Source organism: Mobula hypostoma, chromosome X2 (genome assembly GCF_963921235.1).
Source record: "Mobula hypostoma chromosome X2, sMobHyp1.1, whole genome shotgun sequence".
NCBI classification, from domain to species: Eukaryota; Metazoa; Chordata; class Chondrichthyes; order Myliobatiformes; family Myliobatidae; genus Mobula; species Mobula hypostoma.
Genome location: NC_086129.1, coordinates 34,178,215 through 34,239,162, shown reverse-complemented (window position 1 = coordinate 34,239,162; position 60,948 = coordinate 34,178,215). Strand labels below are relative to the sequence as shown.

Below are 60,948 nucleotides of genomic sequence, written 5' to 3'. Positions count from 1 at the left end.
CTAATTGAATTGATGAACGTCTGACCCTAAGCAAACCAAAAGTATAGCTATCAAACAACAGTGGATAATGGAATCTGTGAAAGCACAAGCATTCGGATTAATAGAAAAATATGAACTTGAGAAGGTATTTTGTATTTTAAAAAAATTACAAAATCTGCTGATTTTCAACATTTACTCCAGGTCATATAAAAATGTATTATTAGAATTTTATTGAACTGAAGTTTAAAATGAAATCAAATAAACTATTTTGGACATCTGATGTTTTATAAATACTGGTAGTAATTATCCAGATTAATATGTAGCAGTAAATCCTCTAGCAGTTTCTGGTAGGTGGAGTTGCTGACCCATGCTGTAAGTTTGTGATTCTGCAATTTACCTTTGAAAGACTAGGTACTGAATATATGTATAAGCTAAAAGAGCTGTGTTAATGTGAAACATTGGTTTGAAAAGCAGCTATAATTATTAACTAACTTTAAGGAACCTTTCTAACCGCTGCTCCCTCTTGTACTCGTTTCAGACTTTCTGGCAATGGCTATATGGTCCTTGACTTTTCATATGGATTGGCTCAGTACTTGTGTTGCTCCAATAAAACACACTCCCATAGTTCAAGTCTTACCTAAGATTTATATTTCTTCATTCCAAACAGCTTCCTGGCCAATCACCATCAGACCTTTGTATGCCTAAATATTTATGTCTGAAACATACAGTGCCTATGAAAGGTATACAACCCACACACCCCCTCCCCCACCTGGAAGTTTTCATGTTTTATTGTTTTACAACATTGAATCATAGTGGATTTAATTTGGCTTTTATGACACTGATCAGCAGAAAAAGTCTTTTACATGTCAGAGTGAAAGCAGATCTCTACAAAGTGATCTAAGCTAATTACAAATATAAAACGTAAAATAATTGATTGGACAAGTATTCACGCCCTTCAAGTCAGTAGTTAATAGATGCACCTCTGGCAGCAATTATAGCCTTGAGTCTGTGTGGATAGGTCTCTATCAGCTCTGCACAGCTTTGAAAGGGAGAATATAACTACAGCTGTGAAGATCCCTGCTGTACCCGGTGACCCTGTGATCTCCGTCTCAGAGGCCGATGTTAGGCTGCCTTTAAAGAGGGTGAACCCTCGCAAGGCAGAAGGTCCTGATGGAGTACCTAGTGAGGCTCTGAAGACTTGTGCCAACCAACTGGCGGGAGTATTCAAGGACATTTTCAACCTCTCACTGCTATGGGTAGAAGTTCCCACTTGCTTCGAGAAGACAACAATTATACCAGTGCCTAAGAAGAATAATGTGAGCTGCCTTAGTGACTATTGTCCGGTAGCACTCACATCGACAGTGATGAAATGCTTTGAGAGGTTGGTCATGACTAGACTGAACTCCTGCCTCAGCAAGGACCTGGACCCACTGCAATTTGCCTAAAGCCACAATAGGTCAATGGCAGATGCAATCTCAATGGCTCTCCACATAACCTTAGAACACCTGGACAATACAACCACCTATGCCAGGATGCTGTTCATCGACTATAGTTTAGCATTTAACACCATCATTCTCACAATCCTGATTGAGAAGTTACAGAACCTGGGCCTCTGTAGCTCCCTCTGCAATTGGATCCTCGACTTCCTAACTGGAAGACCACAATCTGTGCGGATTAGTGATAACATCTCCTCCTTGCTGACGATCAACACTGGCACACCTCAGGGGTGTGTGCTTAGCCCACTGTTCTACTCTGTATATACACATGACTGTGTGGCTAGGCATAGCTCAAATACCATCTATAAATTTGCTGATGATACAACCATTGTTGGTAGAATCTCAGATGGAGATGAGAGGATGTATAGGAGCAAGATATGCCAACTAGTGAAGATACTCAGCCTGTTGATTGCAACTAAGCCCCATCACCTGCCTGCCCTTCCTCACAATCATACTTTTTTACCATCCATCCTATCCTGAGTCCCTTCACTCTGGTTCCCAACCCCCTGCCAAGTTAGTTTAAACCTTCCCCAACATCTCCAACAAACCTGCCCGCAAGAATATTGATCCCCCTTGGGTTCAGGTGCAACCTGTCACTTTTGAACAGGTCATACCTCCCCCAGAAGAGATCCCAATTATCCAAGAACCTGAAGCCCTGCCCCTCTGCACCAGCTTCTCAGCCATGCATTTATCTGCCAAGTCATCCTGTTTTTACCCTCATTGGCATGTGGCACAGGCAGCAATCAGAAATTACTACCCTGGAGGTCCTGCTTCTCAGCTTTCTACCTAGCTCTCTAAATTCTCTTTTTGGGACCTCATTGCTTTTCCTCCCTATGTCATTGGTACCAATATGTACCAAGACATCTGGCTGCTCCCCCTCCCGCTCCAAAATGTGGACGCAATCTGAGACCCATCACACTCTGTGTAAAAAAAAAATCCCCATACAGTTCCTTTTAACTTACCCACTCTCACCTTAAGCACATGCCTTTATTTAGCCTGAAACAGCAAAATATTCCCATAACACTTCAAAGGAATTTTCAAAATAATGCTTAACGTTGGACTATATTTGGAAACATTAAGTCTGGGAGGCAAGTTTTGCAGACTAACTCAAGGGAAGCAGAGGTAGAGTAATAGTAAAAGGAAATGAATCCAGGACTTTAGAGTAATAAAAGTAGTAAATGCATGGAAACACTCAACAGGTAGACAGCATTTGTGAAAAGAGAAACAGTTAACTTTCAATCTGTTTGTCAGATCAAGGATGAGCATCTTGGACATGAAACATTGACTCTGTTTTTCATCTTACAGTTGCTTCCCATCCTCCCATGTGTTCTAGCACTTTTTGGCTTTATTTCAGATTTCCAGCATCTGCAGTTTTTTTTTAGATTTTCATTCTTTGACTTTAGAGTTTTGTCACTAGAAGGCATAACAATATAGAGCAGTTACACTTAAGAATAATCAAATGCCAGAACTTCAGAAGCACTTATCAGTAGGCTATGGGTCTGGAGAAAGGTTTGGATGTAGACTGATTGAACTGGTTGCATTTTTTAAGGAGTTAGCTAAGAAAATTGATGAAGGAAGAGTGGTAGATGAGGTTTATGTAGATTTTAGTAAGACTTTTGACAAGGTCCCACTTAGGAGGCTGATTCATAAAGTTAAGATGCAAGGGATCTGAGGCTTGTTGACAAATTGGATCCAAAGTTGGTTTGGTGATAGGAGACAGAGGGTAATGGTGGAAGGGTATTTTCTTTTGACTACAAGTCTGTAGAAAATGGCAATGGCAAAATATTGAGTTTATATCTGTCTGTACATATATGCCTTTTTGATATCATCTGCAAAATAAGTTTTTACAGGGATTGGTGCTGGGATCTTTTATTGTTTGTAATAAGTGTCTTGGATCAGAATGTCGATAGTCTGATTATTTTGCAGGTGATATAAAATTTGTAGAGTTATAGACAATGAAAAAGATTATCTAAGGATACAGTGGGACATAGATCATCTGGAAAGTTGGGCAGGTGATGACAATTTGAATTTAATTCAATCAATTGTGAGGTCATGCACTTTGGAAAATCAATATTTTGGTAGTACATGTGGAGTAAATAGCAGGGATCTTCAGAGAACTGATGTGCACAGATATTTTGTTTGTCAAGTTCATAGCTCCCTAAAAGTGATGACATGGGTGAATAGGGTAGTGGAAAAGGCATGTATGATGATAAACCTGAACTTGGTTTGGTATGCTTATCCTCATAGACCAAGACACTGAGTATAAGTGTTGTTACGTCACTTTGCAGCTACACAAAGCATTTTTCAGACTGTACTTAGGGTATTGTGCACAATTTTAGTTCCAACAGTACAGGAAGGATACAGTAGCACTAGAGAAGATGCAAAAGAGTTTCATCAGAGCGTTGTCTGGGATGAAAGGGTTTGATATATAAGGCGAGACTGGATGGGCTGGGTTTATTCTTACTAGAATGTAGGAGGCTGATGAATGACCCTACTGAGGTTTATAAAATTTAGGAGAGTATAGATAAGATAGAAAATTAGAGTCTTCTTCCTAAGTTGGAGGGCACAGGTTTAAGGTGAGAGGGGAGAAATTAAAATGAAATCTACAGGTTTGTATATTTAATTTAAACAGAGTATTGGTTATATGGAATAAGCTGTAAGTGAAACTGGCAGTAGCAGATGCATTTAATAGGTGTTTAGATGGATAGGAAAGGAGTGGAGAGGTACGGGCCTAATGCAGACGAATGGGATTAATGTAGATAGACATCATGGTTAGTGTGGACGAGGTGGACAGATAAGATCCATTTCTGTGCAGTATGCTTCTATGGCTGTGAAGAAATTTGAAAACAAGGCTAGAACCTGTTGCTGCTTGGCACAGATGTAGATCAGCAAACGTGGGCTTTATGGAATACGGTATATTTTGGCATGATCTGCAGAGCTTTGGATCATGTTCAATTTAAGATAAATAAAATTAGGGAGACTGACTACGAGTGGGAAAAGATAAAAATGTTTCAACAGTGACTGAGTTCTGAAGGAGAATGCCATTGACTATGCTGAGAGCACAGTATGTGGTCCACAGCTCAATGTGGAATTATAATATGATGCAAAGTTGTGAATTATCTAATTAAGTTTCAGATAGATGCCAAAGAGATGGATGTTTATGATCGAGACTATGGCATTCTGGAAAAGGGCCAGTAATATCGTGAAGGATCCCTGCTCATGGACTGTTTGTCCCAGTCCCATAAGGGAGGAGACTATGGTAGCATCCAGACTCAAAAAAGTTACTTCCCCCAAGCAGTAAGGGTGATTAACACCTCCACCCACTAACTAACCCTTCCATGCTTCCGACCATCACTACTTTATTATTTCCTGTCAGTCACCTTATGTACAGACCTAAGCATCACTTTATGGACATACAGTCTGTCTTATGTGTTTACATAAGCTATCTTAAGTATTTATATTTTGTTTTATTATTATTGTGTTCTTTATGTTTTGTATTTTTTTTGCATCGCATCAGATCTGGAGGAACAATTATTTCTTCTTTACACTTGTGTAAAGGAAACAACATTAAACAATCTTGAATCTTGAATCCTTCTGCTGTTTTTATTCTCCAGAATTGTGGGAGTTCATAGAGAAAGATCTCCAACCTCAGAGTGGTAGAATTCAATGAGACAAGCCAAGAGCTGCAGACGTACCTACTTTTAATGCTCCTAAGGAAATCCTCATCTTTTCAAGTCTATTTATGTAATTATTATCCTTCACCCTGAAACTCTTCATCTAGCTGTGTCTGAAGTCACTGATGTTCTGAATCAGCAGGTTGTGGTTTGACACATTCCTGACAACTTCAGCACAATGCAGTAGCAAGGGTATTACTCTGCTGGAGCGGTTGCATTTTTCATCAGGCTTTTTCTGCTTTATCAGAAAGCTATAAAAGAGCTGACAATAATGTTTTGTAAAGAAGGGTGAAGTTAAATTTGGTCCTTGCTCTGCTTTGCAAAAACATGTATCCTGGTATCCCATTGTTGATGGGAGGAGCTTATTAAAATACAAGATTGGCTACAGACAAACAAATTTTAACTGGCTGTACTTTGGAATGATCTGAAAGAGGCATAGAAGGCACCATATAATACAAATCTTAATAGCCATTTCTGAAGTATGCTGTTTGGAAACAGGCACAAATTAGGGTAGAAGTTCATCCTTCGTAATATGTGGAATACATGGTGTAGCTGTTGCTTTCCTGCAAATTTAATACATGTAACTCAGGAGAGAGTTCTTCTCCAGATTCCAATTGGTGTTGGCTTTTGTATTGAATGCTCTATCTATAGTTTTAGGATCGTACGTTTCATTAGTTTTATTGTTATCTGACCTGCCAACTCCATAAGAGTCATTTCTTGCATATCTATAGAACTCGCTATTGAGTTTCTTTATTCCTCGTACAAAACTGTATCACTTCCTACATTTTAGAATTGAATTTCACTTTTCTATGCTGACAGAGTCCTAATGAAGTCCATCACTGTCGGTCAAAAGGCCTGTTCCTGTGCTGTACTGTTCTATGTTCACTGATTACTTCACTGATTCTTACACCTGAATGTTTTAAATTGCAAAATTTGAAATTATGTCCTGGTCATTAACATTTACCAAACTCTGAAGTGATGCTGGTATTCAACAAGGGAAATTCCAATTTAAGTCTTCCACCAAACTGAAAAATAGCAGCTATTGTTGAGTTGAGGTGCATTCCTTCCTCATTCCCATAAGATTATCTGGGAAGGAACAAGATCCAGTACACCAGCCATGGGCTTTTTCCTTCTCTTCCAGCATCACCTCTCTATGCATGCATTCTGTACTTAAGTTAATAAAGGAAACTGCACCTTACTCTTTCTGAACTTCCTTATTTGTCTTTGGTTGTGGATTCTAAGAATACCTCAATTCATAGTACAGGGGTGGAGCATAGGACAGTACACCATGTCGTACTGACCTTTTAACCTTCTCCATGACCAGTCTAGTTCTTCCCTTCTACGTTGCCCATACCCCTCCATTTTTCTTTCATCCATGTGCCTATCCAAGTCTCCTAAATGTCACTGATGTATCAGTCTCTACCACCACCCCTTACAGGGCACTCTGTGTAAAAACTTTCCTCTGACATCTCCCCTCAACTTTCATCCAACTGTGTCTTGGCTTGTTTGACCTTCCCAAGGTTCTCTTTTTCACTTTGCACTTCTCTGTGCCCACCTAACAAGTCCCGTGATAACTTCCTCTAAATTAGAACTTACCTAAGCCAGTTATGAAGTTACTGTCTTTATCATGGCCCCCAACGTTGAAGTCCAAATCATCCAAATGCAAGAGCCTTCTGGGACATCTCTGCATACACCACTACGAGCACATGCTTGTGCCAAGTATTATCTATTGCATACGCTTACTGAACCACATGCAACATTGCGTTTCCTTGGGATATTATTGGAAAAGCATGGATCTGTGCTCCTAAAGAAACAGTCATATTTTAAAGCCATAAAGAGATTTATTTTGCTGAAAGACACAATATAAATATGTGTTCCATAATACATCTTGTGAATCATATCAAATGTGACCATTTTGAGAACCTAGAAAACAGCATTGTGCCAGAATAATGATCATAGGTCAGTGCTAAAATACAAAGAAATGTTACAATGATTTCTTTGAATCTAGAAGGAATATAGGTTTGAATTTGGTTATACATGTTCTAATCCCATTATCAGTTATTTATTCCAATCTTTACATAGATATTTGCATCTGTTTAATATATTTGCTTTAAAAACTTGTATGTTTTACTGAACATGATATCTAGCCATTTAAGTAGTTGGATAATTCTGAATAAGATATAAACTTGCTTCCAATTATGTGTTCAGCCACATTTTCTCCAAATGCCTGAGCTGATGACCAAAGGCACCATTTTCCAGTTAATGACTGATCTACTTATTCTGGCATCAATGGTGATTAGACCGAGCACAGCAAAACAGTAGGAATATATACTACATACAGAAACCATTAAAACTTCAATTTAAAAATTCATTTGTGAGATGAGATTGGTCCCAACTTTTACTTTCTATAGCAACCCACAAAAGCATGATGCAGTTAAGTAAACTAGGGAATGGGCAATTTAAGAACTATCACAACATTATTGATGCTTTTGTGAGCTATTCCAATGCTTTTGCAGTTTTCTATCCATGTGGGCAGAGAGTGAAACAGGAAGACTTTCATCAGTCCACAAAGACACTTAGCATATAGTTAGAACATTGATACTTGGATAGATACTAGTTCAGATTTAAAAGGTAAATTATAGTCTTTATCCAGATTTACACTGTTTATACATTGTTATTTAATTTGCTACAGTGGCATTACTAAGAACTATTTTTGACCTCTGTATCCATTCTTTTTTTTTTTGCATGTGTATTTGGGGTTGGAGGGAGGATAATGAATTCCAGAAGTTGGGGAGAAATTTGCTTGAAAAGCTGTTAACTTTCTTTTACAAAAAAATATAGGTAGGACTAAATCAAGATAATTGAAAAGATGCAAGAGAAAACATAAATTCCATCTCTTTACAAAAGTTTTTATGAGAAAGGTTGATTATGCTTTAGAAAAAAGATATACAGTATACTATAGTGGATGTTTCAGAGTACTAAATACAACATACCCACAGATGAACAGGTGAATAAATGTTATCAAAGCCAGATATTACAATAATTGAAAATGTGAGGATCAAGCAAGTTTTACTAAAGCTACATATGTTTACTTCATCATTAGCCTGATGAATGAGCTGATGAATACTATGACATTTAATCAAGTGCTTATCAGAGCAATTCCTTCACATTAGTATAACGGTAATCTAAAATTCACGTATCTTAATGAAGTCACAATTAAAACAAATCATTTGGCAAAAGTGACCAGATTTGCAGTTCTAAATTACTTTACTATTGGAACATTTTTAAAAATGTCTATAATGTAGCAAAGCATATGTTAAATGAATATATATTAAAACAGGCTGCACTTTTCTACCACTACTCAGTGTAAGGATAGAAAACTTCAACTCATTGTATTTAGCACAACCACAGTTGTCAACTATGACAGAAAATTCTTACAAATGTTACTGTGAGTCATTGACAAATGAATGTAATATTTAAGCAAAGTTCACTCTAGGTGTTAACAGGTTAGAATGACATAGTAATAAATCAACACCTCATTTGTTTTATTAATCCTTCTATCTGCATCAGGGTGAACCTGTCAAAATTAACATGCATTTGGCACTTAACATACACCCAGCAAGCAGTAATGATGCTTAAAATTGGATTAAAAATCTTGTTCAGCCATATATCATGGCTTGCATTTTGCAGATATAGTATATTGATAGCAAAATTGTCAGCATTCACTCTGAATCTGGAGTGTAAATGTATGGAAGATTAGAATCTATTGTCAGTGAACGCATATTAAAGGATGTACTGTTTTGCAGCCTTTTCCATTCTGATTGACAAGAATTACAGAGCTAAGGAAGACTAAAGAAAATTACCTCAAGGGTACTGTTCTTTGATGCACAATTTATAAATGTTTTCTTAGCATGCCAGATTATCTTGTTGCTTTGAAATTTGTGTGCTGCTAATAAAACCAATTTTACATGTGTGATTTTAACTCCCTCAAAGTTTTCAACAGATAAGCATTTTGAACTAACAGTTTTAAATTACATTTTATATTTCAAGTTCCGCTTTAATCTTGGGTATGAGCTAATCTTTTTTGTTCTCTAAAATACGTACAATATTAGTTAAATTTGTGCCTTAAAACACTGGCTTACTTTCTGTGAAAATTCTTCAATATGATTCCCATTAAGGAGGCTGTGCAGCCATTTATGCTGGATAACATTGATCTTCTAATTCTGCCTCTTAACAACAAACATTGGAAAAGGTACAGTTCAAATCACAGGGATCTGCTTTCTTTGAAGTCAGTGGCAAGCATCATTGGAACACCATTTCTGGTACTGTATGTGCACTAAATCCCTCCAGGTGGTTTCGAAATAATAATATCAACTCTGATGTTAATCCTAAATTGCTCAAGCTCCACTTTCATGACGTATAAACAGAGTTACATTTTCTAATTGTATTCTTCATTTCAAATAGGATTGGGGTGAAGATTCATTACCTGGAATTTTGTGCTACTCCATCTCTGCTCTTCCCTGATTAACCCAAGGAAATTATATCCTGCACCTTTGGACTACAGGCATGATAGATAAAATTGCATTCCACATAAACCATACTGGGATCAAATTAAGGGAAAATGGTCCATTAAATGATAAGCGTGTAATGTAACATAAATTAGTGTGATACTATTGTCAATTGTACACAGCAGAGATTTTAAAGAAAAAGCAAAATTGATTTTGGGTCAAATGAATTATATTTTGAGTATTCAAAGTAAGAAACATTGTTACATTTCTTGTTAGGTTTCTCGAATGTTATGTTATATTCTTCTTAGAGGTATTTAATCCAGACATCCTACCTCTCCCGGAAGTTCCGGGAGTCTCCCGCATATTGATAGCGGCTCCCTGATGCCCGGAAATTATATACAATATCCCGGAAATCAATTTTTTTGAGAGCGAGCGGAAAAGCCATGGCAGAGTATTCCAAAAAGAATATAAAACGTACGTCACCCCAGACTACACTAAAGTGTACCCCTGCCTAACAGGGGTCAAAATAATGACAGTGTTGCTTGCTGCACTGTTTGCAACAGTGACTTTTCTATTGCCCATGGTGGGTTAAGACTGTAAAAGACATGTTGAGGTGAGTTTAACAGGTGTCATTCATTCACTAGCATAGCTAACATTATTTAAACTAGCTGGCCAGCTGCTAAGGAGCTACTCTATTGCAGACATCCCACCTCTCCCGGAAGTCTCCCGTAAATTGGTGGTGCTATCTCCCTGAAATGAGTTTCTGCAGGGTGGGATGTCTGTTAATCATCTGTCTTGTATGAATCCTCTGGCTGATGCGTGGGTTTTGAGAAGTTAAGATAGAAGCAAAAGCTCATTTGTGACACACACAGCAGTCCAATCACAACATTATCAATTACAAAATTGGTTTGACTCGAAATCACTCTCTCAAGTGGGTAAATGCATTTTTAATTTATATTATCTAAATCAAAATCTGCTGCATGCTGTTTAACTTGAAAAACTTAAAAGAAACAAGAGCAGGAATCAGCCAACCTGCTCCACTATTCAATAAGGTCATGCCTGATCTACTCACAGCCTGAAGCTGACTTCATAGCTACCTCTTGAGAAACAACATTGAAGGTGCTCCATTTTATATTTGTGTATAGATAATGTAAAACAGATGTATTAACTAGTTGATCCTTTCATGGAGTTTATACTTGTACACTTGTATAATTTTTAGCAATAAATGAAACATGCAAAGTAAACAGCACCACTCCAGTCCCTTGTGAGTAAATGATAGTGATCAGTTTTTAATTCTGACATCACCCAGGAGATGGTGATGGTTTCAACAGAAGGTTGATCCTCTTTGTCCCTCTGATCTTCAGTATGTTTTAATTTAACATGGTGCATCTGTTCTTAAATGACTTTTATTATAATATAGCATTTGGGGTCTGATTTAAATCAATAAAGTGTACAATTATAGTCTAAGTATACACAAGGGTTGACACATTACATCGAGTGATACAATGACAGTATGGAGACAAAACAGACTTAATCTGTTTTATTTTACTCCATTCAAGTGATTTGGATAGTTGATCATTATTTTAAGAACATTATGGCATTAGTCATAGTTTTCTTAAGAGTAAAGTAAAAATCTAAAACCAAAATATGTCTTTGTCCAGGACTTCCACTAATCAAATATGACAGTTTTTTTGCAATTGCATTTTCTGCAGTGGATGGTGAAGTGAGATAATTAAATAGATCAAAGGATAGTTTGGAGGTGGAGTCTAGGTTTTTAGTAGAGCTTACGAATAGGATACAAAGGCTAGTATTGTGATTCCCGATGGAATGAATCACGTGTTTTGCTTTGTGCAATTGTAGCATGCACTGAGATCTGTGGCTCAAAATAGGTACAACTCGACATTTCACCTCAGTGCATCTCTGTTGGAAAATTCTCAACAATCCTTTTAAGTGCTGCTGTTTAAACTACTGGCTCACAATCCTTGAAAAGATCCTTAATATATTCCTTCTATATTGTATGTTCAAGATTATCAACCGGTATTGCTTTAATTTCTCCTATGCACAAGCAACATTACCTAGATTTTTGGCAACCATCTCCCTCTGCCAAACAGGTTTACTGTATCTCAAAACTGTAGCTGCTGGTGATGAATGACAATTTTAGAAGGTACTTTCCAGTAAATCTGGGTATTCATTTGTGCAGCTAAAGGAACCTGGCTCCAGAACACTGCTAGGTCTCCCTTATAACATTCTTAACAAAGGTGCACCCTTCATCTCGATAAAGCTGTACCTCCCACCACATTTATTCTGTATTGAACAGATCAGAAATGTGCCTTAAGTGGCAAGCATTTACGAAGTAAACTGAGATCTTTGCCGTTCTCCTGATTTTAAATACTTTGTTCCATTTTTCAACAGTCAAATGGCATTAGTTGAAAGAGTGCAGGGAAGGTTTACAAGGATGTTGCTGGAACTTGAGAAACTCAGTTACAGAGAAAGGTTGAATAGGTTGGGACTTTATTCCCTGAAGCGTAGAAGAATGAGGGGAGATTTGATAGAGGTATATAAAATTATGATGGGTATAGATAGAGTGAATGCAAGCAGGCTTTTTCCACTGAGGCTAGGGGAGAAAAAAACCAGAGGACATGGGTTTAGGGTGAGGGGGGAAAAGTTTAAAGGGAACATTAGGGGGGGCTTCTTCACACAGAGAGTGGTGGGAGTATGGAATGAGCTGCCAGACGAGGTGGTAAATGCGGGTTCTTTTTTAACATTTAAGAATAAATTGGACAGATACATGGATGGGAGGTGTATGGAGGGATATGGTCCGTGTGCAGGTCAGTGGGACTAGGCAGAAAATGGTTCAGCACAGCCAAGAAGGGCCAAAAAGCCTGTTTCTGTGCTGTAGTTTCTGTGGTTTCTATGGCATTACTTAATAGTGCTGACAATGGTAATGCATTCACAGAAAATCTATATTTAGAAGCGAGTGCAAATGAAGTTGATTTCAATTAAAAGCTGTAGAGGAATGCTATAAATCTTATCTCATGAAGCCCCTACTACAGGTTAAGTCACATATGTACGCTGTAAAGCAAAACTATAAATATTATTTGAAAAACGTATTTTTACAGTTCATTTTAAATTAACTCAACCTGACAGAAATAGCCATAAAAATCTTTGAACAGTTGACTACAATGTTAAACAGAGTTTTTTGCTGGATGTTTTGATAAAACAATTCTGAAACAATTTTGTTAGTCCTGACGAAGAGTCTCGGCCTGAAACGTCGACTGCGCCTCTTCCTATAGATGCTGCTTGGCCTGCTGCGTTCACCAGCAACTTTGATGTATGTTGTCTGAAACAATTTTGCTTGTTTTGTCGCCATTCCCACTGTTTGCATTACTTTTCAGAGCCAAGACAGTCATTAAGTAGTTTATGGTAGACTAGGTTGTCATATGAGGAACTCTTTGTCGTTATTTATAAGCTGACCTTCAGCTACAGCAACTTAAACAATGAAAGAAGGTGCAGCTTTTCCCTCTCTGAGTTTATCATAGACACTTACCGCATTTTGCTCATTCTGTCCAACCTAAGCCAGCCCAATTCTGCTCTTCATTCTTTCTTCCTATCGCATCACACTGAGTGCACTTTATGAATGTGATAAATGTTTCTGTGACTGACGTTCATTCAGGTGGTGAAGGTGTATTAGACAGTGAAGACTTCATCTTAGTTCATTTAGATGTGTGTATCTCAGGAAGTCGAATTACCTTCTTGATTCATTACAGTTGTGTGCTGATTCTTAAATCTCTATCTCTTCATAATTCATTTAGTTGCTCAGGAGAATGAATACCTCTTATCCATTCTATCTCTAATACTCATAAGTTGCACTGCTTTATAAATAAATTTTATCAACTATCTACCAAATTAACTCAACAGTACCTGTTGCTGTGAGTTATGACTACAATTTAACTTTTAACTCCAACTGTATCATCTATAGCATATCACATAGCTTTATATACAGAAAAAAATATTTGCCTTTTGTCTAAACCAATCCATACATGTTTTGGCTTCTATCATTAACTTGCTCCAATATTGGCCTTACAAAATGAAGTTTCTGTAAAAGATAGGCACATAGTTTTAAGCTAACATATTAAGATAATGAACATTAAATTTCAGGAAAGAAAGAAGATGCACTCTAATTTTATGCCTCATAAATTCCTAAATAATTTTAATTGAAATTTAATGAATTTAATTTTATTTTGGAGTTGAGAGAAGTAGGCCTTGAATGACTATAATTACTGATGGAAGAGTTCAATATGCTACTGGTAGTGAATGAGGATGTTCATTGTTTAAATCTTTTGATTGTCATAAGCTATACACACTGAAAAGATATTTTCATAATTTATTTTCTTCCTTCCTATGCTAAATGCCAATACTTTTCTGACATTAAAGACACACAATTCTCTTTGGGTCTTCACTTAACATCCAAAATGGCACCCTGATATGTGTCCTAAAAACTGGGCTTTGTTCGTTGATCAGTTAGTCCTGACGAAGGGTCTCGGCCTGAAACGTCGACTGTACCTCTTCCTAGAGATGCTGCCTGGCCTGCTGCATTCACCAGCAACTTTGATGTGTGTTGCTTTGTTCATTGATCTTTGCTTTTCTTTACTATGTAAACAGATTATAAATTGAGCTAAGCTCCCCTTCGAACAGCACAGTTAAGTGATGTAGGATAGGAATAAGAGAAATAAATATTATCCTATCGTTCAACCAATGGGTTCTGAAGCTGGGTTAAAGGACCTTTTTGGGACAAGGTAGGAGGATCCCTCTTTGTACTCCTAGTCATCCAATATCTTTATCTTAATTCATTTAGGGAACATGGATATCTTAAGGTGAGCGCCTTTTTGAGCTATTACAGTCCTGCGCTGAAAATACTCTTTAAGTGTGATGTTAGTGATTTCCACAATTTTGATCCAGCAACAATTGAAGAATGGGAAAATGTGTCCAAATCAAAATGATGTGTAGTCTAGAAAAGAGGTGCCAAATGGCAGTGTTTCCAAAGACTTGCTGCTATAGCCTTTTAAATGATGGAGATTGCAAGCTTGGGAATCAAGGTTGATACCAGTATTTAGTGCTTACAAGTTCTTTTCTCCAGTACAAACGTGTTATCTTAATAAACATACTATTTCCAATTGGCACTTCCTTACATATGTTTGCTAATTATTTAGGTTTCACTGCAATTAATCTTGAGTAGAATTAACTAATTTTTTTGCTCTTGAACTCCTTTGAAATTTTCAAATAGCAGTCATTGACCTACAAAAAATGTCAAATTAAAGCAATAAAAATGGTTAGTGGAAGAACAAAAAAATTATCACTGGGAAAAGGATAAAGAAAAGGAACAGTGTATCTTTTCATGACAAATCCATTCTTCCAAACCTTTTTTTACATAGTCTTCATTATTTCTAGGGACTAAAATACCTGACAGACCATGGCTTAAACACAACTGTTAACCAAGGATTTATAACCCAAAACAATAATTACAACAAAATAATGTCTCAGTCAAAATCTGTTTTGGTGGCAGAGATGTCATTGCAACCTGCAGTTCACAAGCAATAATATATTGAAAAAAATCTGTTCGATTATATACTTGTTTTCAATCTTATATAGACATATAATTATTTCTATAACATTGTGAAGTGAGCAGGTTTCTATGTAATTGTACTGTGATTCTGCTGAATCTGGATTTGGAAAAAAATAATTTATGATAATTTCCGATTGGGTATTAACTGATATTATTCAATCATTTTGAGAGGAGAAATTGTGTAATTGACAAGTTCCACATAATTTCCTGTAAAGGACTTTGATATTTTAAAGATTTAAAATGCATTTCAAAGATGGAAAAATGATACTAGGGCAAATGGGAACAGCTCAAAGAGACATCTTGGTCATTATACAGTAGATGACATGCGATGAAGAGTTTGTTTCCGTGCTGTATAACTCTATGACTCTACTAACAAGATTTTGCATAAGTTTGGCCCGAGAACTTAAGTGACAACTGGAATCCCTAATAATTCGTAACTAGTTGTTCAAAAATGTCTTTCAGTTTTACTATGGTTATCAGCATTTTCTAATTCAGAACTAGAAAATAAATTGTATCCATACAATCAGGATAATTTTGTAAAATACATGAAGTTGTAACTAGTATTACTTGCAAAGAACGCTGTCAGCACTGGATCATTTTGAGTAAAAGAATTTTAGCTTGGCAACTCGTTCTTGAATGTTAGGGGAAAGGATTCATGTTTGGCCAGAGATTTTTGAGATATAACCAACTGTTATTTGTAAGATGAAGTGAAGGAGAGGAGGCATCCAGTCAGGGTTTTCACAAATTTAAATAAAAAGACATAGATTAAAGAAAAATAGCCTGCTGGTGCAACGTAAATTCTCAACTCCCTTTAATAATTTACATATTCTCGTTGTTTCATAACCATTTATTACTAAATGCTTATTCTCTCTAGTGAAGGAATGTAGAATATTCCATATGACTTAAGCAAAATCTGTTTTTTTTATGTACTGGTGAAAATTAACTGTCTGATCAGATATTAGAACATTCTACCTTCTTTTGGCTCCAAAATGATCTAATGAAGGATAATTATTAATTCTATTGTCTCCTTCACAAATGCTGTCTGATCTGCTGGGTATTTTCATTTAACTTTTCCTTTAACTTTGTACTTTATTGTAGGATATGCCTGCTTTTCCAAGTATCAAATTGCAGATGAACGGTATTCTTTCTGTATTATCTGTAGTGATTTTTAAGTGTTCTGTATAAATTGCTGCGTGCTGCATTTAGATTATTCAACAAATATTTTCGATGTCTGGCCATACTGTGTAAAGTGTATTTAACTCGAGACAGAATAAACAAATGTATTGAGATAATAGAAAAGAAGAAAACATGAATGGGTTAATACTTTGATTATCATTTTATGAGCAATAAGGGGATTTGAATGACTGCCATTAGAAAACAAAGGAAAGGCTCCCAGACTAAACGGTTGTATTTCTTCTCTTTCCACAGATGCTGTGTGGCCTACTGAGTATTATCTGTTTTTATTGAAGGAAAATAATGACATAAATTAATGTGGTTAATATCCTTGAAATACAGAGTTGATAGCTGGAAGATCTTAAATTCAAACTATAAGCTGATAGGCATGATGTAATTAATAGTTATCTGCACCAAGTCCAGTGCGTTGGAAGAGTTGAACTGCCTCAATGAGTGCAGATTTTTGACTTGCAACAAACTGAAGGAAAATTGTTCTTCTATCAGGTTTGTAGTAATGATTTAACAGAAGATGTACTGAATATAATTTCTGTGCCCTTTACTTTCTTCAGCTGTTACTGTTTTTTACCACAGGGTTGCTGTTGTATGCTATAATTCCATCATTAATTCATAAAAGTTTAATTATCAAGATAAACATCAGAAAATCTTTTTTAAAAGCCCTATTTAAGGAAATGTGGCAATTAGATGTACCAGCCCACAGAATAGAACTGATTATGCAAAAGCCACACTTGGCAGTGCGATTTCAATGTGTACATTTTAAATATGGTACATATAAATAACACTCTTATTTCAATTTATCCAAACACTGTATAAGACACTATACACTATTATGAAGCTTGTAAGTAAATTTTAGCACTCTTCTACAAACTTGCAAAGGGGTTGAAAGGGAAACCAACAATACACTTTTCACCAGGAATGGAACAATCTCCTTCTTTCTGTTTTTTTGCGTAATGTTTAAAATATTACAGTCATTAAATAGTCTCCCTTTAAATATAAGCAAATGCAAAAGGTTTTGTACAACAAATTGTGATGAAATCAAGTTTTATCCTTTCATAGCAAAATGAAGTATATCCTTCAAAAGCCAAAAACCATGAACTGAGAATTATAACCGTGGGATATCATTAGTAGATTATGTACATTAATGATTCAAACCTGTTTACAAGGAAAGCAAATAGACAATCAGTTGGCCTGATTTCCATTTGCAAACTTGTCAACTGGGAATCAAATCTGTACAAATAGTAGATTTAGAAAAATACTTCAACCATTAAGTAAAAAGGTCATCTAAATAAAATTTAAAAGACTCCAAATGAATGTACAAGAACATATTGTAAAATGTGCTGTAAAAGGAAGAGTTTGATTCCTTTTAATCATTTGCCTACAGGTTGTTGGTTGTAAATAAAGAATATGGCATTGAGTTCAATCCAAGGGATTCCATACATTTGCTCTTTTTTCTAGTTTTCAACATTTCAGTCCATTGCAATGCACGTGGCTGATCTTCCTGGGGATCGCAGTCAATGACCTTGAGTAGGTGGACAAGGTACCGGATATATATTCTAAACCTATTACATGGCAAAAATATCTGTGAAAATATATTACATTTCTGTGAATATAGTCCACAATGTCTAGTGAGTTTAACAATATAACATGAAGTTATCAATAATGTTATTTATTCCTAAATATTTAATTGTAATATGAGTAATTAAATATCATAATTATTGAAAATTTCAACTGAAATATGGTGAACATTAATCAATATTAAAAAGTAGAAACTCATTTGGCACATTGAGTCTGTACCAGTCTTGTGCTACAATGGCCTACTCTATCTTACTGTTCCAGAATTAACCTAGAGATACACACCAGAAAGATAGAACCTGAAAGAAAAACAAAAAAGTCAGTACTTAAATTAAACTAGGCAATTTCTTAGCTGGAGTCGGGAATAGTAATGTGGTCTTAAAGATTGGTTTATTTCCCATCAGATGGTCAGAGTGAAAATTTATTCACTTTGCCCTACTCTCTCATGGTTTATTTTCCTTTTTAAAGGACTCTCCCAAAATACTTTTTTGGTGGGTCAGAAGTGTCCAGCCAGGCTGCTCTAGTGAAATCTTTGTTAACAGGTTTTCAAATGATCTCTGAGCATTAGGACATGATATGAGATTAAAATCCAGCACACAGATTTTTTTTTTTGTTTTGTTCCTTGCTATTCTGTGAAAATTGTATAGAAATCTAACTTTTTATTTGGGCCCTTTTCATAAACTTACTCTGATCTATCAATAAAGTAGGTAGAATGTACAGGACCCTCAGGACTCTGACCACCAGGTTCAGGAACAGTTATTACCTACCCCTCACCATCAGACTGTTGAACCAGAGGGGATAACTTCACTCAATTTCACTTGCCCCATCACTGAACTGTTCCCACAACCTATAGATTCACTTTCAAGGACTCTTCATCTCATGTTCTCAATATTTATTGCTTATTTATTTATTATTATTATTTTTTTTATTTGCACAGTTTGTTGTCTTTTGCACATTGGTTATTTGTTCGTCCTGTTGTGTGCAGTCTTTCATTGATTCTATTATGGTTCTTGGAATTACTGAATATGCCTGCAAGAAAACAGATCTCAGGGTTGTATATGGTATATATGTACTTTGATAGTAAGTTTACTTCGAACTTTGAGCATTCAAATGCAGCAGGACAATATCCAGACCTAGACTGATAACTGTCAAGTAACATCTCAACAACACATGCCTGGCACTGACGTTATCCAACAAGGAAAATGCCAGCTGTCACCTCTCCGACTTTCAGTAATATTCCCATCACTTAATTTCCACTTAAAATATCTTGGGGGTTATCATGGACCAGAATCTGAATTGAAGTAGACATGTACACAATGTGGCCACAAGAGGTGGTAAAAGACTTGGAATCCTGAGGCAAGTAACTCGCCTCCAAACTCCCCAAATCCTGTCCATCATCTGTAAGGCTCAAATCAAGAGTGTGATAGAATATTCTCCACTTGCTTGGATGAGTGCAGCTTCAACAGTACCCAGAGAGCTTGACACCACACAGGAGATGATAGCCAGCTTGATGCAGACCCTGTCAATAACCATTTCAGCACTGATGCACAACAGCAGTGTTTTCTACCATCTAAAGGATACACTGCAGCAACTCACCAAAATGTCTTGGACAGCAACTTCCAAACCCACAACCTCGACCAACCAGGACAAAGGTAAAAAAAAGCAATGTAACACCAGCACCTACCAGTTTCTTTCCAAGCTGCATACCACGTTGACTTGAAAATATCATATCATTCCTTCACCTTCGTAGGGTGAAATCCTTAAACTCCCACCTAAACAGCATTCTGGGTCTACCTATACCTTAAGTTCTGTAGCATTTCAAGTTGGTAGGTCACCACCACCTTCTTCGGGGCAGTTAGGGGTATGCAATTTATTGCTGGCTCAGCCTGAAAAGCTAACATAAGGAGAATGTATAAAATAAAATTTAGAGCAACAATTGATGGAGCATTGTCTGTTTATTACCAGCAATAGCCTGGAAAGTACATTGAACACCCATCAAAGAGTCGCATGAACAAACAATTAGTAAAAATACTGGCTAAAACACAAACTTTTGCTATGCAGCTTAGGAGTATGTCTTTTGTTCATTTTTATCCTGTTGATGCAGAGGTAATTAATGCCTTTGGGCCATTATATGCATCATAGTAGGATTAATGAGTTGTGAGACACTCTAAATTCAGCAGTGCTGCATTAAACCCTTCATTATAGGGAAGGGTTCTGCATAAAATAAGTGTTATCTAGTTTACTTTATAGTCACATTTTTTGATAGGGTATGATCTGGAAATACCGCTAAACTGCTGAAGTTAACTGATTATCTTTAAGTGTTCCAATGGATTGCACTTAAAGGTCCAGCCTCTTGTATATCACAGTGTTTCATTCCCAATAAATCTACAAGACTATCCTTGTAGATGTCCTGATGAAGGGCCTCAGCCTGAAATGTAAACAGTTTATTCCTCTTCATAGATGCTGCCTGATCTGCTGAATTCCTCCAACACTTTGTGTATGTTGCTCTGGATTTCCAGCATCTGCAGAAGCACTTGTGTTTACAATGCTATCCAGATCAGGAGTGGATTCTCACCTTTAATTATAACATCAAATGTATCATAGACATGCATGAACAAGTATTATTATGAGAATTACAGATTGCTTTACTTGAGTATCGTTTTCAAAATCCAAGATGTATCTTCATGTTTCATGATCATTCTCTAGTAAAAATTAATCTTTTCTGTTGCAAAATGAACTCATACTAAACGTGTTGTAGAGAAATCAAATTTGATTCAGGTGATCAACTGGTGGAGATCTATCAGTATATACAGTATGAAGTAAATTTTGGGTGATACTGTAAACTGAGGCAGACTGCTACATATACAGAGGACTGAATACATTTAAAATAAAAGCAGAAAATCCTCAAAATATTTAATAGAGCAGATTAGACCCTTTGATTAGATAGTATATCCATGGATAAGAACAATTTGATTGTTCCAATGAGTTCATGTTAGCTTTTATCAAAAAGAATTAGCATTTTCCTTGTTTGTATTCATGTCTACTTAAAATGCTTTGAATAAGTATAGACATGGTACAATAATGGATAATTGTAATAGCACCATATGTTGATCCCTCCATGACATTCTGCTGCTTGTGGGGAAGCAGAGATTAAAAGATTAAAAGATGCACGTATTAAAAGATGCCTTGAATAATAAAGTCAGAGATAAATCTTCCACAGCCCCACAGTAAATCATTGGTTAGAATAATTTTTAAACTTGGTACAATGTTGCACTTCTGATTTTATTTTGATGCTACCATCTCTGCAAATGTTTGAGCTTGGTTCAGGCGACTTAGAGGGGAAAATAGAAAGGCAGCAATTGAAATTAAAAACAAACTCTTGAGGCTAAGAAGAGATTTTTGACTTGTTGAAGAATTAAGTGATATCAAACTGGCAGTCAGGTATGGTGAAGTACTTAGTCTATAGTCCAAAAACGAACTTAATTCATCTTAGAAATAATCAGAAATGCCAGTGTAGATCAAATGAAGACGTTGAAGTAATGTATGATGATGAACCTGTTCCTCATGTTAATTTTGAGTTGTCACAGGAAGCAGTAACTTTAAGGTAAAAAAAAAACTGCAAGTTCTTCGGTTGAATGATTCTAATTGAGTGTTAGCAACTTTAAAAAATGTTTTTTTTTAAATTATGTGTGACCTGAGAGATACTGAAGGCTTGTGAATGGCAAAGTGACTCTGTGAGTGAAGCTGACTGCGTGCGCTGAGCTGTGCCAAAATGCTGGGAGCTGAGGACATGCTGGAACCAACAGTCTTGTATGGGTTGGGCAGAATGTGATTCTGCCACAATAGAATCTTTATCACAATTTAGAATTAGTTTCTTAGTTTACAAATTATTCCAGTTAGTGATGTGTCACATTTGAGATTCACAAATGCTCCCTGCCTAAGGGAAAGGAATTAATCTCCTTTTCCTTGACCTTATGGTATCAGGCAGTGTAGGCACATGGATGCATTCAATCACAGCCTACACTTTCAGGAATCCTGGGAAAATTCAAGTAGTTCTCTGTATCCATTTAATCACTCCTGAACATCCATACTGGGGATTATCATCAGTAAAAGATCTTTGTGGACAATGCCACTGCCTCGGCAAAATCTACATCACTTGTCTTTTCTGATTCAAAAGAATGGTTACAAGATGGTGTTTGGTGTGTGAGGGGAGATTGAATAGACCTGGTTGGTATGTTCCAGAGATTAGAAGAATTGTTGGTGATCTCACTGAAATATAAACTCTTAGAGGGTTTGAAAGGCTGACTGCAAATAGTTGCAATAACCTCAGAAGTAAAAACAAATGGCCTTCACCTGCTTTAACTTGTGTTCTTCTGACAGCCTTTATTCATTGTAAACCTAATTGAAGTTAACTAACAAAGTAGGAGATAATTTTGATTAGCTTTAATTCCATGTATAAAAACTCTAATGACAATTAAATGGAAAATAATCAGAATTTTAATTGTAATGTATTTGCTTCAGTTTGAAAATAGTAAGTATCAGACTCCAGTAATTACTGTATAGGGACCATTTTCAGTGAGGCTGTTAGTAACAAACATTTGGTTCTATTGTACACTTGAATCCATGTATATCGCCAAAAATCATTATGAACTAAAAACTGATTTTTTTTGTTAACATATACCTCCAACATATTCTAAGATACTTCATGTTATCTTATAGTTCTAGACTTAGCAGCTTCGAGTTTTTAAACAAAACTTGTTTCAAATTATTCTTACCAATCTATCCGCTATCCAAAGCAAATGTGCCTATTCCTCTACAGGAACAGTTGAGTGGTTTTCTTTATTTCCAGAGGGTATCGCCAGATAGTCTGCTCTGTAAAGATAATTGGATTGGAAATCAATTTGAATGTTCAGAACGTCATATAAAATTCATTGACCACCTTGGACTTAGTCTACTAAAGGCAAACAAAACTATTTTCAGTTATTACCCAGTACTTTCCATGACATATATTTCCTTACCATTTTTATTTGACTGAATTTCAAAAATTAAGAATAATTAACATAAGCACCAGTAAGAAAAATAATCAGCTGTGATATTGCACAAAATATAGCAAGAGCTAAATAAGTCTAAAAATAATTGTATATATTTAATTACTTAAAGTATCCCAGAGGATGATTAGGACAAAAAATTATGTGATATTGAAACTTTGATCCTGTCTTCATGGAACTTGTGACAAGAATTTGAGGGTGGGCCAATGGGATGACACAGTAATTTCCATGTAACTTCTTGCAGAAGATGAGGAAGGAGAGAAATCAGGTCAGAGGTGCTTTTGTTTGTCTACATCAATTCAACTCAGTCATGTAGGATTAAGCCACCTATTCTGAATATATATAGGAACGGGTTCCAGATGCTGAATTTACTGATGCATTCTAGCTCTGTGAATGTGCCTGCCATTTGGAATCATTATGTTATTGCAGAAAAGTGAGGGTGCCCCACAGTCTAATTGCTAGGTCTAGTCCCTCTTAAAATTTGGGTTAAAATACTGTTTTCAAACCTGAGCTGTTAAACTTGCTTAGCTGCATCAAAATATTACATAGCTGAAAAGGTCTTTAAGCTGTTGATTCGAAATCTGGACATCTCACAATGTCAGCTGCTTTGTCAATTTCATTTTACTGTACTTCTAACATGGCAGTAAATCCATTTCAATATGCAAGAGTAGATTGAACTTCAATTCAATTCACATGCAAAGGTTATACAATGTATTTTAAATGCCAGCTGTTAGACACATTTGTATTGGAAAAATTCATTTTTTCCCCATAGAAAGTTGAATTTTTTACAGCACCGTGCTCAACATAAAAATAGCATATAATTAATACATGCAAAAACAGCACTGACTGTTACCATTTTTTCACAGAAGATTGTAATAATAGCTCCTTCTTTGAAGTCCAGAAACACAAGGGAGACAATTTAGTTGGAGAAACCGCTGGGTTTTTAAGTGCCTGGATTTCAATTCTAATCATTAAGCATAGTGGTCCGCTGTCTCAAAATCAAATGAACAAATGTGGATCACAGTATTTTATTAACACATCCAATCATGGGTTTGCTAAAATTAATGACGGAAATTTAGAAATTAGAAATTCATCCTTACTCAAAAGCACAACTGTGAGGTTAGTATAATTAACTGATAAAATAGCTGCTTTGCTTACTCTTGCTCCATAAATGTATTTGTTTTGATTGCAATGGAATTGAATTTTTGAAGCTTTAACATTCATACATGAAGATTGCTTTTTGGGTAGCTACTGTGGATCAATAAACTTGCTCTGAGATGGCTGATAAACCATTGCAGGACCTTCAGAGTCCACGGGTGTGTCAGGAAAGGCTTGATAGAGCAGGTTGGAGCAGAGGTTTGTGAGGTAATGCGCCCCTTCTGCTACAGGCAATCTGTGGGCACCCAAAGAAATGACAAGACATAAGCAAACCTGAATACTTTGAGCATTTGTGGGCCTGGTATTCTCACAAGTTACTGGGAATGTTGTAGACATTTTCAAGGAGGCTATGGGAACACTCTTTAACCTTTTTCTCTGTGCACCTGGTAAGCTTTTGCCATAACAGGGCTCAGAGCAGGATGTCCATTTTGGTGCTGACCATGCAAGCAATGTGTAACCTACCAGTGGAGCTAAACAAGTATAATTAGGTCTCAAAGCTATTGCTGTTGGCCTGGAGGAGGATGCTTAAATTAGTTTATCCTACCAACATACCTGGAGGATTTTGCAGAGGCAGCGTACCATCTGAAGGTGAATTGCTACCTCAATACATCCTCTGACTTGGTCAGAGTAGGTGGTATAAGAGTAATATTAAACCCCTTTGGCAATACCTCAGCAAAATCAGGCCCATATAAGTACACAATGTATTGATGTTACTTACGCATTTTCTTGTGCAGCTTGTTCTGATTTCAATATTTTCCTGTAGCAATATATCATCTCTATAACAAGCCATAAAGTGAGGAAAACAAGGAGAAGATACATCATAATTTCTGAAATGTATGAAGTAAAATCTTCAAGGGCTAGAAAGAAATGGAAATAAAACCGGTTAGCCTCTAGAAAGATCACATTATTTGAACTCTTCTCACCTAGTTCTAGCTAAACTTTCTTTGGAATCTAATGTTATTTTCTTCGAGGCCTACTCTCTTGGGAACAACAGCTGGTCAAGGTGTTTGAAACGCAATCAGATACATTGCCATAGGGTGTGGTTCACAAGCCACATTGCCTAAATTTTTAATCAGAAATATGTCTGCTATTTTAAGGTTTAAATTTGAACTGGTAAACAAGTTGGCCCAGAATTTTCAGACGGTAGTAATGATGATGAATTCAGCATTATGATATGAAAACTGACAGCAGCTTCTGGATGTATGAAACGAGACACGGGAATCCAAAAGCCATTGGTGATTCTGTTCTTCTCCTGGGGGAGCATAGTCATAGAGTACTACAGCACAGAAGCAGGCCCTTTAGCCCATTTAGTCAATGCCAACCTGATCTACCTAGTCCCATCTACGTGCACTCCCAGACCATATCGGTCCAAGCCCAATGTGTACCTATCCAAACTTAAGTGTTACAATTGAACCCACATCTACCACTTCTGCTGGCATCTCGATCCACACTCTTTGAATGAAGATCCCCCATATATTCCCCTTAAATTACTTTCCCTTCACCCCAGTCCTATGACCTCTAGTTTTGGTCTCAGCAAATCTAAGGGAAAAAGCCTATATGCATAACCCAATCTATACCTCTCATAATTCTGTATATCTCTAAAACAGGGGTTCCAAACCTGGGGTCCATGGACCCCCTTGCTTAATGGTATTGTTCCATGGCATAAAAAAGACCATAAGACCATATGATATAGGATTAGGCTATTTGGCCCATTGAGCTTGCCCTGTCATTTCATCATGGCTGATCCATTTCCCTCAGCCCTAATCTCATTCTCCTGCGCTCCAGAGAACAAAGTCCTAATCTATTTAACTTTCCCCTATAACTCAGGCCCTCAACTCCTTGCAACATTGTTGTAAGTTTTCTTTGCACACTGTCAAGCTTATTGATTCTCTCTTCTCCAGGTAGGTGACCAGAACTACACACAATACGTCTTGTAAAGCTTCCTAACATCCAAACTCCAGTATTCAGCACTCTGGTTTATGAAGATCAATGTGCTAAAAGCTCTCTTTATGACTGCCTGTGATACTACTTTCAAAGAATTATGGACTTGTATTCCCAGGTTCCATTGTTCTACTGCACATCACAGAGCCCTACCATTCACTGTGTAGGTCTTATGCTGGTTTGTCATTCTAAAGTGCAACACCTTACACTTGCTTGCATTAAGTTCCATCTGCCATTTTTCCACCTGGTCAAAATCATGCCACGAGCTTTAATAGCCTTCCACCCAATCTTGGTATCATCCGCAAACTGTTAAGATGGTATGGTCGCAAACATAGCATCAATATATTGGTATAAATGTCAATTTTCCATTCAGAAATCTCAATGTGAAAGTCATTTAAAGTTTGAGTCTTGCTTAATTAGTTGCAAGTAATTATTAATGGTGTAATGAAATACAATTAATGCTGAACAACTTCTTTGGCTCTGAAAAGGTATTCTTTTGTGCATGAATTCTCATTTCTCCAGAATAACATCCATAAATACCACTATTGAAAAAAATTTTGCTCTCTATTTAATCCTATATGTACTGTACATTCAATTTTACTTGAATGTTTATGAAAACACTTCTCAATCTTCAGTAAGTGACTTTTCTTTAAATCATGTTATTATTGGAGCCAAATATAGCCCACAATTGCTGAGCTCTCTTAAATTTTGTTGGGGATGATTTTGTTCTCTCATTTGTCCCACGTTTAGTATCATTAACATACATTTTGCAGTGTTCAAAGACCTTGGATGTTGAAAGCTTCTGCCTTGAAAAGGGAATCAAACCATCTATTAAATATATTAAATTCAAGTACACTGGGATAATGTATTTTGCATAGAGCTGTCTTGTGAGGTAATGTTCCTTTGGCAGTTGCCTCGTTGTCATAACATTTGTTCTGATTATTACTTACTGTATCGTTGTTTGCTGACTTCTACAAAACTTCACTCATTATTAGTATCCTGTAACTGTCATTTTTTCCAGTTTTTCCTTTAAAATGCCAAAATATTAATAAATTGTGTTCTGCATCTACATTTTTAAAACAGTCTGTCAATTGGATGTGTGTTAACATTACATAATAAAACATTTCAAAATGATGACTAAGAACACTGAATTAAAGTTCAAATGGCAATAAATAATTTACTTGAATTAACAGTAAGCTATTTGTTCAGTATTTTCTAGTTCAAAATTGAATTTATGTGTATTCTGTAATAGAATATGGACAATAAAAATAATTCACTTCACTTGGTTATAATTGCTATAATCCAATGAAAGATTAAGTGTAAGCTTTTCCCTGTTGCCATATTATTATTATTATTATTATTATTATTCAGGTGCCTTGCCGTTCGGCATGGGCGGCCATGTCTCTCCGTCCATCACGGTCCCTGACCCTCTGAATTGTAATTGTTGCCTCCCCTGTTTCTAACCATGATGTTAATCCATCTATCATTTTCATTCTTTGTCTGTCTCTGCTTCTTTTTCCTTCCAGTTGTAACTAAATGTTCTAATGTCTCTATTCACACGACGTGTCCAAAGAATTTTGATTGCTGTTTTCTGATTTTTTTAAAGTAATGTACGTTTTGTTTTCATTCTCTGTAGAACTTCTTCATTGGTTATAACACTCACTTTTCTAACCTGATAAACTGCAGTTGCATCATCACATTTTTGGTTGAGATTTTCGTTCTATGCTTTTACCTCCTCTCCTGAGGGTGCTGTTCCTGTTCAAGAAGCACTCATTGACATTGCTCTTTTGCAAAAGAGGTTCTTTGTGTGCTTGGGCAATATGTCAGGAGGTTTTCCCACGGAACACAGCATGAATCTCTAGGCTGTAATCTTAAGGATCCTGTTTTATTTTTGTCTTTCCTTGCCCCACAGGAGTTCAACAGCCAGCTGCCTCCTAAACTGAAATTAGCCAGATTTAGACAGGCTACGAATTACTAGGTATATCTTATGTCATGAAAACAGAATGTTAACCTATATGTGATACCATTATCTATTAGTAGCATTATCTATCTATTAATTCAATTGCAGCCTTTAACCCAGTATGGCTTTGTGGAGTATACTGCACCACCTTTATCCATGAAGGAATGTTCAAAATGTTGGTACCTTTCATAAGTTGAACAGTATTGATCATCAGTGCAGGGAACTAAATACCGAAATTCTCAGCACACAGAACTTAATCTCCTCACCATCTTCATGTACTGTTAGCTGAACCTCTTTCACATCTGTGACAGAAGGTCTGTGCATTTCATAATTGAAATAACGTTTGATCGTGCACCGGTACAAACCGCTGTCGTTAAGTGTAACATTCACTATGGTTATGGATACATCTTGCAGATCTTTGCTTCCATTCCACAGAATTCTGCCCTGATAAGGTCCTTTTAGCTCTCGCGGCTCTCCGTTGTACTCATAAATCTGTCACAAAGACACAGATTTCATCATTGATTAATTGCTAAAATGCCAACTTTATATGTCAGTTTATCCCCCCAATATTTTGCACTTGACACGCTAAACTTTGCTGAGAAGCAACTGAATGTAACTTTCTGACACCCCAAGCATGAATTTTCATGGAGTGTTAGACCCTAGTGGTGAATCCAAGCTAACCCTGACATTGTCATCACCAACATGTTCCTTCCAAAGTGGTGTACCCTTCTGTTGTGGGCTGTATATTATTTTTCTTCCTTACTTAGCATAGAAATAATGAGATCAATTCTGAAACTAAAGCTTTTACCCCAGTGAGACAAACCAATTGACCTCAAACCTCCCATTAAATGCGGAACCTTTCTGGGATCTGTACGCTTCTTCCAAAACTGAGATAGACTACTTAATTGCAAAGCAACTGAAGTGCTTTCACCAGGAAATGGTACAAACTCTAACTATTTAATAAAAAATATTTCTAAAGGCTAAATATTCCTGAAAATGTAAATGGAGAAATAAGAACCATTAGACGTTGCTAGATACCCCACATAATGAATAAATTAAAGCCATTTCAGATAAGTTTAGAAGCAAAAACTTATGGTACAGTTGTCCTTGTGTTGTTAGTGCATCCATGTCTGTAATAACATCTAGTAGTTGGAGGCTAGGCATGGAAATGTGAGGAGAAGTATCATTTCATTTGAAACAGGATTCCACCTAAAACTTGATGGATGAATCTAGTGAGATGAAAATACTACCTCTTTAATTCTGCCTTGACTTGCCAGTAAATTGATCCAGTATACATGGAGACTAAATATTTAATCAGCACCATAATTAGCCAGGGAGTATTTCATTCTAATATTGATTATACAATGGTAAGCATAAGCATCCTATGTTGGGCACAAACTCCACACACAAATAGTATTATTTACTCATTGTGCAATGTATACAGAAACAGGTGAATTATATTATAGGTGTCAATTAAAAATATGTTCAGTAAGATGTAGTAGAAATACATTTTGAACATGACCAAAGGTGATGTCCTTCAGACAATTCACAAAATTACTTCTTTTACTTCCTTTACTACCAATACTTCTTTCAAATACGATTCTGCTACTGTTGGAACCTGTAATTTACATTTTGATGATGTTTTCAGGCTGATTGAGCGATCTGGTGCTTTGCTGTCTCTCAGGGGGTTCGGTGAGATTTCAGCCTCATGGGGAGCGAGCCGGTGATCAACTCCATTTCTTGCCGATCTCACAGCTTAACGTGTCGAAGCAGATTGAAATAAATGAGGAGAAGCAAGTATTCAGCGCTATCTGCCCGCGAGTGACTGGTGTCTCAATCGCTTTTGCTCACTGCTCCTGGCGGAAAGTGCCTGTGTCCGATTGGTCTCTCTCTGTCTCTCACTTGTTGCTGCCAGAGCATGGTGTCAGAGTCTTGAGTCTTGGGCAAGGTTTAATTGACGCGGTTTGTGATTAGACTTTGTAGTTCATGTTATGATGTGTTTCTGGTTTCTAGCTGCTTTTTTTGTTGCTATTTTGTGCGATTTTGATCTGGGTGGACTGGCTTTGTGGCCTACAGTCAACAAACAGCACAGCATTTGATTGAACTGAGCTGAAACTAAACATTCCTGGTCTGCTTCAATGACTTGTGGTTTGCTGTTTTATATTCTGCATTTTTTGCTCGTTTTATTTTGCCATTTGCGCGATTTGTTCTTTTTTTTGCGCATTGAGGGTTTGATGTTTTTCTTTGAACGAACTCCATGGTTTTCTTTGTTTCGTGGCGGCCTGTGGGAAGACAAATCTCAGGGCTATATATTGCATCCATACTTTGATAATAAGTGTACTTATCAATTAAATTGTATTTTGGGGGTCTTTCTCCATTTGATTATGCAAGCATTTTTTTAAAAAGAATTCTTTTTGATTGACAATGGAGACAACATATTTGAACATTTTCTTAATCTTATCTTCATCCCATTTTTTCAACCAGAGGTTAGAATCCTTGGTCACCTATTTCTGCCCAATTCTAGAGATGTTGGAAATTTCCCCATCAGTCAGTAGCAGTGAAATGTGCAATATGGTACGACTTGATATTGCTTCAAATTCATTTTCATTAGTTTTGAAAGCAAAGTTCAGCATGCAGCAGCCATTAGATTGCATGTTTAATTCTGAATTAAAAGTCATAAATAAAATATTAAACGCAAACAACAGGAATATTAACTTTGTTTCTCTCTCCACAGTTCCTGAGAGTATTCCAGCATTTTGTTTTTATTTCATATTAATGGCAGATCTAGTTTTACCTTAGTTTTTAATAACAAAATGTGCCTGTATGAACAAAAACAGAATACTAAAAAACTTAGTGGGTCAAATATCATCTGCAGAACAAAAATATGGAAGTCAACATTTTGCTCAGAACCCCACACAGAACTGAGAGGAAACTCAGTACATTAACAGTCCAAGGGAGGGATAGGGGCTAGCAGATGAGGAGGGGATGATGACAGAATGGAAAAATGAGATTGAGAAGAGAATGGGGACTGAGGCTGCTATATACTGTCACTCTTCCTTGTTCCCCCCTCAGTCCTGGTACGGAATCTTGAGCTGAAAATTAATCTTTAATAATAATGCCTTGTTTTTAAACACTACCTTTAACACAAGCCATCCAATATGTTTCACAGGAAGATTAATGAAAAAAAACCAAGTCACATGAGATGTTAGGGCAGATGACCAAAAGCTCAGTCAGATGCTCTGTAAAATTTGCACCTTAAAGAAAGAATTATAGGCAGGAAGATGAAGTTTGGGTAGGAAGTCCAGATAGTAGGGGCTTGACTGGGTCCTCATCCACCATCAGAGGAATCTGTTTAAAACTGAATGATTATTTTAAAATGTATTTTTCTTCTTCTTCTTTACCTTCTGGAAAAATATTTGCACATTTTTTGTAACTTAGTTTTCTGAAAGTTATGTTGTGAATGATTTAAAGTAGGTTCAGAATTATCTGCACTCCTCAGTCCTATGTACCCGATAATAACATTGGATAATTATCCATTTAAGTTGTGCTTCCTACTAAACAGCAAAATATTCCTCCCATTAATTTGGTTCAGTTGATAAAAATTATTACTAAGAATATAATACAATAACAATGTGATATAAAATCTTCTATTTTAGTTTTATATTACAGGTAGAGATTGCATTCCTCCAGACAATGCATAATTGTTTCAGCTGAGTATAATTTGTTTGTTATGTGCCGTGTCGTATGACGTGGACGATCATTGTCTTTCCATGACCATGATTGGGTTCTTCGCAGTTTTTTCTACAGAAGTGGTTAGCCTTTGCCTTCTTCTGGACGGTGTCTTTACAAGACGAGTGACCCCAGCCATTATCAACACTCTTCGGAGATTGTCCACCTGGCATCAGTGATCGCATAACCAGGACTTGTGATATACACCAGCTGCTCATACGACCATCCATCACCTGCTCCCATGGCTTCACGTGGACCATGATCGGGGATGGGGGGCGGGGTGCTAAGCAGGTGCTACACCTTGTCCAAAGGTGAGCTGCAGGCTAGGGGAGAGAAGGAGCGCCTTACACCTCCTTTGGTAGAAATGTGTCTTTACCCCACCACCAAGACTTTCATATTTAAAATGTGTAAGTAATTTACCTACTTTAACATTAGAAATTTTTTGTTATAAGGATTGCATAGATAATGTTGACAATGGCAATTTGGTGTGAAGCCCTGAATTTTCATAGCAGACTTCTTTTTAATGAACCAACAATGAAGCCATGTCTGTTTCAGAGTTTTATCGATTTAGTTTGTTAAAGCAATAGCATCTACTTTTAATAAAAAAGTAAATCAGTCTATTCTAAAGCAAGAAAAGTGACTAAAAGGCATGATTTACAAATGTTACAAAATACTGATATGTATACACTAAAAGACATTTATCATTTTCTATGTTGTTGGTTAGCATTCTGAAATTGACCTCATTAATTTATTAACCTAATGACTAATCAGACTTGATTTATTTGTTAATGTGGAAAGAATCGATAAGAAGTGGCGTGTCTTCAATACTGTAGCCTGATATTATCGTGTTTACTGCAATCTTTAAGAAAACCCTTTCCAAAGTTTAACATAAGCAATGTTAACAGAATCTTTACATTAGGCCATTGTTTAACTTTATCTATAACTATCAATCTGCACAAACAGACAACTATTTTAATTGGTGAATGAAGTATTTAACTTCTGCATTTTATACTTTTAAGTAGACACATACTGAAATCTCTTCTCCATCACTGTTGATGTAGGTCCATTCAACCATAGTGTCTGTATTTACTTCTTCTCTCTTCACACAGGAAATGCAAGTGAGTTTCATATCAGTTCCATGTAGGGCTTCAGTATCTGAAGGAACTTCAACACAGACTAAATGGCAACTATGTACTATAAGAGAAAGAAGCAGAAATCAGTCTAAATTCACCTCAAGAAAGCATCTTCTCATTATTGACAGAAGGCTATATAGGAAATCACATTCTGCTTGCTTTTGACTGATGGTGTTTCATAAATCCAGTCTGAATTCAACAATCTTAATGCACCCACTGTTGTGTCACTTTTACCATCATAATTTTTGCGCTATGCATTACATATATTTTTGAATTAGTATTTTTAGAGGAGAAATAGAAAAGGTTCACTTAAAATGTTCAAATAAAAGTTAAAATATTGAAATTACTTCAACTATTTAAATATTTCTTCAGTAGTCAAGTATGTTACCACCACATTAACAATGGAAAAAACGCATTTAAACAAACAGTAATTACATTTTCTCATTTCAGTAATCAGTTAGCATCCTTATTTTGTCAGAAGCATTTGATGGATAACTTTGATGCCATGACAAACTCAACCCATGCATTGTTATCATCAATAATATTTTAGCGTTTAGCGCAATTGCTTTGCAGCACCAGAAATCGCCAGACAGTGTTTGAATCCCGCTGTTGTCTGTTAGAATTTTGTCTGTTCCCCCCGAGATCGCATGAAGTTCCTCTGGATGTTCCAGTTTCCTCCCACATTCCAAAGACATACAGTTAGGATTATTGAGGTGTCGGTACTGGAAGTGTGTCGACACTTGCAGGCTGCCCCAGCACAATCATCTGACTGTGTTGGTCATTGGTGCAAAACGGCACATTTCAATGTATATTTCGATGTACACGTGACAAATAATGCTAATCTTAATCTCATATTAAAAAATACATGATGGATGTGAATAAGGGAAATCTGACTCCCCTGCACAAATCCACCCATAAAACTTGGAATCTCATCTACCCTAGCCAGAGGTCTACATCCGTTAAACCTGTTCTCATTTACTATACTTTTCTCAGTTTTAATCTAGCCGGTTCTCTTGAGGATGATCCTGTTCTCCAGAACTGTAGGTAGACAGCTTGGCTTTCCTACTGTCATTTTACATTCTTTTCTATATTATGTGTGTAAATTCACCATTAGCAGAATGATACCAGGACTCCAGATGTCCCACAGCTGGTCCACCTATAATCAGCTGGGCATATCTCTGCAAGAAACCTGTATCATCCATTTGTAAGATGGAGCAGTAGTATGAAGACAAGCCTACAGATGCTGGAATCTAGAACATAAATAGGGTGCTAGAAGAACTCAGCGGGTTGACATTTCAGGTCAACACCCTCCATCAGTTCTGAAAGGAATATGAGGGAGGAGCTGGTCTGGTAGGTGATGGTGGAACTGGATGGGGAGGGTTGCTATGGAGAGGCCAAAGAAATTGGAAGAACTGCATCCCATTTTCTGCTTGGGAATTTTCTGAATATAAGATAACCTAAGCTCTTGTGTTCTTCAATTGTCCACTATTCTTTCTTCTCCGTCAATTCACCTTTCCCATTCACTCCATGTCCATCTGGTTCCATCTGCCCCTAAACTGTCCCATCCCTCTCTTGTATTGCTGTATAATGGCAATCTTTCCTCCTCCCTCTCAGTCCTGATATAGGTTCTTCACCTGAAACTTGTTTCTTTAGCTTCCACAGATGAGTTCTTCCAGCATTTTGTTTCTGGTTCTAGGGTCGAATATGTTGATATTGTAGGGCCTAGCATCACAATGGTAAGTAGATTATAGATTTTAGAAAGTAAAAGTTTCAAATTAAATTCTGACACAACATGCTACTATCAGCTAAACATTAACAGAATTTTCTCATCTTGTTTAATGGTATTCAATTCTTCAAGGAATTAAACGTCACTGTAGTGGATTTCTAAACTTGATTTATTGATTGGCTCTGGGCCTGTATTCACTAGAATTCAGAAGAATGAGGGGTAATCTCATTGAAACCTAGTAAGTGGTGAATGGCTTGATAGGATGTTTCCTATGGTGGGAGAGTCAAAGAAGAGAGGGGTATCCTTTTAGAACAGCGAAGGAATTTCTTTAGCTAGAGACTGGTGAATCTGTGGAAGTCTTTGTCACAGGCAACTGTGGGGGGCAAGTCTTTTTGTAGATTTAAGGCAGAGGTTGATATATTCTTGATTGGTCAGGGCATGAAGGGATACGGGGAGAAGGCAAGAGATTCGGGCTGAGAGGAAAATTGGATCAGGCATGATGAAATGGCGGAGCAGACTCGATGGGCCAAATGGCCTAATTCTGCTCCTATATCTTATGGTCTTGTGGTCTTAAACAGATTGTTCTTTACTAAAGCCTATGCAATTCACCCATTGAGTTCCCACTGTATCTAATTATAAAGGCTTGTTTCCATCCTTCAATCTTGCACTTCAATCCCTTTGCCATTCGCTAATTATAATTTTATCCTTCTGGTTAAGTAAATTATCCAAAACCTGTAATTTTGATGTCAACCTTGCCTCAATCTTTTTGCACTGTTTTAAACCCTGTCTAGATCATATATAATACACAGTACACAGTCTCACTAAAATGTTATAGTTTTTACACTGGTTTCAAAAGATTAAAATGTTACTCCAGACATTCATAGAAGTAAATCCATTTGAGAGGTAATGATCAAGTGAATTGGATTAAAATAAGATCCTTGTAATTATTGTAATCCACCCCTTGTATGTTTGTAGATAGATATATATGTGTGTGTGTGTGTAATATATATACATATTATATTTAACAGACAAAGTAAAGGGTATAATACATCTGATCCTGTAAGTCTCAATCAAAGTCCTCAATGGAAAAAGAGAAATGAGATTATTTACTCAACCAGAGATTTATGTTAGAAAATTAGAATTATTGGAAAATATCTTTAGAAGAAATAATTCTCAATGCAAAACCAGAGGAATGTGTAAAATAATCTGCAATAAATACAGAAAATTCTCAACAGATTGGGCATCATAGAGAAAGGAACAGATAACGTTTTAAGTTGATTTTAAAAACACAAATACGAGGAAATCTGCAGATGCTGGAAATTCAAGCAACACACACAAAATGCTGGTTGAACACCGCAGGCCAGGCAGCATCTATAGGAAGAAGTACAGTCAACGTTTCAGGCCGAGACCCTTCGTCAGGACTAACTGAAAGAAGAGATAGTAATCTTACTATCTCTTCTATCTCTTCTTTCAGTTAGTCCTGACGAAGGGTCTCGGCCCGAAACGTCGACTGTACCTCTTCCTATAAGTGCTCCCTGGCCTGCTGTGTTCAACCAGCAATTTATGTGCGTTGCTTTAAGTTGATGACAGTTTTACTATTTAGACCTTATCTCTTAAATAATGCCCAGTAACTGGATACTAGGTGATGTATGACTTTCAACGGGACTTTTTTTCTGTTAAATGAAGCCTCATTTTCAATGCAAAGTTGCATGATTGAGGTCTGAAGCTCACTGTTTGGATTACAATTACAAATTACAAACAGCCCATGGGCTGATGCTCTGTATTGCATCATTACCGTATTTACTAGAGAGTATCACAGTGAAGAGCACAGGTATAGACAGAATTGACCAGATAATTGGTTTTCCAGTGCTCACGCTCTGAGCAACACAACTGAGAAAGAACCTAAAGCAGTGTTAAACAAAACCAACCAAGAATTCAATGTCTTTGGTTCAATTGTATAAACAGGTCAAATATATTGACAGCTGATAGACTGAAACATGTTTGGAGTCAATTTTCATCTAATGAAACCCTAAAACTGTTGGGGTAAAATAAAATGTGGCAGAGGGTCATTGTCAGACATTGACCCTTGGCTGGCTATTTGCTTGACAACTTAGCCAGGACCAGGTTTGCTGTCTGAAATGTGTGTATTTTCTCCAGATGCTCTGGTTTCCTCCTACAGTCCAAAGGCAGGTTAATTGGTTATTGTAGATTGTCCCCAGATTAGGCTAGGATTAAACTGGGGTTGCTAGGGCAGTGTGGCTTGAAGGGCCAGAAGGCCCTGTTCTGTGCTGTATCGCTAAATAAAATAATGACAAAACTTCATAGCACTCTTTACAAAAGAGAAAATTAGACCCATCTCAGCTCTAAATGGATGATCCCCTCATCTGAGATTTTGTCCCATTAGTCTAGAAATTTTGTACTTGTCCAGGAAATGAGTAGCCATCTGCTTGAAGCAGTAAGTGTGACAACCACCAATTACATTTGGGTTTTCACCTAGAGCTTGCAAATTCTACCATATGTAATAGGACGACAGACATCTCAACCCTGACCATTCAGCATTACAATGCCCTCCAAGAAGTGCTCAGTACAAGACCAGAAGGCAAATCAAAGCGATGGGGCCTCTCCTGTCACTCTATAGAAGGACCCACATATTTTGTCCGAATAATTTATTTATTTATTGAGGTACAGCATGGAATAGGCCCTTTGAGCCATGCTGCCCAGAAGTCTCCTGATTTACCCCCTGCCTAATCATGGGACAATTTACAATGACCAATTAATCTACCAACCAGTAAGTCTTTGGACTGTGGGAGGAAATCAAAGCACCTGGAGGAATCCCACATGGTCACAGGGAGAATGTACAAACTTTTTACAGACAGTGGTGGAATTGAACCTGGGTCACTTGTACTGTAAAGTATTGTGCTAACCACTGCACTAACGTGCTGCCCCAAGGTGGGCAGGGGTGGAGATGGAGTTGACTATGGAGGAGTCATGATTCACATCAGCTGAATGTCCTGAAAAATGATTTGAGTCTCTTTCTTTGTTGAAACCATGGCAGCTACATGTTGGAGAATGAATAGTAAACACTTAATACATCAACCCACATGGGCATTTTACACAAGTGCTGCATTTATAATGTCTGTGCTCTGCCCTTGGGCAATTCATTTATGTTTTTCTATGTGATTATGAACATGCAGCTTTTATTTTAATGAGCAAATTCTAATCTGTATGAGATCACTTCCTGAACAGCCAGGAAGTTGTAAGTAGAAAAGGACATTGGCTGCAAGGAAGCCAAAGGTTTATGTTTGGGGCAAAAGAGGTTTCTATCTAAAGCTATCCTGTTGTTGTCCCAGCAGAGGAATTGCTTGTAAGTTGATGTTATATTGTTTAGAAGTTAAGCTAAAAGTATCAATAAGATTTTGCTGAAATAGAATGTTATTTTTGAGTTTATTAGACACTAACCTAGATGCTAATAGTTTACACATACTATTCACCTGTAGAATTTACTTGTTGGAATGTTATAATATTTACCTGCAGGAAACTTAGCTAAGTTCTTACTTACCTGTGTATATTTACTTGAGTGAATGGAACAGCGAGGTGATGGCATTGTATTTTGTTGTTTTTCAGTTTCACTCCTTATTCATTATGTCATGCCATTGAAACCAGAGAAACCATAGAAAAACTACAGCACAGAAACAGGCCTTTTGGCCCTTCTTGGCTGTGCCAAACCATTTTCTGCCTAGTCCCACTGACCTGCACATGGACCATATCCCTCCATACACCTCCCATCCATGTATCTGTCCAATTTATTCTTAAACGTTAAAAAAGAACCTGCATTTACCACCTCGTCTGGCAGCTCATTCCATACTCCCACCACTCTCTGTGTGAAGAAGCCGCCCCCCCCACCAATGTTCCCTTTAAACTTTCCCCCCCTCATCCTTAACCCATGTCCTCTGGGGTTTTTTTTCCCCTTGCCTCAGTGGAAAAAGCCTGCTTGCATTCACTCCATCTAGACCCATCATAATTTTATATACCTCTATCAAATCTCCCCTCATTCTTCTACGCTCAAAGGAATAAAGTCTTAACCTATTCAACATTTCTCTATAACTGAGTTTCTCAAGTCCCGGCAACATCCTTGTAAACCTTCTCTGCACTCTTTCAACTTTATTAATATTCTTCCTGTGATTTGGTGACCAAAACTGAACACAATACTCCAGATTCAGCCTCACCAATGCCTTATACAACCTCATCATAACATTCCAGCTCTCATACTCAATACTTTGATTAATAAAGACCAATATACCAAAAGCTTTCTTTAAGACCCTATCTACCTGTGATGCCACTTTTAGGGAATTTTGTATCTGTATTCCCAGATCCCTCTGTTCTCCTGCACTCCTCAATGCCTTATCATTTACCCTGTATGTTCTACCTTGGTTTGTCCTTCCAAAGTGCAATACCTCACACTTGTCAGTATTAAACTCCATCTGCCATTTTTTCAGCCCATTTTTCCAGTTGGTCCAAGTCCCTCTGCAGGCTCTGAAAACTTTCCTCACTGTCCACTACACTTCCAATCTTTGTATCATCAGCAAATTTGCTGATCCAATTTACCACATTATCATTCAGGTCATTGATATAGATGACAAATAACAATGGACCCAGCACTGATCCCTGTGGCACACCACAAGTCATAGGCCTCCACTCGGAGACGCAATTCTCTACTACCACTCTTTGGCTTCTTCCATTGAGCTAATGTCTAATCCAATTTACCACCTCTCCATGTATACCTAGCGACTGAATTTTCCTAACTAACCTCCCATGCGGGACCTTGTCAAAAGCCTTACTGAAGTCCATGTAGACAATATCCACTGCCTTCCCTTCATCACTTTCCTGGTAACCTCCTCGAAAAACTCCAATAGATTGGTCAAACATGACCTACCACACACAAAGCCATGTTGACTCTCCCTAATAAGTCCCTGTCTATCCAAATGCTTGTAGATTCTGTCTCTTAGTACTCCCTCCAATAACTTACCCACTATCAACGTCAAACTTACTGGCCTAATATTTCCCGGATTACTTTTCGATCCTTTTTTAAACAATGGAACAACATGAGCTACTCTCCAATCCTCCGGCACCTCACCCGTAGACACCGACATTTTAAATATATCTGCCAGGGCCCCTGCAATTTCAACACTAGTCTCCTTCAAGGTCCAAGGGAATACCCTGTCAGGTCTTGGGGATTTATCCACTTTAATTTTCCTCAAGATAGCAAGCACCTCCTCCTTTTCAATCTGTACAGTTTCCATGATCTCACTACTTGTTTCCCTCAATTCCATAGACTTCATGCCAGTTTTCTTAGTAAGTACAGATCCAAAAAACCTATTTAAGATCTCCCCCATTTCTTTTGGTTCCGCACATAGCCGACCACTCTGATCTTCAAGAGGACCAATTTTATCCCTTACAATCCTTTTACTCTTAATATACCTGTAAAAGCTCTTTGGATTATCCTTCACTTTGACTGCCAAGACAACCTCATGTCTTCTTTTAGCCCTCCTGATTTCTTTCTAAGTATTTTCTTGCACTTTTTATACTCCTCAAGCACCTTATTTACTCCCTGTTTCCTATACATGTCATACAACTCTCTCCTCTTCTTTATCAGAGTTGCAATATCCCTTGAGAACCAAGGTTCCTTATTCCGTTCACTTTGCCTTTGAGTCTGAAATAAAACCAAGGATCTGGGAGGCTTTTCCCTGACTCTCATGTCATTTTTGAATGGAGTTTGGCTGACCGTCTAGTTGATGTTACAACATCTCAGCGAGGGCAATACAGTCTGTTTGCTCATTATAAAAACATAGCCCAGAAATTAGATTGTATAATGATGAATTTTACCTGGAATAGTACAGAATTGTATAATTTCAGAGTCAGATTTGTTTATTTATTATTTGAGTCACAATGACAGTTCAGATATCCTACTGGGCATTTCCTGCTATCAGCCACCCTTGCAAACCTGAAGCAGTTCCAGGGAATCGTGGATATGGATCTCCTGAGATTCCTCGACAATGCCGCGACAACAAGTCTTATTTGCGCAGGACTTAGCTACACCCTTGTGCCTCAACCTACCAGACTAATTTGAACTTCAAACATCTCCATCTTCCAAATTGGAGGCATCCTGACCTGTTCCACCAATGTGTGCTGGTCCCTGTATCTTCCTCACTCAACCCTGCATGTTCACATCACTGAAGCCTCCAAGCAATATCTGTAAGACTTTTTATCTTGATCCCTTCGTAAATCCCATGCTCTTAAATTTTCACTGACTGCTGGCCCACTCCCAGCAAGATTCTAACTACAGATTCTCCCATCCTACTCCAATTCCTGGTCCTGAGCTGATTTTCTATTTGTGTAAGTTGTATGCAGAGTTTGGCTTTGTTAAACCACAACAGTGCAACAACAAGCATTAGTGGTTCAGGGACCGTCTGCTGCTTTTCCTCAAGTCTGAGGTTTCATAGTATTGCTCAACAAGCAATGTAAACTGTAGTAAGAATCAGAAATGAGCAACAAAGTTAATTGTCCTTTCAAAATTCCAACATCTATCAAGATCCAGTACAACCTCTATGGGAATGGGGTGGGGGAGAGAACATTCTTAAACAGAATCACTCACAAGAGCAATGTCTATTCTCATACTGGTACTCAACTCCCTACTTTTTACCATGGGTGCACTGGCAAGTTTCAAAACCCTGAGAAACTTGTATATTTAGGATTAGATTAAAAACCTGCAACTAAATTTTGCTCTTTCATGAGTGATTAATGTAGTTTATATTACAATTTGTCTCTGAATTGAATCTGAAACTGGGTGGGGTTAAATTTCTCTTTACAGATTTACACCACACCTCATACTGCCAATGTAAACACACTCACAGTTGAGGGATTAAATCTACCCCTCACCTCCACTTGCCCAATCTTTATTCATGTGGATACTCAGATTTACAGATAAGAGCTGTGAAGGCACAGGAGAATATATTTAAAAACAAAGAAACCAAGATATTTATAATTATAGGAAATTGGATCATATATAAAAGCCGAAAAGAAACTAATTTCAAAAAATGTGGGGAGAATCAAAAACAGTAAGGAATGTATCAGTAGTTTTTATAAAATTAATTTTTATGCTAACTATTAAGTTCACTTCTGAGCAAATGTATCGAAATTCTAACTTGTCAATAATATGTAGGAGGAAAATTTGCAAGGAATAACTGGTAATTTTGCTCCTTTCTACATCCAAAGTTCTTAATGATCCTAAAAGTTAACCAAAAAATCTATAAGCCCAAAAATGTCTATCAGTTATTAGTTATCCACCTCATATCAGGTGATGATTCAAATTTTCCTATTGTTTAAGGAAGAATATTCCTCCCCATAAAATAACAGCTATTAATTGTTATTAAAATAAGCAGGACCCTAACAACTGGCAGCATTGCATTCACAATCTCAGCTGCTGACTGGTTTTCCTATTTAGTGTGTAAGGTATTTTGTTTGAACTCTAAGCCAATGTAAGGAACGTTCGGTACTCGCCAAGTTATCCAGCACTGACACATGGAGCAAATGTTGCCTCTTTAATTCTATTCTTTTGAAATCCTCCTCCTTGCACCTAGAGGAAGCTTTCAACTTCAGCCTTCTGATAAAACAAAATTTAAAGAATTTGAATTATATCATAAAATAGGTCAGTTTCTTGCAAGTTAGCAAACTTAACAACTTGTGCAGTGAATCCAAAAATAAATGCTCATGAGAACCTTGAGACATTTTTTTGATAGGATATATACAGTATAATTAGGCGCAGCTTTTGTGAGAAAAGTGATTGTGAAATAGCTACAAAATATATAACATTTCTCTGTTCAAATAGATATCAAAATGTATCCATTAACTGATCAATAGTAATTTAAAAAAACATTCAAATTTAATCTGGCATTAGTGAAATAGAAATTCCCAAACTTGAACATTAAAGTTGTTGTTAGATGTGCTACATGATTGGAAAAATTATCAGTATTAATAGTGTTTAAGCTTATTTTTTATATCTGTAGTACACCCATACTCTGTATTGCAAACCTATTGTATCTCTCAGTAATACATGGCCTATAGTCTTAAAATAAACATGATGTCACCCACAGATTTAAGTCTTAACAGCTAATTAAGAAACACTCTGGGACAAAAACACCACAGGATGACAGTTGTGTAATGAGAAAATCCTATATCATAAACAACAATATGAATGCAAAATTTGATTATTTAAAATAAAATTCAAGACTAACCCTAGGTGATTGTGTATTTGTAGAGACTGCATGAAAGGCAACTAATGTGACTGCATATTTTCAGTCAGTGATGAACTGGGAGACTCATAATATTGTGGAGGATTCCAGAATACTTAAGTAAAATAGTATTCTAATTTCAACCTTTCTGCCATTTAAGTGCAACATCCATTTGTGGATGAGTGAAAATGGGCTGGACCTTCACTTTAATGTCCAACTATGGGAATAATTTGAGTCAAATCAAGAATTGAAGTCCAAAATAGATATTTGAAAAATTCAACATGTGTTCAACCCAAACTTGAATTGTTAGATTGAATGAAAAGTTCCAGAAACAGAAACCAGGTTAATCTGTTGATCAAATAGCATGTGAAGCTAGAAATAGTCATTAGGTCAGATAGCATCTGTAGAAAGAGAAAGAGATAATATTTCTGTTTGAAGACCTATCATTGTTTTCCCCCATGGATACTGCCTCATTTGCTGAATGTTCCAGTATTTCTTGTTTTGTTTCAGATTTGCATGTTTTCCTCAAGTCTTTAAATGATTTCATTACTAAGGTTAGAAACAAAGTGATTCAATGCATATTCAAGAAAATACATGAAAGGTTAGCGAACCTTCTCATTTGGATGTTAACATATTCTGGCAAGTAGACAGCTTTGATTGGGAAGGAGGAGTTCATTAAAACAAAACTACAGATATCTGGTGTACAGGAAGCCACAAATGGATTGACTACTCAAATTTCAGGTCAGTGCCAGGATGTAAGCAGGTTGATGCATGAAGTAACAGATAGACGTTTAGATATTAAAGGCATCAAGGGGTATGAGGTTAAAACAGGGAAATAGCAGTAAGACTATAAGATATAATAGAATTAAGCCATTCAGCCCATCGAGTTGGCTGATTTATTATCCTTCTCCCTATAACCTTTGTCACCCTTACTAATCAAGAACCTGTCAACCTTTGCTTTAAATATATACAATGCCTTGCCAATGTATTCCACAAGATTCACCAGCCTCTAGCTAAAGAAATTCCTCCTTATCTCTGTTATACAGGGGCGTTCTTCTATTCTGAGGCTGTTCCCTCTGGTCTCAGGCTCTCCCAATATTAGATACATCCTCTGCTTGTCCATGCTATCTAGGCCTTTCAATATTCATTAGGTTTCAATGAGGTAACCCCCCCCCACCCCCACTACTGCCTCATTCTTCTAACTCCAATGTAGTCTGATCAATATTGCATTACATCTATTAATCCCAGAATTACATCTCAGTCATGACAAAATGAATGCTAACATTGCATTTGTCTTCCTTACTGCTGACTCAACATGCAAATTGACCTTTTAAGTAACCTTGCACTAGGACTCCCAAGTCCCTTCCATCTGATTTCTAAATTTGCTCCCCATTTAGAAAACAGCACGCCTTTATTCCTTCTATCAAAGTGCATGACCATACTCTTGCCTACACTTCATTCCATTTGCCATATTTTTACCCATTCTCCAATCTATCTAAGTCCTTCTGCAGACTTCCTGCTTCCTCAACACTACCTGCCCCTCCACTTATCTTTTGTGTCATTCACAAACTTGGCCACAAAGTCATCAATTCCATCATCCAAATTATTAACATACATAATAATAATAACAACTTAGTTATAGAGCAATTTTCAAACAAACATAAAGAAGCGGTCCCAACACTGACCCTTACAAAACACTACTAATCACTGGCAGCCAACCAGAAAATGTTCCCTTTATTCCCACTCTTTGCCTCCTGCCAGTCTCTCAATCTTCTATTCATGCTAATATCTTTCCTGTAATACCAGGAGCTCTTATGCATGGCACTTTGTCAATGACCTTCTGAAAATCCAAATAAACAACATCCACTGACTCTTCTTTGTCTAGTCTGCTTGTTATTTCCTCATAGAATTCCAATAGACTTCTCCTTAAGGAAACCGTGCTGATTTCGGCCTACTTTATCATGCACCTCCAAGTACCCTGAAACCTCATCCTTAATAATGGACTCCAACATCTTTCCAGCCACTGAAGTCAGGCTAAGTGGCCTTTAATTTCCTTTCTTCTGCCTTCCTCCCTCCTTAAAGAGTGGAGTGATACTTGAAATTTTCCAGTCCTCCAGAACAACTCCAAAATCTATTGATTCTTGAAAGATCACTACTAATATCTCCACAATCTCTTCAGCTACCTCTTTCAGAATCCTGGAGTGTCGTCCATCTGGCCTAGGTGACTTTAAATAAGGTAAATTTCTGATTTTTCAGCTTCCGAAGCACCTTCTCCTCGGTAATAGCAACTGCACTCACTTTTGCTCCCTGCCACTCTCAAAATTCTGGCATACTGCTGGTGTCTACCACAGTGAACATTGATGCAAAATTCTTACTAAGTTTGATAGCTATTTCTTTGTCCCCCATTAATACCTCTCTGGTGTCATTTGCCAGTGGTCCAATATCCACTTTCATTTCTCTTTTACTCCTTATGTATCTGTAAAAACATTTTGTATCCTTTTATAATATTGGATAGTTCACCTTCATATTTCATTACTTTTACTTGCCTTTTGTGGTATTTAAAAGCTTCCCAATCCTCTAGCTTCCTAATAATTTTTGTGATATTATATGCCCTTTCTTTTGCTTTTATGCTGTATTTGGGATGATCTATCCTGCACCTTCCGAATTACTCCTAGAAACTTCAGCTGCACAGCCACCAACCCTGCTAGTGTCCCCTTCCAATCAACTTTAGCCAGCTCTACTCTCATACCTCTGTAACTACATTTACTCCACTGTAATACTGATATACCTGACTTTAGCTTCTCCCTCTCGAACTGCAGGGTGAATTCTATCATACTTCATCTGCGAGTTCCTGTACCTGAAGCTCCCTAATCAAATATGGTTCATTACATAACACCCAATTCAGAATTGCCTTTCTCCTTGTGGGTTCAACTGCAAGATTCTCTAAAAAGCAATCTCACAGACATTCTACAAATTCTCTCTTTTGGGATCCACCACCAACTGGATTTTCTCAGTCCACTTGCATATTGAAACCCCCAACACTATCATAGCATTGCCCTTTGGGCATGTGTTTTCTATCTCCAAGTTGTAATTTGTACCTTACATCCTGAGGTACATATCAAGGTGCAACTTCAAGCAAAAGAGGGGGAATTTGTTTTCTGCAATTGTATACACGAGAAATGGAATGGAGATTAATGTAAATTTAAGTTGCACTGATAACATGCAGGCATTTTGATACAAATTTGAATCTCTTTTAAGATGCAAAACTTAAAAGGTATCCGCAGAAAAATTGGTTTCTATTTATATTTTCAATTTAGAGATCTAAAACTATTGTTAGATGTACACAGTTTGTTACAACAGTGTGAATGTTTACATTTTATGGAGGAAATGTTATTTAGAATGTATTGACACTGATATATATGCTGAAATTAGTCAAAGAGATGGTATTAGAAAGTGAAATTCATGTGTATATCCAAATACTTTGCTATCACTTCATTGTACATGCATCCACATGTAAAATACATTAGGAAAATATCAATAAGCCCCAGAAAAGTATCAGAGCAGGCCATAGTTCTCACGTAATATTCTGTAATATCTCCATAATTGCACACAGTTCATCTTAATTGCACCCATATTGTACTGTCTCGGTCCTTTTATATTTGTGTGCTGTAGCACTTTTTATTCGCAGTTATTTTGTAAATAACACTATTCTTTGCATTTCTGGTCAGATGCTAACTGCATTTCATTGGCTTTGTATCTGCACTCAGCACAATGGCAATAAAGTTGAATCTAATCTGATCTTAATGTGTGCAATCATCCAACAATTCTGTCATTATATGTATAGAATAATTAATAGTTTGTGAATATACATTTTCATCTTTCTTATATTTAGATTTTTTCATGCAGGCACAGGTTAAATTTCACAGTATATTTCAAAAAGTATGAAAATGACAAAATTGTTATCAAAAATTTGCAGTCCGATTAAATTTTCCTTCCTTGCTGCTGCCGAGCCCCTGGGCATCCCTTCCCCCACCACCACTCTCCAACCCTGGGTCTCAGGCTCCACTGTCACCTTTTGGGTCCTCAGAGCCTCCATCTTCCTCCCACCCCACTTTCCCTGAACACCCTAATCCACCCATCTCCTCTGACGCAACCAACTCTTCACCCCTCCCCTTTGATCCCAGCTCTAATTCCTACTGTGTCTTCACCCACTCCCACTTACTTTTCCCTCTCTGAGGTGGAACGTTCTGTCCACAGCAAGGGCCTTACCTTTGCCCCCTTCACCTGCCCTCGCCAAATGCCGAGCTCTTCAACGCTTTCACCTCTGAGCCCAGTTCTTCAGGAAGAAATTCACCACCCCACACTGATGATCCCTTTTCCTGTTTCCAACCCTCCTCATCTTCCTGGACACCCAGGGCTGGTTCTCTGCCTGCTCTGGATCTTCTCATCTCTAATTGTCAACCAGCTCAACTTCAGCACTCCTCACTCCTCCTCAAACCTTACCCCTTCTGAACGCACTGCCCTCCACTCTCTTTGTACCAATCCCAACCTTGCCATCAAACCCGCAGTAAAAGGGGGTGTTGTTGTAGTGTAGCTGAGTGACTGCAACCTTGCTGAGGTCAGGTGACAACTCGCAGGCACCTCCTCTTACTTACCCCTTGAAGAGAAACCCACAGTGGACCATCAGGAAACCGTTTCCAACATCATCACCCACCTCATCAGCTTTGGAGAACTCCCATCCACTGCCACCAAACTGATTGTTCCCTTACCCCGCACTGCTTGTTTCTAGCTCCTACCCAAGGTCCACAAACCTGACTGTCCAGGTAGGCCCATTGTCTCTGACTGATCCTGGCCCACTGAACTCGAGTCCAAATACCTTGACTCCATTCTATCCTCCTTGGTCCAGTCCTTTCCCACCTACGTCCACGGCACTTCTCATGCTCTTGTTCTCCACACCAGCTTTCAATTCCTAGTCTTGACCGCCTCATTTTCACCATGGATGTCCAGTCCCTGTACACTTATATCCTACATCAAGAAGGCCTCAAAGCTCTCTGCTTCTTTCTCAAAAAACGTTATTTTTTGTATTTTTTTCTCACGGTAACATGTCGAAGCTGCACCCTCTATAACATGCTGGTAGAGAGAGTTTTATTTGGGTTTTCTTAAGAACTGGAAATGGTGACATCCCGACACGCAGGACAGAAGCAAGGTCGCATTGTGCATTCCACGGACCAGCAAATTCCGGTCGGCTTAGCGAACAAAGCGGCAGACACCCCTGCTGAAATCCGGAGGAAAACACACAGAGGGGGATCACAAAGCTGAGGAAAGAGGACCGGGTCGAGACAACAGAGACTTTTGGAGAAGAGGAGTTCGGTGGGTAATACTGTTCTGGCTGACCGGAAGTGCACTGAGAGCGGTAAGCGTAAAGGAGTTTGGTGCTTACTGTTCTGGCTAACAATGGATGGTGCAATCCGGGGTATATTACGATCGAGGAATGTGTTTGCAGACTGGATATTGAACTTTTTACTGTTGGACTTCGGCCACATTCCACCGAGATACAACACTTGGCGGCACGGGAGATTGTTCCTGCCTGTGGCCATCGAACGTGCAGCTCCTCCCGTGAAGGGTCAGGCACCCTGAGCCAATAGACTGGTCCTGGACTTATTTTCCATCTGGCATAGTTTGCATTTTGGTGTTTGATTGTTGGGGTTTTTTGTATTGCTATATTTACACTCTATTCTTGGTTGGTGCGGCTGTAACGAAACCAAATTTCCCTCGGGATTAATAAAGTATATCTATCTATCTATCTAAAAGAACCAACCAGTTCCCCTCCATGACCAACCTCCTCCATCTGGCAGAACTGGCCCTCACCCTCAACAATTTTTCTTTTGGCTCCCTCCACATTCTCCAGACTGCAGTGGTAGGCACGGGCACCCGCGAGGGCCCCAGCTATGCCAGCCTTTCCACTGGCTACGTAAAACAGTCCATCTTCCCTGGTAATGCTCCACAACTGTTCCTCCACTACAATGACGACTGCATTGGTGTTGCTTCATGCACCCATGCTGAGCTCGTCAATTTCATCAACTTTATTTCCAACTTCCACCCTGCCCTTAAATTGGTTTGGTCCATTTCTGACACCACCCTTCCCTTTCTTGATCTCTCTGTCTTCATCTCTGAAGACAAACTGTCAAATGACAATTTTTATAAACCCACCAATTCCCATGACTATTTCTTTCCCTTTCTCAGTTCCTTTGTCTCTGCAGCATCTGTTCTCAGGATGAGGCTTTCACTTCCCGGACCTTAGAGATGTCTTCCTTCTTCAAAGAACCATGTTTCTCTTCCTCCACTGCTGATGCTTCCATTACTCTTCTTCTGTTCCCCACTCTGACCTCTCACTACTTCTTACCTGCCTAAAACCTCCCCCTGGTGCCCCTCCACTCTCTTCTTCCATTTGATTCCTTCCCCTCCAACCCTTTACTTTCCCCATCCACCTGACTTCACCTATCACTTTCTAGCAATCCTCCTTCCCCTCCCCCACCTTTTTATTCTGGCCTTTTCCCCCCTTCCTTTTCAGTCTTGAAGAGGGGTCTTGAAATGTCATTTCCATAGATGCCGCCTGCCCCTGTTGAGTTCTTCCAGCATTTTGAACGAGTTACTCTGGATTTCCAGCATCTGTAGAATTTCTCATGTTTAAATGTTCTAGTCTGAAATTTCGGCAGCTCCATGAAAGGATTTGCTGCTTTTATGCATTTTAGATCTCCATCAAGTAGGCAACCATTTCTATTTCTTGCCTACCTTTCAAAAAAAACAAAAGCTGTCTGGGTATTAAATTCTAATATTAACTTCCTGCATCTGCTCCAGTTTGTGTTACTCCATGGCCTTGCAGTTTCGGGCATTCCATTTCTCAAACTTTTCTTCCTTTTTACAATGTGAGCATTGTGTTACTTATATTTTAACAGTTCTTTTGCCTTTTTGTCTTTCCTGACGGCTTAAAGAATGTGATTAATTCCTGGGCTGTGGATCAAACTGTATCTCATTGATCAGGTGTGTACTTGGTCCCTTTGTTTTGCCATGTTTGACTATTTTCACCAGAAAATTGTTTGAACATAGGACATAGAACACAGAACACAGAACATAGAATAGTGCAGCACAGTACAACACCTTTGATGTTAACTTTATTTATGGTGCCAAGATTGTTTGGACTTTGACATATGTATAATGCGTGACAAGCTGTTTTAGTTTTAGTGTCCCCAACCCTATTATTATCATGCTTCAAAATAAAATTGACAATTAACATAGAAATATTTAAAGCTGGCTCATTCACATGACACTCATTGCGTATGAACATGAAATAATATCACAGAGATGAAATGCCAAAAATTGGTATTGTATTTCAGAAGCTCGGTTATTACTGGTGTTTTTGACAAGTTAAACAGTGATGAATAACCTTTTTAATTTAGAAATGGTTATTTGAATTTTTAAAACCACAACAGCTGACTGACATTTAAAATTCAGGAAGTACAATTATTAATTAAGTTGCTAGAAAATCTCTCTAGCTGCCAATGATTGTATCCAATTTATCATTGTGCAAAAATATTTAAAAATATTACAATTTTAAATATATTCCCTTGGTAAGGCATCTGAACGATTCCTAGACAGATTTATCAGTGAACTCTGGGAGACCTCCAGTCTCACTGATAACTACATCTGCACGAAATATACTGAGCTGCAGCTCCTTAGAGACCGTGTTGAGGAACTGGAACTGCAGCTCGATGACCTTCAGCTTAGATGAGGAAATGATAGATTGGAGCTACAGGGAAGTAGTCAATCCTAAGTTGCAGGAGATAGGTCCCTGAGTGGGCAACCAGTGCAGACGACCCTTGTGGCCATTCCCCTCAATAATAAGTGAACTGTTTTGGATACCTTTGGTGGGGGGGGGACAATCTACCAGGGGTAAGCTGCAACAACCGGGTCTCTGGCTCTACAGTTCAGAAAGGAAGGGGGAGAAGAAGAGTGCAATAGCGATGGGGATTCCATAGTTGGAGGAGCAGACAGGAGATTCTGTGGACATGATAGAGATCCTGGATGGTAATTTGCCTCCCATGTGCCAGAGTCATGGACGTCTCAGACTGGGTCCACAGCGTTCTAAAGGGAGGGAGTAAGCAGCCAGAAGTCGCAATACATATTTGTACCAATGACATGGGTAGGAGAAGGAAGGAGGTCCTGAAGAGAGAATATAGGGAGTTAGACAGAAAGCTGAAAAGCAGGATCTCCAGGGTAGTAATCTCTGGATTGCTGTCTGTGCCATATGCCAGTGAGGGTGAGAATAGAATGATTTAGCAGATGAATGCGTGACTGAAGAATTGGTGCATGGAGCAGGGTTTCAGATTTCTGGATCATTGGGATCTCTTCCGGGGAAGGTGCAACCTGTAGAAAAAGGATGAGGGACAGCTGAACCTGAAGGTGGGGGGCCAATATCCTTGCGGATAGGTTTGCTACAGCTGTTGGGGAGGGCTTAAACTAATTACTAATTTGGCAGAGGAGTGGGAACTGGAGTGATAGGGCCAAGGATGGGGCAGTTGGTATACTAGTGTAGCAAGACTGTGAGGAACGACAGGCAAAAAATGATAAGGCAACTTTGCAGTCAGTGGGATGAGTTCAAGTGCAACACAGTTGCAAAATTGAAAAGGGTGATGTATTCAGGACTGAAAGTGTTATACTTGGTGCATTCAGGTGTATGGAATAAGGTAGATGACTTTGTAGCCCAGTTAGAGATTGGCAGGTATGGCATTGTGGGTACAACTGAGTTGTGGCTGAAAGAAGATCATAGTTGGGAGCTTAACATCCAAGGATACACATTGTGTCAAGTGGACAGGCAGGTAGGCAGAGGGGATGGGGTGGCTCTGTTGGTGAAAAATGAAATCCAACCCTTAGAAAGAAGTGACATAGGATCAAAAGATGTAGAGTTAAGAAAATGGGTAAAGTTAAGAAAATGCAAGGGTAAAAAGACCCTGATGGGAAGTACATACATGCCTCCAAACAGTAGCCAGACGGTGGGATATAAATTACAATGGGAAATAGAAAAGGCATGTAAAAAGGGCAATGTTACGATCGTCATGGGGGATTTTGATATGCAGATAGATTAGGGAAAATCAGGTTGGTGCTGGATCCCAAGGAAGAGAATTTGTAGAATGCCTACCAGATGGCTTTTTAGAGCAGCTTGTTGTCAAGCCCACTTGGGAAGAGGCAATTCTGGACTGGGTGTTAGATTTGATTAGGGAGCTTAAGGTAAAGAAGCCAATGATCATAATATGATAGAATTCACCCTGCAGTTTGAGAGGGAGAAGTAAAAGTCATATATCAGTATTACAGTGGAGTTAATGGAATTACAGAGGCATGAGAGAGGAGCTGGCCAAAATTGATACAAGAGGACAGTAGTAAGGATGACAGCAGAACAGCAATGGTGGGAGTTTCTGGGAGCTATTCGGAAGACAGGATGGATACATCCCAAAGATGAAGTATTCTAAAGTGAGGATGAGGCACCTGTGGCTGACAAGGGAAGTGAAAGGCAGCATAGATGCAAAATAGAGGGCATATAATAAAGCAAAAATTAGTGGGAAGTTATATGATTTGGACACTTTTAAAAACTAATAGAAGACAACTAAAAGCCATAAGGAGAACAAGGATGAAATATGAAGGTAAATTAGCCAATAATATCAAAGAGGAAACCAAAAGTTTTTCAGATATATAAAGAGGAAAAGAGAGGTGATATCGGACCACTGTAAAATGACACTGGAGTAATGGGGGACAAAGAAATGGCAGATGAACTTGAGTATTTTGTGTCAGTCTTCACTGTGGAAGACACTAACTGTATGCCAGATATTTGAGACTGTCAGGGGGGGCAGAAGTGAGTAGAATTGCTATTACTAAGGAGAAGGCTTGGTGAAGCTGAAAGGTCTGAAGGTAAATAAGTCACCTGTCCAGATGGACTACACCACAGGGTTCTGAAAGAAGTAGCTGAAGAGATTGGAGAAGCACTAGTAATGATTTTTCATGGATCTCTAGATCCTGGAATGTCTTCAGAGGACTGGAAAATTGCAATCACCACTCCACTCTTTAAGAAGGGAGGAGGGCAGAAGAAAGGAAATTATAAGCCAGTTTGTCTGACTTGAGTGGTTGGGAAGATGTTGGAGTTCATTATTGTGGATGAGGTTTCGGCGTACTTGGAGGCACATGACAAAATAGGCCAAAGATGGCATTGTTTCCTTCAGGGGAAATCCTGCCTGACAAATCTGTTGAAATTCTTTGAGGAACTAACAAGCAGGATAGACAAAAGAAAATCAGTGAATGTTGTTTACTTGAATTTTCAGGTCTTTGAGAGTCCATTGTATTACAGGAAAGACACTAGCATGGATAGAAGATTGGTTGACTGACAGGAGGCAAAGAGCAGGAATAAAGGGGGCTTTTTCTGGTTGGCTGCTGGTGACTAGTGGTGTTCCACAGGGGTCTGTGTTGGGACCGATTCCTTTTATGTTATATGTAAATGGTTTGGTTGATGGAATTGATGGCTTTGTAGCCAAGATTGTGGATGATACAAAGATAGGTGGAGGGGCAGGTAGTGTCGAGGAAGCAGGGAGTCTGCAGAAAGACTTGGACGGATTGGAAGAATGGGCAAAGAAGTGCAGATAGTATATAGTGTCGGGAAGTGTATGGTCATGAACTTCGGTAGAAGGAATAAAAGCATAGGCTGTTTGCTAAATGGGGGAAAAATTCAAAAACCAGAGGTGCAAAGGGACTTGACAGTTTATGTATAGGATTCTTAAAGTTAGATTTACAGTGGTAAAGAAGGCAAATGCAATGTTAGCACTGATTTCACGAGGACTAGAATATAAAAGCAAGGTGGTAATGCTGAGGCTTTGAGGCATTGGTCAGACTGCACATGGAGTATTGTGAGCAGTTTTGGGGCCCTTGTGTAAGAAACGATGTGCAGGCATTGGAGAGGATCCAGAGAGTTTCACAAGAATGATTCTGGGAATGAAAGGCTTAACGTATGAGAAGTGTTTGATGGCTCTGGCCCTGTACTCACTGGAGTTTAGAAGAACACTGGGAGTGTGTGTGGGGGGAATCTTGTTGAAACACATCGGATATTGAAAGGCCTGCCCTAGGTGGATGTTTTCTATAGTGGGGTAGTCTTGGACTAGAGGGGTACAGCCTCAGAATAGAGCGATATCCGTTTAGAACAGAAATCAGGAGGAATTTCTTTAGCTAGAGGGAAGTGAATCTGTGGAATTGATTATGGAGGCCAAGTCATTAGCTATACTTAAAGCCGAGCTTGCTGAGCAAGGGTGTCAAAGGTTACAGGGAGAAGATATGAGAATGGGGTTGAGACAGATAATAAATCAGCCATTATAGAATGGCGGAGCAGACTTGATGGGCTGAATGTCCTTATTCTGCTTCTATGTCTTATAGAATAACCTTATTCACTGTCCACTGTACCACCAATTTTGGTGTCATCTGCATAATTGCCAACAATATGACCTTAATCTCATCCAAAATACTTAAAATAGATGACTAGCAACAGTGGACCTGCCACCAATCCCTAACACTGCTAGTTACATGTCTCCAATCTGAAAACTACCATCTATCTCATTCCAGCAAGCCAATTTTGTATCCAATTAGCCAGCTTGCCCTGCATCTGATGTGACCTTCTGACTCAGCCTATCATGTGGAGCCATATCAGGAGCCTTGCTAAAGTCCATATAAATAAGGTCTGTTATCCTACCAGTTGCATTAGGCTCCGGCAGCTTTTCATAACTAAAGACAAAACATTAACTACCCTCCATTCTTTCAGTACATTGCCTCTGTCCAGCAATGATATACTGTAAGCATCTCTACCAGGGCCTCAGCAATACATTCCCACACTGTCTTGAATACACTTGATCATGACAACTCTTGGTGATTCATCCATATTTTATGTTATAAAATGTCTTCGGGTATTTATGTAAAGTGGATATGTTTCAAGGCATCACCGTTCACTTCATTCAATTCCATAGCTTCCATTACCAACTCCACAGGAATGACAGATGAGAAATAATAATTTGAAGCCCTATTCATCTCCTGTGGTTCCATACATAGATGACCACATTGAACTCTAAGGTACCCTATTCTCTCCCTCAATACCCTTTATGCTGTTGATATAGTCACTGAGTTTCACAGGATTCTCTTTTGCCTCATTACAAAAACAATCTCATGTTCTATGTGTTTTCTTGGCTTTCCTCAAGTGTATCCCTACATTCCATATGAGATGTTCTCTTATTTCCAGCTGCCTCACCCAACACATGCCTTTACTTTCCTGACAAAAGTCTCCAATACTCCTCATGACCAAGGTTCCCTAATCTTGCCAGCCTTGCCCTTCAGTTGAACAGGAACAGACTAGCCCTAAATTCTCCCCATCTCACTTTTAAAATGTTCCTAATTGCCAGCCCATCCCTTTACCTGCAAATAGCCTCTCCAATCAACCTTTGCGATTTCCTGACTAATGCAATCAACATTAGCCTTGCCCCAACTTGGGACTTGTAAATCAGTCTGATCATTTTCCGTAAATATTTTTAAACTATTAGAATTATGGTGTCTAACTGTAACTGTTTACTGACTATAAGTGGATACTAATATAAATAGCTATTCCAGACTGTTATTTCATTAACTTTGATTAGAAAAAATTTGTATCTGTATTTGTACACAGATTAATTTAATTTGATAGCCAGGGACAGCCAGTCAACAGTTGTCAGATGAGATAGGAAAAGTTATTTTTATCCATATCAAACAACGGAATTTTCTGCCAAATGTAGTTAAGAAACAGAAATCCAAAAACCTAAGAATCAAATGCTTAAACATTTGGATAACCTTGGCCACAGTTCCTCATTAGGATACCCTGATCACAAAGTATTCATATCCTGCCAAGTGGTTTATAAGCTAAAACCTCAACTATAACTTGTTATCCTTTCAGCTTTGGAGAAGCAGGGTCTTGTTAGAACATAGAATAGTACAGCACAGTACAGGCCCTTCGGCCCACAATGTTGTGCCGACCCTCAAACCCTGCCTCCCATATAAGCCCCCACCTTAGATTCCTCCATATACCTGTCTAGTTGTCTCTTAAACTTCACTAGTGTATCTGCCTCCACCACTGACTCAGGCAGTGCATTCCACGCACCAACCACTCTGAGTAAAAAACCTTTCTCTAATATCCCCCTTGAACTTCCCACCCCTTACCTTAAAGCCATGTCCTCTTGTATTGAGCAGTGGTGCCCTGGGGAAGAGGCACTGGCTATCCACGCTATCTATTCCTCTTATTATCTTGTACACCTGTTAGGATGATTAATATACACCCATGATGTTTAGTTATACTGTACCAAGTTTAACTCCCTTTCTTTCCCGGCGTCAGCATCATTTAGCTTCCTCTCTTCCTCCGTCTACTGCTATGAATGTTTGACTCTTGTGGTTTGCTAGTGATGTGCAGCGTTTCTTTCGCGCGCGCCCTGGGTGGGAGTGGGTCCAGAGGAAAGGGAATGCCAGATCTCGGTTTTTGGATTAAATGTGTGTTTACATTGATGCGGCTCTACATTCTTGTCATATACAAAATACCCTTTTCCTATTGCCTGCATGCCTAGATAAAATGAGGAAGACCTGCGAGGAGATAATACAGACACTGGCTCCCCAAGGCCAAACCGGCCCCTCCCCTGCAAATCTACATCGATGCGTGCATCGAATTTACACATGAATGATGTCGGCTAACACTTCCATAAAACGAACATTTCTTTGTATACACATAGGCGTGCCTCTTAACCCGCAGCCTCCGTCCCCGTTTCCCAACGAATACCTTGAGTCCAGTTTTCCTCTTCCAACAATAAACGTAGAACCTGTTGCGTGATAACAGAGAACCCTTCAAGGTAAAAATAAATGCCTAACTTGCAAATTATTAAAAGCTCAAAGATTGAATTGACGTTAGATGTTTCATGTTTTAGGCTTATGGTTGGATGCAACGGCTAAATTTTTGTTCCTTTGAGCTTCTGTTTCCTATATCGAATAATCTGGCTCTGTTTTCCGAGGCGAGCGCTGGTAGAGCCCGACCCCCGCCCTTATACTGAAACTTCATTGAATACCTCGGTGTAAAAGAGTCTTATTTTGAAAATGCTCACAAGTAATGATCGCGAAGACAGAGTAGAAACCAACACCCAACATTAAATATTAAAAATAAAAGGGAAGGAAATAATTTCCCTCTTAAAACTACGAACAAAATACGCACATTAAATTTTAAAAATATATAAGTTAATATATATTGGTGTTAATGTGTAGGTTCGCCGCGCATTTTTTTGTTCTCACCAAGTCAACCTCGACCAACGCTGTAAAATTACAGAAAGATGGAGATATTTTTAAAAAAACTAATATTGAAGTCAACATTATCAATTCCGTAACCTGTTGAAGACCTGACTGCACAATAATACCAATACTTCAAAAATGATATATGAAGTTACACATTTCTAATAAATTATAATATTAACACATCCAACATAATGGGTAATCCAATGAGATTTTTATCCATCTCGTTTAACCATTGATGATAGTGGCTCAGATATTGTTTGTCAGTTAGCAGTGTAAATTGCCAGTAAATTAAAATATCTATTGGTATAAATTGTCAGCTTACCTAACAGAATCATTAGCAATGGAACCGAATAAAGAAACGTGCTCCACGCACTCATAGTCGGGGTAAGCAGAAACAACCGGCTTTAAATATCTCTCACTGATCCACTTGTAGCTGTTTGGTTGGAATTCACCCCCTCTGCCGATGCACAGTCTACAGACTGATTTGCATAAAACAATGCTGGTTAAAACAAGCGACTGGGTTTTAATACATTCTTAAAACAATCGCTTCCTCGTAGTCCTTTAATGCTCGTCACCAACAGGTTTCCAACCGCCTGTGTTTGATTCCTTTGTGTTGTTCGGTCTCTGCACTTCAGATTTCAGCACTACAGACAGCGCCTGATAATGCACATTCACATATACGAATGGTGCCTTAAATTCAATTTTAAAATACCAGCACAACCTAGAAATCGATCCAGTGTTTGCCTTCAGACCAACACGTTGAGTATCTCAAAATGCCCAGTCTTTTGTTCACTGTCTGCTACGTTTGCAGTCAAATGCAAACGAAATATATTTATAACTATGTATGTATTTGCAAAAGAATCTGCTTTTGATCCTCACTATTTTATCAAGATATTGCTCGTTTGAGCGCCTGGTGGAGAGCCTAGTTGGGTTGTGCTTCTCTTGTCTGTCTCGGTTCCTCTATTAATATTCCCACACTTACTCCACCCTCCTTCCAGAAAGAGTAACAACACAGACACGCATGCGTTGGCAGTCTACATTGTAACCTGTTATACTCGGTGTTTATATCATTTGTACTGGTTATTGCAGCCACGTTTGTGTAGAAAGGACTGGATTTTGCCTGGCAACGTCCAAAATAAATCCATATTAGATTCGACATGAATTCAAATCTGAATATTTTCCTACCATTGTATTTCAATAGCTTAATAATCGATAGAAACTACAGGAATTCTCCTCACTCCTCAGGAATACGTCCTTTTAGTTCGTCCCGATCTGTTAGTAACGCCTATTTCACACTCTGATATTAAATAATGCTTCATCCCACCCCATCCATCGAGCTCTCCCGAGATAGAGTCAAGGAAAACAATGCCAAATATGGTGTCCGATGTTTGTTCGGGGCGATCTCTGCCCTTGGGAAAGATGCCAGCTACACGCGATCCACACGCTGGCATTTGCTTGTAAAAGAGGAACGGCTTTGAATGGCTTCACTCACAGTTCCAATAGAATGGAGGAACGCTTTTTATTGTTCATCCCAAGTCATTCTTTTACTTTGAGTATTAGATTTACTCAGTGCAGTTATTTGTGAAGACTATAAAGCTTTGGTTGAAATTACTATCGATCATTTGTTACTTTAAAAGAGGGAAAATGGGCAACAATGTGCTTAGTTATATGGAGACTTTTGATTTTATCAAATATATACCAAATATGTTTAATTGAACACAAAATCAACCGTATAAAAAAAATATACAGCTACATCAACAACTAAGCCTACTTTCATCACGTCTTTCCTAAAGGGAATCAGGACAATGATTGAAATATTGAGAATGCTGTCAGCAACAGGTAAAAATATTTAAAGCATATTCTATCTGTCTTAGAAAGCATATGCTGTCTAAGTTGCATGCCATCTTGGTCAATGTCTCCCATCCACTACATAATGTACTGGGTGGGCACAGGAGTACATTCAGCCAGAGACTCATTCCACCGAGATGCAACACAGAGCGTCATAGGAAGTCACTCCTGCCTGTGGCCATCAAACTTTACAACTCCCCCCTCAGAGTGTCAGACACCCTGAGCCAATAGGCTGGTCCTGGACTTATTTCATAATTTACTGGCATAATTTACATATTACTATTTAACTATTTATGGTTCTATTACTATTTATTATTTATGGTGCAACTGTAACAAAAACCAATTTCCCCCTGGGATCAATAAAGTATGACTATGACTATTGATCTCTGAAATTTTATACGCAATATTTTCAGAAATTCTTTGTATCATTCCTATAGATGTGAAAAGGAAAATAGTGAGGTAGTGTACATGGGTTCATTGTCCATGCAGAAATCTGATGGTGGAGGGGAAGAAGCTGTTCCTAAAATGTTGGAGAGTGTGTTTTCAGGCTCTTGTACCTCCTTGACGACAGCAATGAGAAGAGGGCACATCCAGGGTGATGGAATCCTTAATGATGGATGCCTCCTTTTTGAGGCATTGCCTTTTGAAGATGTTCTCAATGCTGGGGAGGCCAGTACCCACAAATGAGCTGGCTGATTTTGCAACTTTTTCCGATCTTGTACCGATGACACAACTATTGTTGGCTGAATTTCAGATGGTATCATTGGCAAATTTGTAGATGGTGCTTGTGCTGTGCCTAGCCACACAGTCATGGGCATAGAGAAAGTAGAGCAGTGGGCTAAGCATGCATCCTTGACGTATCCTTGGTTGACAGTGAGGAGGAGATGCACTGACTATGGTCTCTCAATGGGGAAGTCAAAGATCAAGAGGGAGGTACAGAGGCCCAGGGTTTGGAGTTTGTTTATTAGTACTGAGGTTATGAGTGTTGAATGCTCAGTTGTAATCAATACACAGCAGTCTAATGTAGGTATTACTGTTGTCCAGATGATCCAGGGTTGAGTGGAAAGCCAGTGAAATTGCATACGCTGTAGACCTATCATGGCAATTGTTCATTTGCAGAGAGCCCAGGTCCATGGGCAGTAGTTGATTTTGGCCATGACAAACTTCTGAAAGCACTTCAAAGTAGATGTGAGTGCAACTGGGCAATCATCATTGAGACAGCTCATCCTGCACTTGGGCATGGGTATGATTGTTGTCTTTTTGAAGCAGGTGGGAACCTAGGACTGCAGCAGTGATGAACCGGCGATGTCCTTGAAGACTCCCTCCAGTTAGTTAGCACAGGTATTCAGTGCCCTACCAGGTAGACCATCAGAACTCAATGCCTTGCGAGGGTTCACCTTCTTGAAAGATGTTCTGATGTCGGCCTCTGAGACAGACCACCGTTGTCACCAGATGTTGCAGGGACTCGCACAGTTGTAGTTTTATTCTCCCTATCAAAGCATGCATAAAAGATGTTTATCTCATCTGGGAGTGAAGCATCACAGCCATTCATGATGTTAGGTTTTGCCTTGTAGGAAGTAATGGCCTACAAACCCTGTCAGAGCTGACATACATCCGATTCTGTCTCTACCTTCATTCAGAATTGTGTTTACGCTCTTAAAATAACCTTCCATAGCTCATACATGAACTTGTATAGTT

The 60,948-nt window shown here is 38.2% G+C and overlaps 1 protein-coding gene across 2 annotated transcripts; it reads right to left on the bottom strand.

Annotated features, from left to right (window-relative positions):
• Nucleotides 1-6,983: 6,983 nt before the first annotated feature.
• scn3b (sodium channel, voltage-gated, type III, beta) lies at nucleotides 6,984-58,369 on the bottom strand. Of its 2 annotated transcripts, none has more exons than XM_063038237.1 (6): nucleotides 57,725-58,369; nucleotides 32,910-33,073; nucleotides 28,417-28,642; nucleotides 24,968-25,106; nucleotides 22,819-22,915; nucleotides 6,984-18,050 (listed from the first exon to the last, which is right to left on the bottom strand). In XM_063038237.1, the coding sequence occupies exons 1-5, from the start codon at nucleotides 57,777-57,779 to the stop codon at nucleotides 22,849-22,851; spliced, it is 651 nt and encodes a 216-aa protein (XP_062894307.1). In that variant the 5' UTR covers nucleotides 57,780-58,369; the 3' UTR covers nucleotides 6,984-18,050; nucleotides 22,819-22,848. The 2 variants fall into 2 exon arrangements, with proteins under 2 accessions (XP_062894307.1, XP_062894308.1); XM_063038238.1 differs by having other exon boundaries at nucleotides 6,984-18,030.
• Nucleotides 58,370-60,948: the final 2,579 nt, after the last annotated feature.

Bases quoted from the DNA above. Each gene is read 5' to 3' on its own strand.
- scn3b (XM_063038237.1), bottom strand. From the start codon at position 57,779: ATGAGTGCGTGGAGCACGTTTCTTTATTCGGTTCCATTGCTAATGATT. The intron at 25,107-28,416 runs GTGAGGAGATTA...ATTTCTTTCTAG, and splicing joins GCTAACAGTACATGAAGATG to CCCTTGAAGATTTTACTTCA. The intron at 22,916-24,967 runs GTAAGTAACATC...TTATCTTTACAG, and splicing joins CAAGCTGCACAAGAAAATGC to AGCAGACTATCTGGCGATAC.